At 42.1% G+C, this 72,089-nt stretch overlaps 1 pseudogene across 1 annotated transcript; it reads right to left on the bottom strand.

Annotated features, from left to right (window-relative positions):
- Positions 1 to 16,700: 16,700 nt before the first annotated feature.
- LOC309602590 (potassium channel subfamily U member 1-like) lies at positions 16,701 to 64,809 on the bottom strand (annotated as a pseudogene). The gene is made up of 23 exons: positions 64,760 to 64,809; positions 63,927 to 64,017; positions 63,051 to 63,162; positions 62,347 to 62,422; positions 61,877 to 61,943; positions 61,364 to 61,534; positions 60,826 to 60,917; positions 60,031 to 60,144; positions 58,423 to 58,528; positions 57,287 to 57,369; positions 56,353 to 56,422; positions 55,782 to 55,937; positions 53,713 to 53,826; positions 53,540 to 53,608; positions 51,498 to 51,587; positions 34,414 to 34,513; positions 31,809 to 32,023; positions 31,164 to 31,341; positions 25,545 to 25,622; positions 21,552 to 21,691; positions 17,933 to 18,130; positions 17,481 to 17,590; positions 16,701 to 16,800 (listed from the first exon to the last, which is right to left on the bottom strand). The product of its transcript is annotated as a potassium channel subfamily U member 1-like (transcript).
- Positions 64,810 to 72,089: the final 7,280 nt, after the last annotated feature.

The raw sequence follows: 72,089 nt of genomic DNA, 5'->3' as shown, positions 1-72,089 counted from the left end.
CAGATCCTTAGCTGGCAAGTGAAGTAGAAAAGCACTTAAATAAGACCTTAAATTTAAGCTCATGCTTAAATTCTATTTACCACAAAGTTCATTTCAAGACAAATTCATGCTAAAACAATATTTCTAAGCAAAAAAACCCCTCGCTTGAGCCAGAGCCTTTGCAATATAAACAGAGCAAATCTGTAGTAGATGAGGCTTTTCTGCTTCAGGACTTTTTCCCCACTCTTCTGAGCCTCTTTCATCTAGCAAAGGGAACAGAAATTATGGCTTTGGTGACTAGTCTTAGCAAAGCAATTCTAGTTGGATTTTGAATATTCAACTAACTGCTGGAAAAATCACAGTTAACCAGTCTGTCACCAAGCTGTAATGCAAACAAAAAAAATATATTGCTATAAAAATTAATCAAAATCTGGCGCACTCACTTCCAGCCCAAAAAGTCAGACCCATTTTCTTGATCCTTTTTTTTTTCCACCTGCGGTTACTCAGGAATTGCAAGTACTGCGCTGGTTTAGGGTGTTTTGAGGATTAATACATTCAGGTTTGCTTACATCTCTGAAAATCCCGCAGCGTAAAGCTGTATGATGTTATCGCCTACAGACATCCTAATTATATTTTTACTGTTATCTAAGTTATTATCACAGGCTCCTAAGTCTGATAGCCAGTATTTAAATATTTACCATAATGAGAAGACACCTGCCTGCCAGCTGTCATTCTCCAACGGAATGGGCAGGCCTCCACATACCTTGATTCTTTTTCCCAGCTCCACTGCTAATGATTGTTTCTGCAGTCTGGGGGAAGCCAATAACCTCTGTATATGAACCAGGTCACTAATTAGATACTAATTCTGTGGAAGCTGGACAATCTTTTATTGTGCACTCGGCCACTCCTAACTTAGTCACAGCACGATCCTACGTAATGTCCCTAAGCCTCATTCATGTGAAGAAACCAGTACAAATGTTTGTAAGGGTAAGTAACACTCAGCCACAGTTGTAACCGGGGGTACTATGTGCGTGCCAAACATTGCATTATTATTATTATTGCTATTGACAGTATAAATGGCAGCACCATAATGGGACAACAGCATCAGGTCTCAGGGAGGCAGAGGGTAAGGAGACATTAATATGTGCAGTCAACTTACATCTTGCACTACGAAAGTGTGCTGGTATGAGTGGTTCTGACACCTAGAACATAAACCAGATGGCCCCTTTCTTACGCCATATCATGCAAAAAGAGATTTGAATTAATTCATGTAGAAATCATGACAATTCTGTTACTGTTGGAACTCAGTACAGCGGACAGGGTGGCAGTAGATTATGCTGAATTTTTAACTTATAAAATACTAGCGACAGATGTCACCGCCTGTACTCCTTTGTTGCTTCCCATCCTTTCTCCATCCCCTAGTGCCCTTGTGTCCCTTCTCCAGAGCAGGAACTCTGGACTACGTTGCTTAAAAACTTATTTAAATAAAATTTTGTGCAGAACTTTCTCAAAGTCTGTGTGTAAAGAGAAATCCATCAAACCCAAAAGTGTGTGCCTGAAACACAAAGGTGCCGGGGTAAAGGAGATTTCATTTTTCAGTGAACTCCATCTACAGCCCTTTTTGAAATTCCATCCAAAATTAATAACATTTTACTGGCCGTGGGGATCAATGAACTATGCAAGCAACAGTGCCTTCCACAAAGAGTTTGCATGCTGAGTAGTTGAGGCTGAGTGGGAGACAGGAATATTATCACCTGCGCTACCTGGAGGCTGAGGCACAGAAGTAAAGGCGCTTGGCCCAGGGCTGCTCTGCCCAGATCCCCCGCGTCCCGCTGTCGTGCCTCTGCTCGGGAGACATTCCTTGCTCCTGCTCCAGGGATGCGGTCGCACGTGCGCCCATCCAGCAAGGTGCCGGGGTCTCCCTGAGGGCAGGAACAGCTTTCTGCCAGGGCATCGCTGCCGCAGCCACCCAGGCTCTGAGAGCACCATCCCCAGGGCCGCCTCGGTTGTACGCTGCCGTAATGAGATCCCGGGCTGCTCCCTGATCTCTGCACTTCACACATGCCTCCTCACTTCCATTTTTCAGCGCCTTCTCCACACAGCATGTCTCCTGCCGACACACCCCTGTCAGCTCCTCCATTGTGTGGCCAGCAGCGTCTTTCAGCACATGAGCCGCAGCCAATATGGCTTAAACACATCGATTCGGGGCGGGGGGGAGCAGGAGGGAAGCCTCCACCACCAGTGCGTGTGTGCGCGTTGGCGGGGGGGGTCCTCCCTGCCATACAAAAGCACAAGTGGTTTTGTTCAAGCTGGCAGAGGCCGGCTGTGTTGAAGCTCCCTTTCATCAGTGGGTATTAGGCCCAAATCGCTGCCTCTTTGAATATGTACACAGCGCTTTCCATCTCCTGTCACCGGGATGACAGATCTGCCAGGCTCCTCCAGGGCCTGGCACCTGGGGCGCGCAGCAAAGCCGGCTTTTCAGCTAAGAGCACACACAGCTTTTTTCCTTTTTTTTTTTCTCCTGTTTTTTTTTTTTTTTTTTTTTTTCCATTGGGGAACTTTCTCCTCCGCCTTCCCCTCCATTTCCCCCCCCCCGAACCTGAATGAACACTTCTTTCAGTAATGGGTTTTTTCCACCTGGTTGACTTGATGAAAGGTTTATGAGTTGACATTATGTGTGAGAAGAACAAAGCAAGCGCGGGGATGTGTGCGTGCGCGGGGGCGGGGAGCGGGCTCGACAGAGCTGCTGAAAACTTTATTACAAACTAAGAGACGTTGGGAGCAATAAATCAGTTGGATGCTCTCTACAAACCAGCAGAAAACTGCCACTGCAGAACAGAATGAGAGAGTACACAAGGCCGTGCTGGGCACCAGCAGGCTCCAGTGAGTTGCACTGGGCTGCTGGAAGAAGGGAGAGGGAGAGGGGAAGGAGGAAGGGCGGAGGAAGAAGCCCGCTGTGCACCATCTCCCACAGGTCCCGCTTCCCTGTGCCAGACAGAGACCTCCAGAGTCCCTACCTCGAAATCACAGTTATAGAAGGAGCGGCTCCGAAGGAGGTTTCCAGAGGCACGAACTGATGCTTACGCACCCAGCGCAGGGTGAAAATCAGTGGCTTTAGGAAGCAAGCTGCCTTTTGGACAGATGCCCTGTATCCACTCTCCCGCGCTCTGGAGTTCTGTGCCTGCTCTACCCAGGCAGTTTGCTGTTTGCTCAAATTCTGCCTCTCCCAAGGTGAAAGGCGGCAGCTACTATTTACCAACATACAGATGAACAACAACAGCTTGCTGTGAGTGTTTAAAAAATACCATACCTAAAACAAACAAACAAAAGAATTTCAGCTGTTGTTTGTTAGGAAACCAGAGTTAACAGGCTTACAGTTATGAAAAGCACCTTTAGAAACACAAGTTAAATGATTTTTACTTTGCATTACAGAGAAGGGTAGCAAGGACCTGAGCAGCTACCAGCTGAGCCTGCAAAACAGCCAGGAGGTGTATTGTCACATCAGCTTAAAGGCAAGGCTCGGTAGCCGAGACACGGCACGGCGGGACGCTAGCACAGCACGCCGCTTCCAAAACAGACCCGCTTCCCTCCGTTGCCCCCCACTGCTCGGTGCAGACGTGTTGGGCAGGTTGGAGGCTGCAGCAAGGGAAATGACAGCACGTTTCCTACGACGTCACAGGCTGCCCGGTGAGAACCACGCAGCGTTCTCCTGATTTTACGTTCTATTGGAAGCACCTTCGTTCATCCAGTTTTTTTAAAGCATTGGCCTTAGTTCTGCTCTAATTTAGACCTGTTTTAATTAGCACTGTCTCTACTGAGGTGAATAGTTTCTTAGGAGGAGCAGGTAACAGCTTTCCCTGACTAAGCTGAATAAATTGCTGAGAGTATCACTGTAACGTGAAAAGCAGACCAGGTCCCACGGCATGAAAGCCTCTGAACCACACAACTACTGTAGGTCACGCAATCCAACTGCATGCTCCCATCGCTATTTCTCCTTAGCAATCCCATGCTGTACACAAAGGCAAACATGTTTCTATTTTAAACTCTAATCCAAGGCTACTGCATGCCTTTTGGAGTGCGGATGTCCTGGAAATGTCACTGCAGAGCAGTGTGCTCAAGAGATTAGAGCCGTTCCATTTTGCAAATGACAGAGTACAGTCACAGATGTTACTCTAGCCATGGGGTCAGACACAGTTGCTCAGGCTTAACTTGTTGAATTGCATTAATAAAAAGGAGAAGGGACAGATGCTGAAAGATCCCGAGCAGCCCTAACTCTGCTCAGGTTAGTATTCCTAAGGCTTTTATCCCAGATAAATAAATTTTCTTTTCCCCATAACAACCAGTACAAGCCTTAGAAAGATGACTTTAATGAGTGAATTCTCAGGCAAAAAGCATCCGTAATATTTCCAGTTTTGTCATATATGGACCAGCTGACGAGTCTACATGGTTAAGAGCCTTTCTGCAAAGAACTCTGCAATGAAAGTGACGGTCGGGAGGCTCAGAGAAGAATCAAGCAACTAAGGCAGCTCGAGTATCTCGTAGCACTGACATTTGCTGAGCCATGTAAAAGCTTCAGAGCAGAGCTGGGTTACGGGAACTGGTCAAGACCAGAGACATGGCAGTGCAGAATCGGTCAGGGATATGTGAGAACTTAAACAGGACTGCCCAGGGGCAGAGATACATGGAGAACGGTCGGGAACGCAGTCACTCACAGAGAGTGGAACTGAGTTCGGATTAACGTGCAGTAGCAGCCCTGGGTCTTCAGACCAAGAACTGCAAGAGATGAGCAGTTCTAGTCAAGGCTACGGTGCTTGGCGGAGCGGGGCTGCGGAACGCACCACCTCCCAACGGTGACATGGTGCAGGTTGTGACTGAAGTTCACAGGCAAAGAGTAATGTGAACACAACCTGCTCGAGTCCTAGGGGCCTGGTTCTCCCATCAGGAGTCATTTACACTTGGGCACTTCACACAGTGAGCAGCGAGCACGAATTGCAGACTAGAAGGAACGCAGGCTGGGTTAACAATATTTCCAGAAGAGATGAATACTATGGGATGCTTCTATTTTTACGTACCTAATTTGAGAGCTTCTGATTTGCAGATAGTGAGAACTGAGTAGCTTTTACATTTTTAGAAAACCAGGTGCTTTTAAGATGTACCTTTAAAATCAAAATCCATTTTAACTCACCACTGAGAATCTTGGCTGGTGTATAATAATGCTTCTAGGCACTTGCTCTGAAAAGCAGCCTGAGCCCTGTCCTAGATCAGCATGCAGTGACACGCATCATTCACACTAATGGACTACTTCTAGCTGTGTTGGGGGAGAGAGAAAGGGAAGGGCTGGGGAAAAAGTGCCGAGATGTACTGAAAAAAAAAAAAAACGAAAATAAAAATCAGGTGCAATTGCAGCTCCAGCCTGCATGCTTGGTGTTAATCATTTGCTCCATTTCTGTGGCTCATATCTGCTCTACACTTCTGCACTGTGAGCAATTCTGGTGCTCTGTAAAAAGCAAAGTATAGACGAGCTTGAATCTATAGCTAGCGCCGTATTAGTGGGGTTTCTGCCGACTTGCTGCCCAGGACAGGGAGAACCTATCATTTCTTTAGCTGGGGAGAAGAGGAGTCATAAAGTTATTTACCTAGTTATTTAGAATTTTCCAAGCAAAAGTTCGAATCAAGCACATGAGCCAAACATTACTGTATCAAACTGACCTCAGTCAGATGTACTGAAGTTGGCAGGATAACTTGGGTGGAAAATGATAGGCATTTGTTCCCTACTGCCCACTGCTGTTTAAGAAGCAGTAGGCAGGCTCTCCATTTTCTTGTTCCAGCTACAGTTGAAGAGACAGCACAATAATCAAAGCTACTCTATGGTACGTCTAATGGAGCAGGGAAAGAGTTTCATGGGAGTGACCAGAAATGTATGCAGTATTTGAGACACAGATACGCTATGGATATAAAGAGCAATATGCTCTCTATTTCTTCTCTAGAAGTTTCTCACAGAGCTGATGCTGTCACAGAACTATCCACGTAGCACTGACATCTCTCTCCTTCAGCGTATTAATGAATTAAGAGACATTTTTGAGCAAATATTTTGGGGATTTTTTTTTAAACCATGTGCCTTTACTAGCATTGAATTTTCACTGGCGCTTTGTTGTTTGGCCATTCAGTACTGTGAAATCCTTCTGAAACAGGAACATCATCATTGTGACATCTGCTTTTCTGTCTCCTTTCTAAATGACGAATATTCTGGTCTAGAGCCTCTCCCTCCTCATCCATCGCCCTATTCTGATCAGTAGTCCTACTCTGGCTCAAGGGTCAATTTTTTGCAGTAATTCATTCCCTCTCCACATCAGAGTTTTGCTAGAGTCACCAAGTCTTGCCACAGCAATGAAGTCTGCAGGCTGTCTGGGTGACGATCCTGAAGAGGGATCAGTTTATCCAGAGCACTCTGACAGAAAAAAGAGTCCTGTTCTAAAGTGTGAAGGAGTTGAAGTCAAGACTAGCAACGTGTCCCTCACATCCCAAAGAGCAAGACTTACACCCTGACAAGCTCTTCATTATGAGTACTGATTTTTCAGTCTCAGACCTGCTTTTCCTTTTCCTTGGTAGCAAATCTGATCCGTGCACTCGCTGACTAATGCTAACAAATCAGGCCAATTGCTGCTTACCAGAATCACCTTTCAATGGGGAGCTGACAGCAAGAACAATGCATCTGTTTGCAGCCTGTGGAGGCTGCGGGGAGCATCTGTCATCAGAGGAGCTACTCGTCAAAAGAGGTTTCAGGCTCTGGCTGTTTCTCAGAACAGGGAAAAGACATGTACAGACCTATAGCTGGACTGTTGTTTTGTACTGGTGGCGCTTTCATCTTCCCCTTTCTTTGCTTTCACAGATGACTTTGTTCCATCAGATGCGGCTTTTAATTATGAGAGTTCTATGTGCCATTAGTGGTTTAACTGAAGGGAAATTGAACCATATAAATAGCACCATTTTGCTATTCTCTGTTTATATTAAGTTGGATTTCCCTTTTGATATTTATTGAGGGAGACGTGGACCTGTTTGAAGATTTAGTTCAACTAGTTAAGATTTTACTGGAGGAAGGAATTTAGCCACTGAAATTGCCATAGGCAGCATCGCAACTAGTTGGGTAGGAAAGAAGCAAGCAGCAACCACTACTTAGGCAAGACAGATGACATCAAAGAGGCATTCCACCAGGGGTTTTTTAGCAGTCAGTAAATTATGCGTGCACAAAGTAATAAAGGAAGTGTAATAATGCCTTATTGTTATATGGGCACCTTTCATCCGGAAGGATAGTCGTTTACAAGCTAGAGATCTCAACACTGGAGTTGGCATTGTGTTTTGTCTTGCAGGGCTGAAATATCATTTACCTTCTCAGTCTTAAGCTGATTAAGAAATTACAGTTTGGAGAATACTGTCAATGGAAAACATTACTGAAAAATTGCATAAAAAATTAAAATTTGAAAAAGTCACTTTTTATAATTTTTAAAAGGAAAGGATTCTTTTTCACAGAGGGAAAATTGTATTTTTATTTGAAAATAGAAACAACTAGTTGTAGTAAAAGGTGAAGGATGTCTTTTAATTAAATCATGAGAAACTCAAATTCTTTATGTTGTAGGTAGCAGCTTATGGTCAGCAGTACGAGCTGGTCAGATGCAGCAATGCTGGGTGTCCTGTGACAACTCAGACAAGTTGAATTTATAAGCAGCAGCATCGAGGACAAGAAAGGGGAGGCCAATGGCATAAGACACCATACAAAATGCAAAGATAAGGAGAATATTGGTTAAGCCCCTAACAGAAAACTCCTCAGACTGATTCAATGTGGCGTCAGTTCTCTGCAGAGACAAAATCCCAGGTCTTAAAAGCTTATTCAAATGGAAACCTACAGAGCAAAGTGCTTGATCCCTAACTCACCTCACTGGAAAACGTAAAGTGCTGAGTTAGCGCTACTGGAAACTGAAAGTGCGGTTGTAGGGAATCTGAATTACTTCACACCAGTATTTGGATCGAGAAGGTAAGATGCTGTAGAACCTGTTGGCTCCCAAAGCAACTCGCAGCGTACGCGTCAAGTCCAAGAAGTCAAGAAGTACTGAACAAGGAATTACAAACGCTTCTCAACGCTTCCGACAAGTTATACGGCACTTGTAAGGGTGTGAAAGCAAGACCTGGTGGGAGACTGTTGTCCTCAGCCTTGCCTCTTTCTCAGGGCATTGCTTTCTTCCACAATGATATATAATTTGGAAATACTTGTGCATCCACAAGGTTTACCAAATTAAGCAGGAATCGCACATGCTCAATTGCATCTTAGGTGACGTGGATCCACTGAGAGGTAATTGACCCTAATGCAGAAGGGGATTTTCAGGCTGTCTCATCTGTCTCCTGGAAAAGACCTCCTGGCAGGGATATCGCTTCATTAGAAAGCAACCGAGTGTTTTAAGTTCATTTCTGTCTTCTGCTAGGCAGAGGCACCCAGAATCGACTAAGACTGCCAGCATGCAAACTACAATTACAGTTAAATTATAAATTGTGAGACCATGAAAATAAGGGAAGGGGCTGGCTCCTTTTGTTTTGGGTAAGGCTATGCAACCACCACTAGGAAATTCTTTATCTGTAGGGAGTGTTGCTTGTTTGCATGGTAGCACATCCTCCCAGACAATGCTGCATGCTAGAGGCTGTTCAGAAAGGAGCAGAAAAAAAATGGGTAAAATTAGTGTCTGTTGTCCAGTTTAACTGGTAATTAGCTTGGCTACCTCTACAATGTGTTCTACAATATAGATCAAGACTTGATTACTTCTGCCCAGTAATACTCACAAGCAGAGTTAGGTTGCAACATGAGATGAGGAAGTAAAAACTAAAGTTTAATAGAAAGCAACAGACGCAGACAAGCAGACATCACCATCTAATGATGTTTGAAGAGCTGCTCTCTTTCGGCTGAATGTCTGTTTGGCCTGTAGGCATTATGAACTGCATCAGTCAAATTTTCTGTGCCACCCCTTGTTTATGAAGAAAGCTACAATTACTCATATTTGACAACTCAGTCCCACAAAGCCTTGTGAAGTTCAAAGCACTACCCACCTGGTATTTCTTTTTTACAAGCATGCAACTACAAAGTATAACTTTGGGAATTTTTTAACCTTTCTTTCCCACACACCCAACTATTCTTGTTCTTCCCTTCCTCTCTTTCTAGCTTTCATTTCACTGGGTATCACACTGAGAAGATCAAGATAATTCAGATAAGTGGGGGATGAGACAGGAAAGATCTGCCTAGGATTGGTGCTTGACCGAGTTTTAAAAGAAGTCTGCCACATTGACTAAATTAGATTCCTGGGAGATTTTAAGTGTCAAAAATGTCCCACAGGACCCAGGTTCAGAGATGCTAACCAAGGACTGAAATGACTTTGAGCAATGCGCTCCACACCAAAGCAAGCTATGGCTTCAGCAGAGCCACTCTGAACACAGCCCAGACTGTGGAGACAGCAAAGGCTGGTTGCAGAGGTGTATGAGAGCTCCTTTCATACCACTGCATTATTATAGAGATGTGTGTCTGAAGATGCCACGATTATAATGGAGAATGTTTATTTTGTCTGTAACCCAGCTGGCTGGTTTGCTGTATTTCAAATCTCTTCAAGTAAATAAATGAGAGGACTCTACTTTCCCTTCTACACTGCAGTATGTATACATGAGTGTTATTTCCCGTATCAGATTCCTGTACAAAAACTGCTGTCAGGCTATTAATAATCTGGAAAAACACCTTGAAACTTGACTCAATGAGGGCACATTGCAAATGGGCTCTAATGGCTTTTATTTCTCATCTCTGTCACCTCAGATCTAATCTGCCATTTTCTCATTTTTTATCCTCTCCGGTCCCCTCAAAAATCATTCAGCAACTCTTCCCTCAGTGCCAGGCAGAGCAGAAGGGGGCCATGTGATGGGGTCAGCAAGCATTTATTAACAGAGAAAGGTCAGGTGTATCATGTAGTGTGAAGCAGAGTCTTGGGCACACTCCCAGAACAGAGCAAAGGTGAGCGCATGGCAGCTTGCTGCCACTTCAAGGCCTGGGATCAAAATGTAGAAAGCAAAGTGAGATGTAGTCCTGGAGGGAAAATATTCCCACCACCACAAACGAACCTTACAACCTCCCCCCATAACTTCTCATTTTATGGGCCAGTAAGGAAGTTTCCTGGATTCCAAGACTCACTTTTAGCCACAAGAAAAGAATTAGCCAAGACTGCGCCAAAAAGACGGTAGCAAATCCCTGGAAAGTGACGTGCTTGTGGATTGTTTCTTTTTTTTTTTTAATAAAAAAAAGCATCCTGGAACTGAAACTAGATCCTAATTTTTTTCTCTATTTTGGGGCTACATCTGCATTTTCTGTGGAAACAATCTAGGCACCATCAAAATTTTGCAGCACGTGTTCCTACATTTAAACTCACGCTCCTTACACCGAGTTTGGTGTGGTACATGTGCCTGAAGAAAAAACGCAAATCAAAGGCTACTTAGTTCCATCTCCTCTGAAAAAAAGGAGAGAAAGAATGTGAGAGGACACTGAAAAGTACTATGCAAGACTTGTGACCTATTAAGAACTTATGGTCAGACTTTTAAAAGTTGTTCAGATGCTCCGAAGTTCTTAATTAGATATCACTACATTTTTTAATTAGATGGCATTCCTAGGTATCTAATTACCTTTTAAAAAAACGGACCTTGGGTACCTAGGGGGAAAAGGCATGAGGCAGTTTCTGACAAAAGTTGCACAGTACGTGATTCGCAGAGAGAAGCCACAAGTCCTTTTTTCCCCCCCTCAACCACCTTGACATTACAATCTGTTTCGGAGTTCCCTCTTTTCTCTTTTATTTGGTTATGCAAACATTAATTTAAGGAATATTTCTCAAGTCTCCTGTGGGAATCCAACCCAATTTTCAGAGACAATGCATGTGCAAAAATGACTAACATTTCTCTTTGAGGAAGGGAGGAGATTTAAGGCTTTTGACTCAAGGTTGATTTTTTCCCCCCTTTTTCTTCTCCCTCCTTCTTCTAAGTATCTCTTTATTCATCACTTTAATTACCTAATCGTAAATTTCTTTAGGGGGTTACTTAGAAGGAAAATTAGCATCAAAGCTTGGCAGTAAATTCAGGGGCTTTTGGAGCAGGTCCAAGCTGTTTCACCTGTGATTAATTAGATGATTTTTTTCTTTAAGTGCCAGAGGGCTGTTGAGGTCTTTAAGCAGTTACATGACTGCTGGCAGCTCAGGAATTATGATTGATGCATTAGTCTGGCATTTAGGACTTCTGCTTCTTTTTGGTAGTTGCCTGGATAAGCAAGTACATAAGGCCAGTCACACTGGTGGAAACAAAAGGCTCATTGCTGGCAAGCACCAGTCCTTGCTCTCATAGAAAAGTGAAGGAACTGGGTACATTTGCTTCTCCATTGCTGGCAGAGTATTTAACAGGACTAAGATGAGAGAAAGGGAGAAAGAAATGCCTGTTACTCAGATTATATTTTACAGTCACGATAGCAAGTCATAGCAGTACTTCTTTTCTTTAAAGCTTTCTTTAAGGTATGGGCTTATTCAAGAATGAAAATGAGAGGAAAACAGAACTAAACCTTTAACCTCAACCCTGGAAACCTTCTGTAAAAAAAAAGACAGACTTAAAAAAATGCATTTCTCTTTCACAAAAAACTAATATTCCTTTCCCCTTGCCCCAAAGGAGAAAGAACGAATCTCAGTGGGGTTGCTTTTTTTTTTTTTAGCAGAAAACCTTACAAGACAACCACATTCCAAGTCACAGTGACTGATCTGGCTCCTCCTTCTGGCTGGAAACAAAAATCCCGTCGTGTCACAAAAAGAAAAAAGCCAACCCCCAAAACCCCAAGTTCTCCATTAAAGCTTTAGCCGAAGTTAGAAACATCAGCCAACTCTAATCGTTACCCCCATGCAACTCCCACCCATATGGGGGATAGAGGAGTTTGGAAAAGCATCTCAGCTTGTGGAGAGAGAGCGCCCAGCGGGCTGCGTCTATACCTTCACTGCTCTAGCTACATCTGTTTTCTGAGCAATAGAGAAACTTCAGTCACTAACGCTTATTAGTTGGCACATGTGTACTACAGAAAAAGTGTCAGAAGCATTAATGATGCACTTCCAGATTGCTTAATACAGTTAGCTCACCTAATTCACTCTGCATGGCCTCCTGCTGCAAACAGCGAAGCAATCAGCAGTTAAACAGCTCTAGTCCCTTTATAACTGGCCACTAGAGAGACAGCGGGGAATAAGACTAAGGCTTTATGGTACATTGGTGGCAGGTCAAGAGAGTAAGCTGAAGTAGATGGATGGGAAAGCAGCAAAGAGCTCTTCCTTCAGCAGGAAGAGGCTAGAGAACCCACTGCCAATTAATGACTAAGAGAGACCTCCTTCTGTTCTGGCATTAATTTAAACCATTAGGTGTTCGGAGTTTATCTCAGCAGAGTAAAATCATCTTTCAGACAAGATACGTGCTTCACCGGAAACTGTGTGTACGCTCTCAAAAGCCAAGTGTTCTCAGGACAAGAGGATGTCCCTTCGCATCAGGAGACAGCTCCTCATCCTGCTGTGAAGTAGTTAATCTCCATGGGAAGTTCCTAGGCCTCTCACCATCCCTGCTCAGAGAATAATGCCACTTGGTGTTTGCAGCCACCTCTTGTTTTTGTCAATGCCCAGCCTGCCTCATCTAACATTTATAGAGTCTGGATTCTCCTCAGATCTCATTGACTATGTGTCAGTCGCCACCTGCAGCATGCTGTACTGCAAAACCCAGCCCAGCTCGCAGCGGTGACATCCTTCACTACTCATTCTGCTGGATTGTATCTGACTACAGGAAGGAGGAGGAGGGAGAAAACAGCCCTGGCCTGGATGTATATATTCATCTCCTTATGGGCAAGCGCTCTTTGTAGAGGCCTGTGTTTGTCTCGGTGTGTATGTCCTTATCCGTGTTCAGATCCAGGTGGATGCACGTGTTAGGATAAATGCTTTAGCATGTTTCAGTCTCTGCAGAATCTACATATCCCCGCTTCCATCTTTGGAGAGGTTTCTGGCTCCATTCGTCACGTACCAGCCTGAAACAACGGTGTGGCCCAGCTGACGAGACAGACAAGACACACAACTGCAAGACAGCTGACCTACTGGGTAATCTCAAGTAACTTTCCTGTTTGACAGCATGATACTTGTCTGCTTCTGTAAAAACGCTGACCGTCTTATAACAAATGGAAAAATAATTCATCAGGTAGCGCTCCATGAAGACTATTTGAGACACCTTTGGAAGAGACTGTTAAATCCTTAGGCAGCCTGGCAAGGGAATGATCATGTCAGCAGGACCTGAGATCTGAGAGCAGAAATGCAAAATGGCCTAGTGGGAAAGCTGCTAGCCTAGAAATCAGGAGGTCTGGGTTCTGTTTTTATCTTTTCCACCAATCTGATGTAAGCTTTTGAGCAAGCTACAACTCCTCTGCTTCCCTTATAACTCTTTTTTATATATACACCACCTAAGCTCACTAGGGTCAGGGACTACTTCTGATTGTATCTGACACAAAAAGTTTCAGAACTCAATCAGAGACTCCAGTAACACTGCTAAAAAGTAAAACCTACTAATATTAATTGCCACCCACACACTAAGGTGACCTTTACAGCTTAGAATGGGTGCAGATTAGCAAACTACAGCGCAGAGATGCTGTAACAGCTTGTGGCTTTCATTGCAGGAGCTGAATTGCAATAGGTGTATGAACATATAACCCAAGCAATACACAAGAAGATACTGTTGCTGAAGATTCAAAGGTGGTAGCTTCAAGAAAGCATGTTTGCATGCACCCCCACACAGATTCTCTCCTACACCTTTGCTTTTCACAGTTTGTGACAACAGAGATTATTCCTTGCTGGAAGAATGTGGCATTGTTGACATTAAAAAAAAGCAAAACAGGCCTCTGCTTTGCTTGAACAGCACAGGCTTTCTTGATCAGCTGTCTGAGGTGCCTCATCTGTACAAAGCATTTAAACCTGTCTAACATCAAAAAGTAAGGTAAGACAAGTCACTTTGATGCTCCAGAGCACATGCCTAACATGATTATTGCAGAATCTTCCTGGTGATAATAGAATTATGCAAAGGAGGCCTTGACCTATTAATGCTTTTACCTTTCTTAGGATTTCTCTCCCTCTTCCTTCTTTCATGAGAAGCAGAACTGCTTGCTCAGATATGGCAGCTGAACAAAAAGGTGGAATAAGCAAAGTGAAAGAAGCCCCTTCTCCATCTTGTCATCTCTCCCCACTCTACCTTACCCCAGTAAATTACATGCTCTAGCAGTTGCAGGTTAAGCAACTGGAAATATGCTGTACTGGAAAGGCTGTACGACTGGAGAGGGGCATATTCCCCCATCACAGAGATACTGTGAATGCAGGATGGGGGAGCATGGCATGTGCCATCGCTGGCAGTCCTGCACCTAAGACACCTTGGAGAGAAGGAATGTTTTAAAAAAATGCACTTGCTGCAAACCTCTCTTTCTAATGGAAAAAGGACACATACTCACACCAGGGGTTGCAACAGTTTTACACCAAGTAGCATAGCTCCGGAGTAACACAGTAGTATATCCAATGTTTGGTGCCTTAAAACTGGAACTAATACGTCCTGGATCTCAATCATGAAGGAGCGCTTTCAACATTTGCCTCCATTTTCTAGGAAAAGGAGATGATTTCAGATAGAAGAGTGTGCTGGCAAGATAGTCCGAGTTTCTCACCCACTCAGGGAAGCTATGAGTAAACAGGTTTTGGTGTTTCTTGCAGTTTTCTTAAGAAAAATGCCTTAACATTGCACAAGGCCTGCTTAACATCAGAGCACAGAGGTCCAGGCAGATGTAGTTATTTAAAAGCAACAGAACAATAAGGAAGAAAAAGGATGTTACCTCCTCTGTGCCCTGCTTAGCCTGAACTACAGCTGAAAATAAAGAAAGGTTCAGATGACGACAATATAGAAAGCTTGCAGAATCTTAGTATGAGGCATCCTTTGTAGTCTGCAAAAGACTGCAAAGCCTGCCCCGGCTCTTCCTTCCACCTCTTAACTGTCTCGTGTGTTTAAAATAATGCATGCTAGGGAATGGACTGAGACACTATTATCGAAGCCTTGTTCTGCCAAAGGGTAAACAGAATCCAGTGCACAAATTCTTATCTAAGTTTGTATATACAGTGGGTGATTTTAGGCCAAAAAACTCCTACCAAGAGATCAGCTGACTGCCTTGGCCCAAGTTCAGGTCTGCAAAGGGCTGGCAAAGGGAAAGCATGCTTCCTATGTATTTTGTTTGCTCTAAGCACGGTTCACTGATTCCTACTTGCAATCTGTCCTGAATTGAAAATGTATGATTAGTTTGTTCCAGGAGAGATCAGTCCAACACATTAAGGCTCAGACCTGAATCCAAACTCCAAATTTCCCCAAGCGCAGATATGTATCCATCTGGAGTTTTGGTCCAAGCTTTTCTCTTGCTTCTTACTCATGTTGTTTGAGTGGAGTTCCTAAATGTCCCATCCTAAATCAGTACCTATTTATGTTAGGGTAAACAAACCACAAGAGACAGTCCTTTCTCCAAACCTCTCATTATCTAAATTAACAAGTATGTTATTATATTTCCTGTGTGCAGCAAGCAGCGCTAGGATACAGTTAAATAACTCACCCAAGCTTACACAGCCAGCTAGTTGCAGAGCTGGGTACGAAAGCCAGTTGCTTGACTCTTATGCTCAGTGCTTTATCTTATTCCTCAAGAGGAAAAGTGCAAGCCCAGATCTGACCACTCCTCTGGGTAGAAAAGCTTTGGAGCCTCTATTTGAAACAAAGACTTACTTTCCTCCTTTTCCTGTCTAAAATAGAAAAAGGACCAAGACCTCATTCTTGAGCTTCAGGGATCTGTTAATTGGCTCCCTAGTAAAATTACAGAGAGTCAGCTGCCTGATAATGATTGTAAATGACAGAGACTATCAGGTTTACCTTGTGATGTCCCTGGGGAGCTTGCAGTTAGTTTAGTCTGAACTCTGCGTCAGCTGTTTGGGTTCCTTTCTTCTCGGCATGTGGTATCTGGACTCAAGCTGCAGTCTTTCAAACCTAATTAGTGTTAGGGGAAAGAAAGAGAGAGAGAGGAAAAAAAAAACAAACAACAACACTCTCCTCCTTCCCTCAACTGACTTTATAACATACAGGCAGGACCTGATTTACAGTGCAAGTTCATGGGGATTTTTTGCTTGCTTTTTTTGTTTCTTTTCATGTGTATCAATCCAGCATCTTCAGTTCTGGCTGCAAGAAAAACGAATTTTAGTGTGCTGGAGTCTTTGAACTTTGAGAAGTTCAGCAGAGAATCTCTAAACTCAATGGAGTCATCGTGTTTGCATATAGTTGGGTCTGTTCTGTGCAGTGCTCTGCAGAAACTCAAGTTTTTGCCCTTGTCCTTGCAGAGAGATCATTTCACTCTCTGATATGTTTGTTGTTAAAGCTTAACAATACTGTTTTCAGTAACCTCATGTTAATGTTTAGCCAAATTCAAACTACCACTTCTAAGAAATAAGAACACAGACAATTTATCATGGGGGTCTTAATAACTTGTACAATTTTTTATTTGCAGGGCATTTCACAATCTCTCATAACTCTGGCATGAGGGTGTCTGTAGTACCTGTTTTCTTGCTTGGTAAGAAAATTTCCATCCCACATCACAGGTCATCAATTGTTGTACTGTTGAATGGAACAACACAGAACAGCAGATCTGTAGACAGCATCTTCAGATCTCGGGCAGGCCGAGCAATCACAAACCTAAAAATAGCAGTAGCACATGAGATTCAGGCTGCTTTGTGAGGCCTTTGAACTGAGTGCCTGGGACAGTAAGAAAGCTGTAGGGTTTTTTTGTAATGACTGATTACATGTGCAGAATTCTTTGGAATGATGAGACAATATACAGAGGGTTTAATTTTACCTAGGAATGGGATACATATATTTTAAATGAAGCTAATTAGTCTCTGGAACAGCTGCTGAAAGATGTGATAAATTTTTTGATTGCTCAAAATCTTTAAATCAAGACTAAATGTTTCTCTAGGAGATCTGAAACTCAAGCAATCACTGAAATCTTGAAATTGAAAGAATCAGCAAGCAGAACAGGTTAGATGAGAAGGTTCTCCCTGCCTGCAAACTCTCTGAAATCCCTGCCCTCAGCAGCATTACTAACTTCATGCTCCAGCAGCTCTCTAATGCAGAAGGCTCACTCGTAAAGATAAATCACATCTTAAGTGAACATAAGGGAATCTCATACAAGCGCCAGTAAGCACCATGTTCAGACCACACACCAGTTTGCCTCAAATGGCCTTAGCTACCTACAAGAATGTTTAAATCCAAGATAAGAAAAAAAAAAAAAAGGAGTTCAGGTTGCCTATAAGATACCTAACTTCAAAGTCATGACTACTATCTTTTGGCTTATGGTACAATTTGCGATGAAGTACACTTGCCTGTTCTTGTATGGATTGGGCTCTTCCATCAGGTGGTAGAGCCCAAAGCAGAGTATCCCCAACAAGTCTAAAGCTCTGCAGTAAATGTCTCCAAAGGAGTCCTCCTGCTATAAAAGAAGCAAAACCACTCTTATCCCAAAGGAACCAAAGTGGACAATTCAGCCCAATACTAAACCACTTATTTAGCCAACTATCATCACTATTCACTACTTTTAGTACCATAATATTTAACAAGAAAGAAAGGAAAGAAAATGACTGGTCCCCCATAAGCTTAGAATCTAGGATAAAATAAGGCTATCTGATGTCTTTGCCTCTTCAAAATATGGCTCAAGCTACATGGCGAGATTCAACTGAATGAAACTAAACTTCAGGTAATGACAATCCAAAAGCACTAGCAGCACGGATGAAAGCCTAGCCCACGAAGCACCACTCAGTATGTAACTCGCCGTGACACCTGTTAGCAACCTCTTGGACAGTGGCAGGAGTGCTAGCGTGCATCTGACTTGGGAGGCATCGTGGATCGTGCTGTCAGGACTTCTGTGCGGTCTGCCGCCCTCTTCCAACAGCTGTTCCCCCAATGCTGGGCTTGTCCCACTTGTCACCAAAGTCTGCAGCAGAGCCAAGAGGTGCTGGTTGTAGTACGTCTGGAAAGAAAGAGACAATGAAAAGCCAAAGACAAAAGAGTATGCCTCGGAAAGGAAAACCAAGTTTTCCAGTGAAAACCTAGAGAAAGCGATCAGACAGACACTTTGGAGTTTTCTGTATACTTAAAGTAGTCCTTAATTATGTTTAAAGTTTTCTGACAATATTTACGGATCACCACCTGCTTAGCCCATTCCAGCTTCAAAGAGCAGTCAGAAGATCCCACCTCTGCTCTTATAAAAGAATGCACTAAGCTGTGTCTGAATGGGAGATTTCCAAAGGCACAAATGGAGTAGCGTGGGGACGTGTGTGTGTGCGCGCGCACATGTGTGCGTGTAAGAACACTGGGCAGCAGCTCTGATGTCACCTGAGCAGGAGCACACTGTGCAAGGTGAGGCTGAGTGCAACTGCCCTGCCCGGCCCTACAGGGTCCAGGTGCAGCAGGAAACTCTCTGTCCTTGTAGTTGCCACAGTTTTGAAAACCTCACTCTGTATCCTTACCCGTCAGTGTTTCTTGGGGAAAAAAGTTACCATGGTTCAAATTCAGATCTAAGGCAAAAAAAGGTCTAGAGTCTCGCTTTTTCTTTTTTTTCTTTTTAAAAAAAAAAATCTAAAAGTGTTTCCTCTGCCTGCAGTGCATCAAGTAACTTATTCTCCACCCTTTCTCCAAAAGCTCATTTCCTACATAGAGCCACTTTGTGGAATCTGTCACCTGCATTTGCCTGAGTAAAGAAACTAAACAAGCTGCAGAGAAGGAATGGTGTTACTAAATCCACGCTGAACTCAAATCCGCTTAAGAACATCTGACCATATTGTCGGGCAAATGGGTATAATGCTGTTAGAATAATTCTCAGTCTTTTAAAGTAAGGAGCTATAGTCCAGGGTTATCCAGGAGTGATACAGCTTCGGGGGAATCTGCACTTTACATATTTAACAGAAGCGTGCTGAGCTCTTTAACATATCATTGCTGTACTTTTTGACATCAAAAGGATTGCATTTCCATACTTGGATGAATTAATAGGATTTGCATGTCACCCTCATTCTGTACTTTCTTTGCTGAGTTACACTGCAGGAACTTGAAAGGCGGGGAAACTATAGAGGTGTGCATGTGTGTGTGCGTACTCAGGAAATACCACACTGCATTTAGAATAGGTCTTAAAGCTGACTTGAAAGGAGCAACATTTCTGTAATGTGCCCATGAGATGTTACCTTCTTCACCAGTTGTTGTTCGGTTACAGCTTCAGACAACCAGATTTCCTAGGAACACCTCTGTACACAAAGGCAAGGCTAGAAACCTTCTCCCATCCCCAAGCAGTTGCCTAGTCCCACCGACTCCGTGTTGCTACTAAGCTTTTAAAACTGGTCCTGTATAGCTTAGGAACCCAGAGCTGGATCAGGAAGGGAATTCTGGGCTCATTAGAGTACCTGAGCCATAATGATCGTGCTCATTGAATTGTTTTCTGCCTATTGAGACCCCAAGAATCATGTTGAAGCAAATGCCAGTTCTGCTTCAGGCTTCCAAGGGGTAACATTTCACTTTACAGACCACATTCTGCCATTCCGATTCTTCTGCCAGTCTTCTTTCAAGCTAAAAGAAAACAGCACTCCTGCCTTGTCTTGAGAAATTTCAACAGATATTCACAGTGATAGCAAAAGGAGGTGATATCGGACTGCTGTAGGCTCCCTTCCTTCTCTTTCTTCTCCAGTTCACACATCTTTTCTCTCATACTGCAATTGCTAGGCAATATCGTACTTCTCTCCGTCTTCACTGTATTTACAGAACGACTGAATCCAACCTAAGGTGCCCCTCTACTTTAAAGCAGAGTTGAGTGCTGATCATTCCTGGACAGAATCTTACGCTTGAGTGAAATTTTATCCTTTAAGACAGGTCATGCTATGTCTTGAGTTACTTTTACACTTGACACTAGCAGTCATTAATTACCATCTGGCTGATTGACATATCAGTGAGTAGCAGCAATATAATACTTTCCCTAGCACTGAAGCCGTCTCAGAAAAGCATAACTGGACTTGACACACTTATTTTGGACTGCTTATCCCTTGGAGAGATTTGTTTTGTATTTATTCAGTTTCTGTAAAACTGCCACCCAAGCACTATCCCCCTGGACATGAGCTGAGAGCAAGGCATGTGGAACTTGACTGCAGCATGGGGAAACAGGGTGAAGAGGAAGAAAGAGGCTTCCAGGAAAAAAAAAAAAAAAAAAAAAAAAAAAAAAAAAAAAAAAAAAAAAAGAGAGAAGGCAGTTTTGGAAATGCCAGCTTATGAGATGAACTGCTGTTTTGCTCCCAAAAGCCTGGCGTAACTCCACCGAGGTGTGACCCACACGTGTGTCACCACTGACAGTATCACTCAGTTTTGACAGCAACTTAAAATGATTATGTCACCAGGGTGGGATCACCACGTTCCCTCCATTCTTGCAGTTTTGGTGCAATGTATTCAATCCTTGTGATGCAAATGTTTTTAGAAGAACACACTGCCAGGAATTTACAGAGAATCAAAATATGCACTTCTTTTACAATCTGGTGTGGTCTTGTGGCACATCAGCAGTGGCCATGTGTGTGAAATCTGTTTTATACCTTTTCAGAAAACAGCCCTTGAGAGATTCCCATTGAGCTCAATAGATTTTCCATCCAAACTTCCACTGAATTTCTGCCTAGGTGCTAGATGGACAGATGAGAAGAGTTAAATGTTCCATTTATCCCAACGCCTGCTATGGTAAAGTGGTGGTAGTGCAAGCTCCCTGTTCCACAGCTCACCAACGCACCTCCAGCCAGCCTTGCAAAACTCCTTTCTACATGAACAGGTGAAAATTCAGAGTGCCCATAATCTTCTCAGCCTTTAGCACCAATGCTGGAGCTTCCACCAAGGAGCCAGCTGGCGTCAAATGCTATTTTGGCTTCAGTGACTGCAGTTCCCTTAGAGGGACTGATTGTAACATCACATTTTCAAAAAGTAAATAAATCAGGCTGCCTTTAAATACTTTTTGCAGCCTGTCAATATTTTGCAGCTGGGAACAGGAGGAACTTAACGAAAACACTGTAAAAGTTTCTCCAAATAATTCTATGTGTATATCAACAACAGGGGCAGTTGCTGCTAATAGCACATATTAAAAGATGTGCCTTTTGGAGCTGATAGCTGCCTTTTAGTGTATGGAACCCACTACCCCAAGGAATCACGGAGGCCCACTGATTAGCAAGTTGCTTAAATAGGAATAGATACATATAATTCTCAGGGCATCGCGTAACTAATCACATCACCAATCTCTGCAATGTTTCTTGTGCCCTTCTCTGACACACATGGTCTTGACCATTGCTAAGGCTAGATTAAGTGGGTTTATCCTGGCTGGTAATCACTGTTACACACCGATGCCACTAAATATGACAGGACACGATACATCTACTTACCACAGACAAAAGAGAACTCAAGAAGCCATCTGAGAAGATAGCTCCTGCGGGGGCACCAGTGGTGAAAAGCTGATCTTGCTCTGGAATCTCAGAATTGCTGCTGGGAGCCTGATTAATGAACTGGGCATTTGGTGAAGACTCTATTAGAAAAGCAAGGAAGAAAGAGGAAACATCTGAGCAACAGAGAGAAGCCATCTAGAATCAGAAATGAAAGTTAACAAATCCAATTTACCATTCTGTGTCCAGCAACAGCACGCAGCATTAGTAAAGAAAAGAGGAACGAAATATTCAGTGTTGGTAACTGATTGTGCAATGGCAGACAAAAGACACAGAATCCTAAAAGTAAGTTTTAAGATATCAGATCATAATTAATTTACCCGCTTTGGAAAAGAATAATCTAATTTCTTCCCCTCATTTTCCTGACTTAACAGAAATATGATTACTATTTCTATTGGCTTTAATTGGGGTTAGAGTCCCTTTCACAGCTGTCCTACTGGTACAGGGATCCTCACCAGTTTCTCAACCTTATTCTCGCTGGCTGAGATAGTCTTGCAGAATTCCCCCTGCTCTGAAAGTGATTCCTCCTTAACTTTTTCTATTTTCAGGGAACTGTCTAAGTACACCCAGGCAGAAGGCCCCTGCTGTGCTACTGAACATGCTAGGTATGTCCTGGCACTCCAGCACTACCAGTAAGAATGCTGATGAATGACAGCAGCACAGCGGGAGACTGAGAGGAATTGAGATCAAGAACTCATATCTTCCCATTAAAAAATAGAGCGCGAGCACAACTAACTCCTTGTGAGTAATGACTGATTTCTATTATGTCCCCTTGGGTCAGGAAGCATTTGAGTGCATCATTTTTAAAGATGACTAAAACTAGCCAGAATCACAATACTATTAATGTCTCCTGTTGTCTTGCAGTGTTGGTGTCATCCTTCAGCCATGTATTCTCAATACAGATATTTCACCCACCCTGGATTTTAGAGTTGGCCCTGCATCTGGCATTAATCAGTACGACTCCACTGACTAGCTTATACAGTCTGGGTATGAAAAGCACGGTCTCACAGCCACAATAAGGGATCCACTTTATTTCTCCGCACCATTCTCTTTCTCCTTTACATATTTGCAGGATTCTTATTTCTTTACAGATCACTTCGCTATTTCTCTCCCAGATCCGTCTCCTTATGGCAAGGGTTTCTAGAATCCATTGTTTCCAGGAATAACCATTTATAACACGCCTTTGAGCCCACCGACCAACTCACAAATTCGGAAGAGGTTCGACACATCGAACCGTGATCAGCTTGGTTGATCTGGGCCTGCAGAAACCCCGTGCAAAGTTTGCCATTTAGCGGGCCTTGCATCAGCCTGATGCGAAGCGGCCAGTTTAGCATTTCTTATTTTTCTGTGTTTCTCACCATTGGGCAAGGAGAAGCAGCAGCATGTCAGAGCACGACGACAGCACACAACTCTCCTGTTCCTCAAGGCAAAATTCATACCCAGCCCCCTTTAGGGGATTGCAGGCCCTCAGCGAATTCCATCAACTCTGTCCCTGACTCCATGCCCTTAGCTCAGTAGGCGCTAGAGGACAGCACACCTTTTGGGACCACGGCACACCTCTGCACTCGGGGGGCTCTGGCATGCCATCCTGGTCACAAAGAAACTGTGGCAGAGGCAAGTCAAGCTTGGCAGTTCTGGCTCTGTTGAGATAGCACATTGCTTCCTGCGCCTGTCAAGATTAATTGCAAAACTCCTGCTGACTTCAGTGGTGACAGGATTTCAGCAGAAGGTACGAAGGGTCTTAGCTTCTCTTATGGCAGGTTTTGAGCAGCAACAGTGCTAGCAATATGTATCGTATTGCTGGCTTTGGTTTGTCAGACACACCAAATGATACAGATAACCCCTGGTCAACACTCAGTGTGCTGTGAAATAAGAAATTGCCTGGAATGAGCAAAGCCCTTACAACTTAAGGCACATGAGTATTATCCCTCTCAGCTTGTTTCTAGAGATAGGCACAAAAGTGAGCATTTGTCTAGATCAAGGTCTACCAGAGGGACTTACAGGAAGCTTATTCAATCACAAGAAAGCTCCAGCTGTTTTTGTTTAGCTGTTTTCTGCTTCCAGGTTTTAAATTCTTGGGATTATTTTGCTTCCTAGCCCATCCCTGTAACTCCGAACATATTTCTGTGCTGTTCAAGACTACAGCAGGGGGAGGCATCCATGTGCTAAGGGACTGGGCTCGATTCATTATTTTGTCAAAGATCTGACATGACTAAAATCCAAGTCATGTCAACAGATCGCAGATGTTTTTCCCTCCACTGACACACCACATCCTGGAGGGAAATCACAGGGGTGCAATGCCTGTCTGAAGATGTTAGCTTGACTGCACAATATCTTCTCAGAGGAGCTGGGCCTCAGTAGCCAGCTCAAAACATTTCTGAGACTTTTGGACACAGCAGAAATAAAAGCCTAAACCACAGCACAAGACATCCAAATATCACTCTGGGAAATTCAAGAGTTCTGAAATTACTCAGAAGGAGGCATCGTTATCTTATCATTATTTTGCGCTTCTTTATTTTGCAGTAGCTCCTCAGTGTTTCAGTCTAAGGAGCACACAGGACTGAATAGCCCATTGAGGTGCTTAACTGCTTCTGGGACACAGCTCATCAGGTGCAAGTTTTGACTAAGCAGTATATCGGAGCTTCATATAAATAAAATATTGCTAGTGCCTGCTACAGGCCAAGGCTGCTCACTAGCCCTGTTCCAGCTGCAAACCTGGTGAGGACTGGAAAGCAAGGACCCCACATGTGCTGGATCCACACAGCATTTACAAGCATCGCACCAAAAAGAAAGAAAGAAAAAAAAAAAAAGCCAGAGTGAGTCAGGGGCCAGTCATGATGCCTAGCAACATGCTGCGCTAATTTGATGGGTACATTCTTGTGTCAGCACTTTAAATGGAGCTAAACATCCATGTCCCTTGGGACTGGCAGCCCAGCCATACCACTCTGGTGTGACGCTGACTGCTATGTTACTAGTAATCAGTTCATCGGTGCACATGTTCCTAATTAACAGATCCAGTTTGTAACCAACAGGAGATGAAGACAAAGATAGCCAAGAGTGGCATGAAAGAACTCCATGGGTTACTTCAGTTATGAATGCAGACTAGAGAGGCTGAGCCTTGTGGAATAAGGACAAAGGTGTCTGGGCTCTGGAGTAAAATGCCTGCACTCTCTGTCCACCTTGGCACGTGCACGGACCCATCCAAGTGCTGCACCCCAAGCAATCGCTGCACAATGCAGGCTGTTTGGAACAGGCTCTGCTCTTTCACAGCCACTTGGACAAATGAGGAAGCCTGCAGCTACCCCCATAATCCAGAAGAGGAGGAGGGAACCATGACCACTGTTTCACAAAGGGGAGGGGTGCAACAGAGAGAATTAGGCCTTGATTCACCCCATTTTTTTGTGGGGTGAAAACTGGGTATACAGTTTCTCTCAGTGCTTTCTCAAATCATCAGAGAGGAAAGTATGGCTAAAAGGGCAAGTTCAGATTTCATCTGGGCAGTATTGCCTTTGGTGATGCCTCTTTCTCCACTGAAAATAAAGGTAAATGAGGCAAATATGCTTCTGCTTTATCTACCTTAGTGAAGTATGTTAGGATAGGCGGGATGAATGCAGGCCATGTGTCTAGAACTCAGATCTCCTGAGATCCAGTCCAGCAGAAAAAAACCCAAGGACATTATCTTTCTCCTAAATGGATGCTTCAGAGTTCTGCTACACACTGAGACCTTTGTAACACTTTGTTATATTTATTCTCCTGATAAACCATCCTGACTCCTTCAAAGCCAGTGAATTAACATCTAAGTCAAACCTTTTAATGTTCCTTGGACATGTAGTGCTTGTCGCTTTCTGCCCGTGAATTCTAAAAAGGGCCTGGGGTAAATAAATAATGCAGCATGCATATTGCTTCTGTGAAATTTGTTCCTAAAGAACAACTTACTCAGCTCTGTAGCGATGGGGATCCTTTTATAACATGGCTGTGATTGATTCCCCAATGCTCTCGCTCTGAAAACAGCATCTGTAGAAACAGTCAATAACAACATGAGGAGAGAGGGAAGTTAGCAGAAGCAGAAAGGAGAAAAAAAAGAAAAAAAAAAAAGGAAAAAAAAAAGAAACCAAGGCACAATGGTTCAGACTGACAAACACAGGAAATTTCTTACCTATGCCTAAAAATGTCATTGTCATGCAAAAATCCCAAAGCATTTCCTATATTTAGAAAGTTTCTTGCCTTGGTTTGCTTTTCCAAGGCTCACTTTATTCACTCAGAACTTCAAAGGATTAAAAAAGAAAAGCTCCCCTGGGAGCTGCTTATTGACATCATAACTAAAATATAATTACCCTCGGTGGAGCAGCAGTGCTGGTTACGGTGTTGTTTGGCACAAAGCCCCCACTAAGCCAATTTGCACTCAGAGGGCTTTTGAGGGAGGGGGTTGTGTTTTTTGCTTCCCCTTCAAGAAGCCTGTACATAAATAGATGGGACACGTGCTGCAGGAATGAAGGCAAAAGCATACACCATCACTTATTTTTTAAAACCTGGCAACCAAAAAGACTTAAAAGAGAAATCCAGAAGTTCCTAGAAGCACGTGTCCTTATTTCCTCCCAGTTCTCCCCAGCTAGCTGATTTAGTAGAATCAGTCCCAATTTGGAGTCTGCTTTCTGTGTTTTGATCACATCCAATCTTGTCTCCCTTACCATTATGTCTAAATTTTTCCTTTGCTACCTAGCACAGCATCTGGGTAACTAAGTATTAATAATACTCCTTATTGCACAAGACAGTATCAAAGTCAAAATGATGGCATCTAAACTCCACTAAAGATTATGCTAGAAATGGAACTTCTTCCAGTTCAGATACTGTATAATGGATCCTTTCTGCTCAGAGGAGCATGTGAACATTGGAGATCAAAGACCCTAACAGGGTCCTAGATGGACCATTGCTCTAATCGACCATCTCGGAGGTTAGGCAATGGACTGCCAAAAACCTCATTAAAGATGGCAGGCATCACAATCCCTCAAAACAGCAGAAAAGTCCTTCCCAAGTATAGCAAGGCATCTCTGAATGCATGCTAGTGGCAGCAACTGAAGGCCTGAAATGAATCATTGCCTTTATTGCGCCCTTCCATGTACTGTAGCGGTTGATTTGAATGCACGTCTGATCATTGCCTGGATACCTTTTCCCTATGTCAATATTTTTGCTATGAAACAGTACATAGCGCTCTACCTGAAATTTTACAAACTGGCAGGGTGCTATTACAAAAGATTACTTAATTGTAGATTACTACTGTACATTTGAATTTCAGTATCTTATTAAGTTGTCAGATTTAATTACCATTATATGTTTAGATTATGCCACAGATTATTTAGTTTGGTACCTAGGTTTGCCAACCTGTTTGCTTTGTGACATGACAGGGTGATAATTACAGCATTACTGGAAAACCTAAATTTTTCCATGGGAAAGACTAGAAGTCCTTGGCATCAGCACTGACCCTAGTAAATGCTCATTCTTGCAAGTGTAAGTAATGTTTACCTCTGCGTGGGTCTGGTTCTCTAAGACCTGTCTAATTCCCTACCCCATGAGACAGGTAACGTGCAGAACACGCCTGGGTTTGTCGGGTGTGAAATGCTCACAGCGAAATCTAAAACCACAGGAAATGCAATTGATTTGGGCTTTGTTACAATCTCCAAACTGAGACTATGCCTGCCGCAATGCTTACCAAAGCACCTGAGCTGTTAAAGGAACTCAGGGCCTTCCATCCCAATAACTGTTTTCCACTATGGTTAGGATGCAAAATGCTATAGCTTTGTCTACAGCATCAAAGCTGGGGCTGAGAAAGGATTTGGATGGGTAGGGTAGCTGGATACCCAGCCAAGTCATCTGCTGTCCCATCATCAACGGCAACTACTAAGTGAGAAACATCAGCCTCTGTCTTTTCTTTTTAAATCAGGTAATAGTTGCATAATCATCTTGCTTTAGAAAGCTCTTCCAACTATTCTTCTGTCTTTTCCTACCTGCTTCCCCTCCTGGCTACTAGCATTAGTCGAGGCTAAGTTTCCTGGATCCAAGTTTTCAATGTAACTTTACCCTTCTCCTTCACAAAATTAGGTTGTGACGTAGAGGACTGTGGTACTCTTTGGGTCTCCCCTATATGCATTAGTTTCTGCTGTCCGTTTCCTTTTCTGCACAACTTCTAGATATTTCTCCTACAAATGGAAAAGACTTACTAAACCTGCTGGTTTTCCAACTCTGCAGCTGCAAGCACCCACTGGTCCATGTACGTCACTGGTGGAAAATGCAGATTTCACCCGTACACTGTAATTAACTACTGCAGAGGTGAACCAACACCGAGTTCCGATCAGCACGGGCACGGCCTGGCTACATTACCAGTATTTGCTGTTCTTATTGCTTCCTAGCTAACTTGACAGCCACTGACTCTGGAAAATTTCTTGATACTCTCTGTACTGTTGGTTCTTTTCTAGCTGGACTTGTCTTCAGTGCTCTTATGTAACTTAAATAAGGCCAGCGGCCCTACTCTCACTCCTCCCCACAAAGAAAGAAATAAATTCTGGTAAAAGCCATCCTTTCCCAGCTTGTATCTCTCTTTTCCCTGAAACTTTCCTCATTTTCTGACCCTCATGAACTATTTCACCTGGAGGCCATCCAGTCCATTGGGACCAACTAAGATGAGCTGCTTTTATCAGTGAAAATTTTGTCTTCTCAGAGATGAATTCCCATAAAATAACAATGGTGGGAGGGAAAGCAGAGATTGAAACAGTGGGAGTGGGGACATGCACATTCTGTTTCTGCTCCGGGCACCTTGATCCAAAACTTGGTGGCAACAACCTGTGAGTAATTTACTATCTTATAGGAGCACATATTTGTAATGCATCTGGAGACCTTCAGAGGTAAAGACCTTAAAAGAGCGTAAGAAACAGCCTTAATCTTGCAGCTGAATCTGAAGGAGCTTCTGGTATGGGAATCCTAACCTAAGATTTTGGTCCTATAGTTATAAAAGACTATGGCAGCAAAGAAGAAAATAGGCTGGCTTTTTTAGCAACTCATCTAATGAAGCTATAAGGAGAGAGAGCTTATTTTTACACTAGCAGATTTAATGGCTGACTTGAGGAAGAAGTGAAACTTGTGTCTTAGCCTTATTTTGCAAATACATCTTTATTCATTGATGATGATATCCTGTAACTGAGCACTGCTTTTCTGACTGCAGAAAACACTGTAAATCTGAAGAATAGCCTTAACTGAGTAGCCAAAGATTTATTAGACTGGAATTGTAGTCAGCTTATGGAGCGACAATTCACTAACATCTGAGCTAGGCAGTAGGGGCCTTATAAATATGCAAAGTGAAACACCTAAAATGGATAAACCAGTGTGGGTTTAGAAACACAGTATTTTGTCAACTAGAGTAAGACAATGCTGTTATAGTAAATGGTGATAGAATCTATCCTCTCTAGTTTGAATCAATCTTTCAGAAATAACTGATCACAGTAATGGGTAATAACAAGAATAATTTGCATTTGTGTATTGCTACATTGTGAGCTTGAATTTATCTGGCTTTAAACAAGCCTGGGAAATAAATATTGTTATGGGGCTCTATGCTGAGGTGCAGCATGCCTCTAGCAGCTGCCAGGGATGCGCAGCAAAGGAGTAAGAGAAATAGAAGAAACTTTGACACCATGACCCTTACTTGATCCTGCCCCTTCTCAAAGCCAGAAAAGAAACCCAGAAGCACTGATTTCCATTCCCCTGTTCTAATGTCTAGACCATACTTTGCCTGCGTTCCTGACAGAGGACCAAGCAATCCCAATTTCTGCTCATACCCGAAAGGTGGTGGTGTGTATTTGGCTTGGTTCTGATGTGCTGAAACAGCGTTAGCTGTAATACACAAATAGCCTTGTGCCTGCATGTCTCTGCTCTAACTGTTCTGACTACTAGCCTCTTTCTGCACAAGCAGAAATCCTTTTGATGCTGTTCTCAGTGACCTTGTAACTACAGAACTTGATTATGGTTTTTGCCAGTATGACTGAATAAACTTTTTTCCCATCTCTCATGATAGCAAGGATGCTGAACAGATTTAAATCTGCAAGATCCATTTTTCTGATGCAATTCATCACGTGCCCATTTTCCCAAGGGAAGTGAGGGGAAAAATATATGCTTGTGGATTAAAAAAAAAGACTTTGAGTATGCAGGTGGTGATGGTTCTGACAATGATACGCCCGGTAAACTGCCTAACCAGCCATGCCTCAGCTTACCCAACTGATCACACCTATGTCAGCATTAGGTCCCTGAGGTCTTCTGCTGGAAGGAGACAAAGCAAGCCAAAAGCTATCACCTCGAAGAGAAATGAGTAAGTATGAACCCCGCAAGGCAGCTGGGTAAGGTTTGATGAACAGATGCTCACATCTCTATTTTCCATACGCACATTGTAGTTCAGAGTTCTGCACTCCATGTGCTACCATTTTGAGTGATAAAACAAAAAACACTGGAGGGGAGTAGGACGGTGATTGATAGGATGAAATATCCTTTTTGCTCCGAGTCTCTGTTTTCCAGGTATAGGTATAAAGATGCAGTAGGTACAGTATCTATATCTGTCACTATAGATGGAGATACATAAATTATATATATAAAAGTACATACTATTTACTTCCTCTCTAGATACAATCAATAAACAGTTCCATACATCTTTATATTTATGTAGCAATAAATACATTAGATAAAAGTAATCTATTCAAGTCACGATTACCTCTTACTCAAATATGCCTTATAAATAATTTGTCTTCTGTTCTGATTGTATACTCTGTATATTGATATTATTTTGTCTAGTTGTTATGAAAAAAAACCCTGTCTCTGCCTCAACTCTAATCTTTTCTTTGGCACAGCCATTGTTTTAAAAGCCTAGAATGATAATAAAGTATGGGGAAAACGCTTAGGAGAGCCATCCATTTCTCAGCCCGTCTTCAGTTAATTAATACTCCACATTCTCAAGAGGAGGACAAATCTTAGCTCCTTCGCCAAATTAAGGGAGGAAGAGACGCAATAAATATTCTACTGGGCTGAAGTCGTTTTTGCTTCCACTGCAGTTCTGAGCTACAAGCTCTGTTTGTCTGGGAACAGAGCACCCACCCTATCAAGCCTCAAGGGAAAGGCATTGCTCTTCTCTTTTTGAAGGATGGAAGGGGCCTCCACTCACACATGCTTTTGCAAATAATACAGCAGTTACCAACACTGGTTACCATTTACCTTCCAGCCACAGTCTCTTTACTGGAAACCTTGAAGCTTCACTCAGAATTTGCAGGAGGAACTGGCATATTTCCAGGAGCAATGCTGCCTTATCACTCCTTCCTTCGCATACCTGTAGCTACAGGAACTGGACTAGGCTGTAACAGCCAGCTATGCTAAAATGGACTCCTGGCTCTTTTCAATTACATACTTATATTCAGGAGAGACAGGCTGTGGCTCAGACTAGTGACAAGTGATCCTTTCATTCTTCCCTCCTTTAGCTTCCATTTTGGTCACATCAGCATGCTCAGAGGCAAACGGAAGCATGCTTACCTAGGGGGCTGAGCTGGATTTACCCTGCATGGATCAGATGTTCAGAGTGGCCAGGATGCTTTCCGCGTCCACCAGGGAAGGACTGCTTGAAGCAGTGGTGTTGGAAAGACAGAATGGCGCATGCAGCACAATCTTGGCCATTAACTGCCCTCAGATCTGCACAGGAAAGAGCACTACCCTGATAAAACCAAAGAAATAGTGATAAGGAGAAATCTGAGAAAGCTGAACATTAAGGATCTTTAAGGGTGAAAGGTGAACATTAAATTTGTTTCAAACTCAGCTGGCACAAAGGTGTTTTGCAAACATCTCCAAGGTTTGAGCAATTTTGGAAATGGGGAAGTGTCCAATAAACTGGAAGTCTAGACCTGTGAATTTTCTTCTCTGACCAATCAGGATTAGCTTCTCAGTGCTTCTGCAGGAAACCAGAGAGTACCAAGACTTCCCCAGAAGAAAAGGAATATTTAAGAAGAGAAAGCTTTTCAACATCATCTTGGATTCAAGCTCACGTCTAGAGCCTGAGATAATGTTGGTCCTTTTTGAATCTGAATTGCGCTATCATCAAGAAGTTTTAAAATGTATTTAGAAATGTGCATGAGAGCTAGAGAAAGGAAGGAAGAAGGAAAGAGAATATAAAAAAATTCTTACTGAGAATAACCACAGCTTTGGGAAGTTCTGAATAAATTTCCATTCTCTTTGCAGATATTCCAAAGACCCAAGTCTTTCAACTCATGGGAAATTAAGTTACCAGCTCTTAAAGGCATCATGAAGTCTTGCAGCCCAATCAGTGGTGAGTTTCCATCGCCAAAGACGCAGACCAAAACGTGATCCTGCAGGTTCAGTGCTGCTTGGTCCTTGCAACTCTAAATTTAAAACAGAGTTCTTCTAAACCAGCTACTAGGTTTATTTTAGATTTTTCTCTTCAGTCAGAAAGACTTAAACTTAGCTGCGTAACATCTATGGGTAGAATGAGACTATATATAAAAAGAAGTATCTGCCATTAAGTATTTGGATCCCAAGTGTATCCTACAGCAGTGAAAAATTCATATATGTTGGCATAAAACATAAAAAATGTAGAGCAAGGCAACAATACTAGTTTAATGCCAGGAGCTTAATAATTACTTTGGTCTGGTGTTTTTTTTCCTGGCTAATTGATCATGCTTCTCAAATGAGCTAATTAGTCTGGGAAAATGTACTGGGGAGCGGGTATTGCTTAGTGTGGTGCCTCACAGTTGGTAGGTAGTATGGCCAAGTCAGCCAACCAGGCTTGTCAGAGCCATTGCATTAATGGCCACACTAACCAACCAGGAACTGTGGGATCAGTATATCCCTGCAATGTTCAGTCCTTGGCAGTTTTTTTTCCACAGAGAAACAAGGGCCTTTGTCAGGGAGAAGTTTCCTGATGAGAGATTAGAATCATAACCAAATTAAATGGTTGTCTCTAACTAATTAGATTAGTTTAAATTGAATAATGAAACCTTTAGCTGTATTTAATGTAACATGCCTGAAGTCCAACGATTAGTCTGCTGAATGAAGCTAAACAATTAAAAACACAATCTATTTTATAGCTTATTTTATAGGAACAATTGGAAAAACTATTACTGCTGAAATCTGCAGAGGAAATGCACAATTACAAGACCAACAGGAGCAGTCAGTACAGTGAATGAGCAGCAGGGACAGGTGAGCCACTCTGAAGACACTACGGGAGGACTTAGGCCTTCCTTCCAACCTGGGGCCAAGAAGCTGGCTATATCTGGCATTTATCACTTTATTACTGAGGTCAAGGAAAAAAATATATTAATTTTCAAACATCTATGCTGTATTAGAATGACGGTTGTGTAATCTTACGTAAAAGCCAGAGGACCGTATTTTGCTATGTGTTGAGACGCCCTGTGTTTTGCATGGACATCAAGGAGGAACTTGTGTAAAGTATATCCATCTAGCTGCCCGTGGTTTCCAAACAGAACAAAATGCTGAAGTGTTATGACAAATGCCATAGGAATATACTTGCACCTTTAAGCACCTAAACAACTTCAAAAATGTAGCTTTTAAAAACCCAAAGCACAGTCTGGGACTTTGTCAAGCACCCAACTCACTCCCCAGAATGCGTCTTAGACTCCCAGGCTTGCCTGTCCCAGAAACGTGATTGCAAAGGAAGGGACTGCATGAACATGAAGTGCAATAGCTATTATGCACTAATTTCCTTTGTGGACATTCTTAATCCTCATAAAAAGCCCCTTGCACAGTCTAGCTTAGCTACGCAAAAACACTCAGTACAAAACAGAAGTGGCACATGGGGAGTTAGGACACACTAGCAGTTGTAAGCCTTTTCCTCATGTAAACCCGCCTGTAAGGTCTTTTCAAAACATTACCCCTCAATTCACAGAGCTGAGCTTCCAGTCCTATTGGGATATTTGCCCATTTGTAATGACTAATCCTATTTTGGAGGTTGCTGGGCAATAGGGTCCTTTTATTTGCTTGGAAGGAAGCTGCAGCATTTCAAGCAGCATGAATTCCAGCCTGCTACAAGTCTCCCAGCTGGCAGAACAGCTTGAACATTCTGTATTTTTGATGAAATCTTTGATCACCTCATTGCAAGATTTGGTTGCCTACTCTCAGCTCTCTGGCAGCTCTGAGTGCAACCTGCCATTTCTAGATGGGGTTTGTTCTTTTACGGATTAGACACATTAAATAAATAAACCAAACTGTCTTAAAGATATCCAGATCAATAATGTCACAGACACAGGAGTCTGGAAACACAACATACACAATTTTAGAATAAAACAGATGTCAATCAGACCTTCCTTTGTCCATCTGCTGAGATCCTCTCCTGAGATACAGTGCCTGCCCTGCTTTAGATGAACACAGAAGGCATTACTGATCCCCTGGAGATCTTTCTCTGTTCCCAGGTTACCACCTAGATTACACGGGAATATGGCTGTGGAATGAGCCTTCAGCTTCCACCACTGCAACAGAGTCTCTACACGATCAAGATACTTTATCTGCAGCTCCCTCCTGAAAAAGGGTAATGGTAAACCCTCAGTCTCTCCCCTCCAGGGCAGGGTCTGTCTCCTACCTTTGCATATGAAATCAAAGTTAGAAATTAGCTAAGATAACACTGCTAAATAAACAGCAGTAAACTGGAGAGTGCTGTGCCCTCCATCTAGATCAATGCATTGAAGCTCCATCTTATTCCTAGGAGAACAAGGAGGAAGAGACGTGAGGATCCCAAGAGCAAATCCCCCACACCTACCAGAATAGCCTCCTGCAGTGCAACAGCGTCACACCAGTGGAACATTCCTCTTGAATCTAGGATGACACTGCTCTTCTCCTCTCCTTGGCCATCAAACCCCCTAAAACAGAGAGAAACTTCTTAGCTACAGAACAACCTCGCAGCAGCAGCAGTTACAGTTTACCCAAGTTGAGATCACATCTCCAGCTGCTGCCGAGGTGCCCTCTTTATCTACATCGTAACTTTCATGTCCCATAGTAGCAAGGAAAAATTAGGATGTATGAGTCACACATGAACCATGACAGTATGGGGGAAAAGGGTTGTGTGGTAGAGGAATTCCTTTGTCAATGTCAGCTGAGACAAACATACTGCATATAAAAATATACGGCAAAGTGTTTCCTTGAATTATTGTATCAGTTGTAATGTTTATATCTGTTTGGACTTGGTCCCTAGGATTATTCTAAATAATGAGTTCTTCAGTGGGGACATTCATTGAAGCAATATTTATATAAACATGGTCTTGATTAACAGCAAAAAGAAGTCAGCAGGAATTTTCCCCTTGTCTTCAAGGACTTTAAATTATGCCCATATTGCAGGATATTCTTAGAGGCAAATTGCAGATCCATAGCTGTGTTTGCATTGTGTTAGTTCAGAAGCAGCAACAAGACCACATGAAACAAAAGCCGTTCAGTCAAATGCTGCTCTGAACATCAAACTGTTTCAAAGGACTGCTACAGAACAGAATTGTTGGGGAAGTCATGTCGAACAACAAAGGGTTGTTCACATGTCTCCTCAAGGCCCAGGCATGGACAGAAAAAGACCTTGAATCCGTTGGATAAACCATTTGCTCAGCACCATCTCTCTAGCTTTACTGTAGGTAGAGTCAGCCTTGAACAGTTGACCCAAGAGCAAAGTTTATTTAATCACTCTGTAAGTGAAATCACAACGATAACTGAAACTTGCCAACTAGGATTACAACACATACTGGACACAATAGCTTTAGTAGAGCTATACGACCAGACAAGTGTTTGGTCCTGACATTCCTTTTCACGTCCAATTTGTCCTTATCTTGCCTATGCAGTGTTGGGTGAGGCGAGATTAACGGAAGGGAGACGGGGGATTTTGCAAGGGGAAGGTGCCATTCATTATGAGGCCTGCAAAGCAGATCTAGTTGTGCCCTGTACAGACCAGCTTACGCTGGTACTGGCTTTAGCACTTCTTAGCACAGCATTAGGGAACCTGAGAATTTGCCCCATTTTTGCAAATGGGGCTGGGGGTTTTGCAGCTTGTGCCAAACTCCATGGTGCCATAGATATACAATTAACCCCTACCCAAGAGAACTAGTTAAATGTCACAGTCATTTCAATAACGGCAGCATAGCTACAGAGTCTTTCCCATTCCATATGAGAATTCAAAGACCAGGCTGGAACTTCTTTACAGTTTCTGCTAGCTCCCCAGGTCTTAAACTAAGGAACTAATAACAAATCCCAGGACTGATCATCTTAGAACAGGTTACCTTGTTCTTCTAAATTAATATATTTGTAAGTTTTATAAATGTTCACCTATCCTAAAACCAGCACAAGATACAAAAGCCACAAAGGGTCGACTAATGGCGTGGACATAAACTGTAACGACAGACTTTTGCCTAATTGCTCTCCAGTCTCCTCTGCAGGAAAGGCACCAAAGAGGCAGAACAGATCTGTGTGCCCTGGCTGCTGCACTACTGCTGCTTCAGAGGAGGCAAGAGCAGCAGACACCGGCAGCTGGAAGCAGCCTAGGGGAAAAGAAAGGAAGGGCAAACACAAAGTGGAGTGCTGCCGATGCCAAATGGCTCGTGACAGCTCTGCTTCTCTTACAGACCGGCGGTACCAAGCCATGAGGCTTCCAATCTTTTTCCAGGCCCTTCAGCTGAAGTCCATCGATCTCCAGAAGTTCACAAAACATAGCCAAAGCCACCACACTACCTATCCCTGTTGCTCTCTTCTGCCACTTGCACAGTTCTTGCTCTCAGCAGCGCTTGCAGCAAGGAGTTTCACAGGCAAACAGCATATTGCATGAAGCGTTTTTTTGATCAGCTTTGAAGTACCCACCTTCAGCAAAATGAAAGGTAATTTTGCATCTCTGACAAGGGGCAGGGAGAGGCTTCAAACTGGCTCTCCTGAGTTTAGCAAGCTGGTGCAAAACTGGAGGGAGAGGGGAGCACATACCCCTTTAAATCTCTGCAGTGTCTCTACACAGCCCTGTGCTAACTGCAAGCGATTGCATTTATTAGCCACACATCTCCTCCTCAGATAACAAATCCTTAGGCCAGTGATTAAATGGTATTTTGGCAAGTTAGAGACTATCTTCTCACAGGCTCCCTTACTTGACTCAGATTTACCAATCAATCAATGTATATATCTCTATCATAATAAAGCCATCATCTATACACACAACCTGTCAGAAATGACAACTCCTCATTCTAATATTATGGGAAATATATACGCCTTGGAGGAAACACCTGTTGGATCCCTACAGTGGGAGATAGCGGGAAAAGACAGCAGGAAACCCTCTGCATCATAACGGCATCCACCTTGCCAAAGCCAAGCACATTCTGATTTAACAAGCCATTCTTTAGTTAAGGGATCCTTCTGCCATATATTCTGCAAGTTACATGATTCTTACGGAAATCTGATTTTCCTGAGAGACTCGTAAATCATCCTGCACTGGACTCTGAGGAGCTTGAGGATGAGGGCACTGGAACTGACATGCTGTAGTACCCAGCAGAGACAGAAATAGTCTCTGATTGAGCTACAGTCACTCACTACAGCCATTAGCAGGTTATCTGGGTCACAAATTGACTGTGCTGTGGGGGCGCAGTTATCTGTGTTGGCTCTGCACGAGTCTGGAAAGAAAACAGTTGCATTCATATGATGCTGTGCATTGCCACATCTGTGTTACTTTTCTTTCTCTAGCACATTCTCGTCTGAGGTTCGTAGACTTACATTGCACTGAACAGAATAGCAGAAAAGGACAAGACCACGTTATCAAAGACCATACAAGTGGAGTGACTTACAAAAGCACTACGTACTTTGGACTGTGGACATTTCTGAAAATGCGGCCCTAGCAGCTGAACCTTTTGAAAATAGTGTTCCACAGTGTCAGGTGCATAAGCCACTGGTGTAATTGGTCTGTGCCCAACCCACAGACGAACTGAGTCTATTACAACAATAGCCCACTATTAAACTCAGAGAAAAATTTGGTTTTATACTGCAAATAACCCCAGCTCAATACCTTATATATCATCCAAAATGGCAGTTCGGTCCAGTGTACCAGAGTTGAACTGAGAGTGCTACAACATGGTAAGACATTTCTTTTTTGCCTGTTTCCACAGCCATGACCTAATATAAACTAGTCACTCATGTTTCCATGAATCAAAGTAGATAATTTAGCTCTCAGCCATGCTAAGAGATGGTTAGACACGTCCAAGATGTTTCAAACTTCATTTGAGGACTAACATAAGTGATTAACAGTTGTCTATAGCATTAGAAGGCAGGGAGTGGAAGTCCTTTTATCAAATTGTTAGCTGCCAACAACTTCCCGCTGACAAGCTATCTTTAAATTCTTCATAATGCCTTTGCGAAGCCCTAAAGCTTTGTTGAATCCCTCGCCTGCAGTCTTCCAACATCAGCTCTTCCACTCCTTGTCGTGGGAAAACGTGGCTACGATGAGTCTTAATGTCATGTGTACGCATCGAGGTCTGTGCTCATTTGGTTTGCCTTCTGTGCTCTAAGTACAGAACAGCAGCAAATCCTCAGGGATCAGAGCTTATTTCTGTGTCCTAAATTTTGCCCAGAGAGATAAAGGGGTAGAAGCCTACTCACAAAGCACCTCAGGACAAGCAAGGCCTGGAAGAGCTGTACCATTGCTCCCCAGAAACCTACTCACATGAGAAATGTGTGCACTAAAGTCTCCAGAGAGAATACACCCGTGGGTACCGGCATGACACGGGCAGGTTGCTCCAGCAGCTGGATCTGGAAAGGCCCGGCCCACCAGCACAAATGCCCTGACGTCCTTCCCCTTCCTCTGTACCACAGCCTTGGGGATGATTTAACACTTGGCATGTGGGCTGTTCGGTTCACATCCCATTTGGGAATCCTCTTATTGTTTTTTGAATCGCTCCCAGATCCGCACATATGTTAACCTTTTCCTTCAGGGAGGAGTGGAGTTTCACACACACAATGAAAACTGCCTGTGAAGGCTGCTACAAAGCCCCTTTTCTCACTCCCAGGCCCACACTGTGAGAATACGGTGCTTGTCTGGACTTGGCTTGTTCGTCATCATGGATTATATCACTCCAATCACAACGAATCAAAGTGCTTTCCCTACCCCATAAGGAACTACAAGGCTTAATTAATTGACACAGAGGTATTATGTTTCATTGCAAAATATTATAATTTAGAGTATTCCATCCAATAATTAACAAATACATCAGGCAATAAGTGAAACCAATCTTAAAAATGAGTAGTTAAATTTTTCTTAATTACACCCACTGAACGAAATCTGCCCCTAAGCAATGCACATGTAATCCCAGTGAAGTCAGTGTGGTTGCACAGAATACACTAAGATAAAAATAGTCTGTAGTTATCATCTATATTGCAGCAATACTTACAGTCCCCCACTAAGTTTAGGGACTCCTGCTTTATTTAGAGCTGTAAACACGAACAATAAAGGTAAACCAAGTTGAACTGAGAAAACAGCATGGAAGGAGACATGTGGCACTGGGACTTACACAACACACAAATAGGAAGGCTGAATCCTAGTCTGATAGGCATCGTCTGACACCACATTTTAAAAGGGAGCCAAGATTCTCTAATAACAAGACTCCGGGTGATGATGCCTTAAGAAGAAGAACTGATAGCTGTGTGGTGAAGTCTGAAGAGTTGGCAGCACTGGAGAAATTCAGAAGGCATAAGGATAACTGGACTGAACTGTCTGAACATTGATCTAGATGCATTAGGGCCTACTTCACTAAAGAAACCTGAGTGACATATAAGACAAGACTCCTCCTGCTTTTGTTATCTGCTCTCCATTTCTGCATTCAACCCTCCACCCAAATCACCTCCCTCAGCTAACACTTCACTGTATAAGGACATGTTGTTCAGCCATAGATATAAACCAGGTGTAACAACTCCAACACGCTTGCAAATTAATATAGCACAGTTATCGTGGGGAAGCTGGATACTACTTCTGCAGGCAGATCTCATGTGTCAGAGCTATGAGCCATTGTTTCTGACAGAAAACAACAGCTCATTATTTACAACATCCCTTGTGAAATCTTTGCTGAAGTCTGCCTCTCCCCTTCTGAGGTCACAGGAGGGCTAGATAAAATGCAGCTTCTTCTCCTTGACACGGACAAGCGTACGTGCATATTTTTGTTCTTCCACCGCTACTTGGGCTGGGCACAGGTTGTATTTTAAAAACTAAAGCTTGATCCTGCTACCCACACACGGAATAGAGGCTTGCTTTGATTCCAGAAAGGCTGTTCAGAGAGTAGGACAGCAGACAGCTTGAGTAAGGGTGGCAAAATTCAGCTCCTAATTATTAGATTAAAACCTTGAAACAGTTGTCATGTATGAAGGGACAAAGTAGAATCTGGCAAACAGGAAGGGAAAAAACAAATCTTCTCATAATGATAAATAATCTCTGAAGACAACCTTGTCATTTTTGAGAGCATCTCAACAGTTACTCATTTTTATTTTTTTAGTCACTGCTTATCAAAATTTGCATGGCTAGTTAGTGGGTTAATTTAATTATGAGCAGCACTTATGAACAGCCTGATGGGGGATCTGCAGAGGGCAATAGAATCTGTTCTTGAATTATGAAATTGCACACACTCACACATCTGGAAGCCGTCATGGGACAGATCACTGTCTTGTAAATGCGTGTTGAGTGTTACAATATTTTACTAAGCACTCCCAATCTGTCAAGGTTTACAGGAGAGTAGAGACGGGGAACATTTGGGATCATTTGTGGCTTAGAGCCATTAGCTACTTCCACCCACTTATTGTGACGTTATTAATAGCAAAATAATCTAAAGAGCAGAACTTGGCTTACTCAAGATCTTAGATAATAGAAGTGATTTTCACTAAGGGCCAAAACCAGGGAGCCAGGACCCAGCCGAATAATAGACTATGCTGGGTAGCACAGCCTTGTTTTTGGCTGAACTGGTGGTAACTGTGCAGAGTCTGTTCCTCAGAGGACTGGCCTGCAGACCTAGCCTAGTCCTGTTGTTTCAGGTGTGCGTAAGAGGTGGCACATGGTGACACCACCCAAGAGATAACCAGAGGAGAAAATGCTATGTAACCAATGTGATGTCGCCCATCCCTTACTAATTGCTCTTCTCAACAATGGTCAATGGTAAGAAGGCCATTAAGCACCACGCAAAAGAGAGATAAATTTACACTTCATTAAACCATGGACAGTGTAACAAAAGCTATCTGCCAGAACAGAAAAATGTGAGCTGTACCTCTACGCTATCCCTACTAAAACTCGAGTTAACTGGCTAAAAACCAATGCCATTATGCTTGCATGACACCCAGGGATACTTGTGACCACCGTATTGGCATTGCCAAGAGTAAGTGACATCCTAAATTCTCCTGGACTCAAAGACAGAGACCAGAACAGCCAATTAGCTACCAAGACTCAAATCATATAGAAGTCTGATTCTAGCCTGGCACACAGGAATGGATTTCATCCCATGAAAAGCAAACCCCTGTTGAGGAAATCAGGACTTTGCCTGTGAAAGAAACTTTGCATGAAGGTTTCTTCACTTTCTGGAGCCATAGCTCAATGAAAAGATTTGGAAGACTTGGAAACTCCACGGAGCTTTGGGCTTCTTGTTAAGCCATTGCATATCTGTTTAATTTAAATCCCCATCCAATCATTAAATATGGGTGGTTTTTTTTTAATGGGTCATTATGATGTGATTTATGACATTGGTGTAATTGTCAGAATTACTGTGGGTAATTAAAATATGAAATGCATGCTGCCAGAGGCTTCAGTCACTCTCAGCACCCTCATTAAAAATCAGGAGCTGACCAAATTATAAATAGACTGGTTTGCACAAGTTCACAGGGAAAGCTAATTATGAAACTTATCCTTATGCACTCAGAACTCACACCATCAGTCATGCAAATTCTTTAAGTGATTATACTATTGTATAACATGGAATCAGATTAGTATGTACAGGTGGGTGCAACTCCAGTTACAATGTGCAGTACAACTGTACTTTGCATGGTGAATGTGAATCCCTAAAACTCTTATGCAAGCTTGATGATAGATGTGGGACAAGGGCCTGGGGAAGAGAGAGGTGGTGTATTTTCGCATGAATTATAGAAAAAAAGACTGAGGAATACAGGGAAAGGCTGCAAGGGATAAGGCGCTCTGATCTATAATGGTAAGTCACAGAGAAACAAGAGAGGCATGTGAACACAAGGGATGAGAGCTTCAGAAAGAAGCTGGAATAAACTTCGGATTAGCTAGCTAAATTCGTAAGGAACAGCGGCTGGCTAAAATCACAGGGAGTTTAGGTGCCAAATATAGTGAGCGTCAATACAAACTGAAGTTAAGAAAAAATTCTATATATAAGGGCAGGCAAGGGCTGAAACTTTTTCTTTCTAGTATTCCAAATTTTTTACTCTCCAGAGAGGAAGGAAAAAAATAACTGGAGGATTATATACAAAATTCAACCAAAAGCGAATCAAGAAGTAAATTACTGATGGAAGAAGAGTCCTGTTAGAGTTACCAGTAACACCTCCGGTGACTTAAAGCCCAAATGCAGTATGCTTTTGCTTAGTATGGGGTTTCCAAAAAAAAAAAAAAAAAAAAAAAAAAAAAAGAAAAAAGAAAAAAGAAAAAAGTGAAACCCCTCTTGCAATGCCAGTAAACAGACTTGGTTTTCATGCAAAGAGAGACAATGCAGTCTGTACAAAACAAGTTTAGGCAGATTTTGCACACCATGGAAGCTAGGTCTTTTGTGTCAGAAATCCTCTAAAATATCTGCTCCGTCATAATGATTCGTCAGCCTCATTGGTTGTGCAAGTTTCAGTGAAGATAAGACCTCAGTGTTCCATAAGCAAGATTCAGCCCGCCTGCATTGACAGAACAATTTATTGGGGCGCTTAAAGATCCATTTATACCAAGAAGAGTCATGTTCCAAAAGTAATGATTTATATTCTGTGTACCTGTACAAGATGCTGGGGGCTGGAGATTTGAAGTGAGAAAGACTAGGGGAAAGTATGCATGGACAATGTCTCCCACCCAAATTTCTTTAACCTAATAAACCTAATTAACTGCATGTGTATTTATCAGCTTAACTATCACTCCATCCAAACCTGTCACCCTGACTCTAACAAGTAGTCCTCAAAAGTACACAGCAAGAAAAATGGGACTTCCCAACACAACACAAATTGGAATGCAAAATATCATCACCTCTTCCTAGAGGAGCTCCCTGCGTAACAGCAGTCCATCAACTTCCAGTGTCCAAAATATCTGTTCATCTTCTTCCTTATGTGTCCCAAGCTCCAGAAAAGCTGTTTGTGTAGTTCAGGAGGGACTCTTTGTAGAATTCCACCCCTGAAGTGTTTGAGACGTACCTCTAAGCATCCATACTTTTCCATGTTTCTACAACCCTCTGAGGTTTGGCTTTCACTGAAACACCCCCTTCCACATCTCTCCCATTCTAGCAATAAAAGTAAAGCTGAAGGAACCCGAAACTTGTCTAACTTGTGAGGTTTTTTTTGCTATGCCAACAGTCTGCTAAATTTTCCACAGAGCTTCCACCCTGTAGCGTAAATACCAGGTAGTGATCAAAAGCACAATGTGCCTGCTGACAAAAGGGATCTTGCTCACTGTAACAACACTTTCTCCACCTCTATCTATCTCCTTTTTCTTGAGAACACAGTTTTACACTTGTCCTTCATACAAATAACCCGAGGGTGGGAATTATTCAGAAGGCTCGTGTTTGACACCCCATCTGTTCATTTCTGACAGCGATATATAATGTAAGGCTATAAAAACTTGAAAAATAATGCAACATAAAAAGGGATTGACTCGGCTCCAAGAGGCCATAAACGGTAACAAATACCATTGTATGATTTATTTCATGCTGTAATCTTTACAGTAAGTCATCTTTCAGACATTTCCTTGTGACAGGTTTTAATAATATTAATGCCCAGAGCAATCCAAATCATCGCCAATAGACATATTTATCAAGCTGCCAATCCAAGTAAATGAAATTCTATAAGCAATAATGTAACATGTTTAAAGGAAGCTAATAAAACAAGTCAGGAGAGAAATATTACTGCAAAGTATGCTCTCTCTAATCCAGCCCTGGATTTTATACAGCCAAAATGCAAATCTTTCCCTCCATGATTTATTGCTCCAAAAATACCAATGACCTTTTCAGGAGCTCTTGTACAGCCCTTCTCACACATTTATAAAGCTTGTGATGCATTCTGCCAGATTAGCTGAGCTGGAGTGCTCAGCATTACTGCCTTGTTTTGCCCTACCTTTGGATTGGGAAGTGATGGGTAGCATCAAAGAGTAGGATCTTAAGTCTTTAAGATTTATTAAAGACTGACAAGCCTTAACACAGGCTTGGCAACTCAGCAGGTATTTACAAGCAATTATCCAGGCACTAGGTAAGTTACAATTAACAGGGAGCTAAAACTTGGTTCTTTAACCTGGTTTCCCTTTTAATCTAATTCAGTTTCTACTAACCCATTGCTTGCCTGAAGTGAGCCTACAGCAGGGCAAAAGGGAAAGAGACATTGCAGAGTTGTGTACACATGGAGCCTTGCTCACAAACATTCTTTTATGCCTCACTAGAAACTTAGCAGGAATGAAAAACAAGAGTCAACAATTCAGCAAAACACACACCATTAAATTCGTCATGCCTTAGGCAAGAATGTGTGGAAAAACCATGACTAGTAAAGCAAGTGTATCGATGCAGAGGCTCAGAAGTGCTTGAGGAATCCTAACAGGTCTTTATGTATTCACTTCTGGATGAGCTTTATAGGTCTTAGGGTTTTTTTTTGTATTGGGTTGTGACGACTTTTTTTTTTTTTTTTTTTAATGATGCTAATTAAGTTCTTCCCCTGGATATAAAGATCTGCTTATTTTCAGTGGGGGAAACAAAAAGAGAACGGGATAAATGTCCAAGATTTAATACATGCAATACAACGGAAGATATTTTTCATTAAAATAGTCTAGGACACCAGCAATATTGGCAAGACCTGAATTAAGTATGTGTTTTGAGTCTTATAATAGGCCATGCCTAATTCTTTCCCACCAGACTTTATTGAATTTCCCTGAATTATGGTTTGATTACATTTTTCATTGATTAGCCCCCATGCAAATCTTGTCTCAATCTCAGATGCAAATTTCTGCCTAAAAAATAATTGGAATTTAAGTATTTAGCTGGCTAAATGTCCCCGTAAACACAGATATTTTCAAAGGACCTCGTAAATGGGCAAGAGTCTAAGTATCCAAGTAATTTTAAGAGCACTGCCCACTGAACACAGTGGAAGTAGTCTCTGCCGTATATCCAGAGAACCCTGGAAATGAGACGTGTGTTAAAACGTCTGCCTTCCCTGGATCAGACTGCAGTTTACCATCCTAACCCAAATGGAGCAGAGATTTGAACCTGGAGCTCCCCTTGGCCACTGTCCTAACTATCCTAATTTGGCAGCAAAAGGTCAGTGTTAGCTTTTCTATTAGCAGAACATCCCAGGTGGAAAACCTCACCTGAGTGAAGATGGGCAATTGGATCCAGTTCTATTATTGGTTTAAATAATAATAAAAAGTGATTTGGGATTAATTTGAGAACTCTAATGTTATGAAGAGTCAGCCCCAAAGAGCTGTATTTTGCATTGTGAGGTTTCCTCTGTGACTTCCAATATCTCATTTCACCCTTTCCTACTTCCCTTTGCCTTCCCGCTCTTTGTCTGCTCTTTCTGTTTAGACTGACAGCTCTTTAAGGCAGAAACTGCCTTTTACCATGCACATATACAGCATCCAGCCTAACAGGATCCCAGTCCCAGTAGAAGCCTCAAGGCACTGCTATAATACAAATAATAAATACTGCAACTAATAATAACAGTACGGTAAAATGTCCTCCCCAGGGAAGTGTTGGAAGACCAGTCCCTGGTGTCATTTAAAACTAAACACCAGAAAGCATACCTGCACTGACTGGGTAGAATATAGAGCCTTTATGATATGGTGATGAGGGAGAATCTTGATGGGGATGGGAACAATTATTTATCTGCATATTTGGCTATTTCTTTAGGGGATTTCAAAATATCTCTTAGCAACATTTTTGTTCCTCACTGCTAAGCAGCAGCAGAGATCTCAGGGAAAATAAATAAATAAGAAATATATAATCCCCAAGGTGTAATCCTGGAGTATGGAAACTCACTTCACTTAAATACCTCCCTCTGGCATAATTGACTTTTCATGTGCATGTTAATAATGATATTTCAGCAGGTTGTGAGGGCTTGTTCTTCTCCCCCACCCCCCCGGTAAATTATGTTATTGGGCATGAGGAGAGGGAGGGACACATTATAAATCTAATTATGTTTTCATTTATATTTAACTAGTCAGCACAATCTGGTAGTATGCGAGTATGTATTTACCGTGCAGTCCCAATATTTACAGCTGACCTAATCAGTTGTAGGACAGCAGCACTGAGCAACATTTTATTGTCCCGATACCACGTATGTGCCGGGGACAGCTGCTATGATGCAAAGCTCTCCGGAGGACACCTTGGAGTCCTTGCCATACTGACAGTTGCCTTTACTGCTGAAGCACAAGAGGGGTTTTGGAGGGAGGGGAGACATCATTTATTAAGCCTCTTCAGTTCTACAGCAGCTGCAAATTGCTCACAAGCAGAAACAAGGCAAGGAATAGTAGTTTGTGCAGCTCTTCCCCTACTAGGTTCCTGTTTACTCCCTGCAAATTCCGGTATGACACTGTTTGCCAATATGTCCTGTCACCCTCTCTAGTGGATGCTTCGGAAGAGCGTAACAGCTTGCAATTACTGACAGCTCAGTATCAGACCATGATACCCTTCCTTATGCTGAATGTAGCAGCTCAGGTTATGAGGAGTCCCAGTGCAAGTCAACTGGACTGGCAAACTAAAGTACGCTGCAGATAAGAATATTGCAATTCACACCTTGCCTTAGACAGCAGATGACTATGCTCTGCCACCAGTTCATACACCCTGCTGGGAAATCAGATTCCTCTGGCTAGGAAGAATTTAGATGGCCTAGAAAGGACGACTCTAGCATGCATTACTGATGCTAGAGAGAAAGGCTGTAGGGCGTCACTTCTCTTGGATCTCCATTTGCCTTTAGAGCAAATTTCTTGTAGAGTATACCAGAGCTTGCTCATCTTCCAGGTTGCGGCCAGTGTCATGCTGCAATTAACTATCTGAGCAAAGAGCAAATCTTGGTGTTGGCGTTTATGTTCCTACCCCTGACTGCTCCTGCCTCCACTCTGCTCTCCCAGAAGGAGCCAAATAAAATGTGCTCATGACTCAGCTGTTCAGTGATGCTATCGTTGGGCTTCTCTCTGGAAGGCAGTGAGCACTTTCAGGAGGTGTACCAATCCCTTCCTCCTCCTTCCTCTTCCACAGTGGTATCAGGAGTTCACAGCACAGGCTTTGAGCTTGCAGGAGAGTATGAGAGGCTAAGGATTTGGATGCATAGGCATAAGTTGCATTTTCTACGCTGTTCGATTAATCAAGATAGGGAGAAGCCATAAACCATCCACTTCAACCACAACCACTAACAATAGCAGAAGAATTAGTAAAGAGGCACACCCTGCTGTTCCCACTTGCCACACAAATTCTCAGTCAGTCAGCCCAGGAAATGCCTGCTCAGCATACACACAGCTTTACATTTCTTACCCACTAACAAAACTCCGAGGTAGAACACCACCAAGGGGCCTTGACTTCGCAGGCTCTCCATCTGAAACATGCGATTCTCTACAGAATTTCAGCTTCTCTGAAACAAAGGCAATGAAACAGAATTGGGTGCCTTTTGTTGCACCCTTCAGTTGCATTTAGATTGTGTCTGCAAATGGCTACCATGGCATTTGAGAATTCTGTGGGGGCTTCAGAAATGCTAGACAAAGGAGCTCTGAGTAATTGGTTATTCATACCAACTGCTCAGAAATACAGCACAGAGTTATAAAATAGTAATTCCATCTAGATGCATAAAAGCCTTAAATATGGTGAGCACGACATAACACACCCTTTCATTCCAAAGGGAGCTCCTTCGCTTTGTGAGGTTCTTGTGTTGGAATCCAGAAGCTAAAACTCACTCAGAACTGCTGAATTTTTCACCCAAAGTGAAGGAAACCTTTGTCACTTCTGCAGGTGGAGGCACGGATGAAGGAAGCATGCCCTCAACACACAGCCAACACACACTTGCGTGACCTGTAAGACCTTTGTTCTCTCATTTTGCATGGCAGAGAGTAAGACGTGTTCTCAACTAGAGAGAATCACAGCTTATGTTTGAAAAGGAGGGGGTCCCAAGGTTGGTCCTGAAGGGGGTGAGTGGGTTTCTGGGCTGGTCCTGTAGGCAAGAGGAGGTCCAAGGTGCATGGGGGTACTGGGGATGTCCTTAAAGTATGGAGGAGGAAGATCCTGGTCCTGCAGGGAAGAAGGAGTGTTACACGTGCTCTATGAAAACATGGTCCTCCATACAAGAAGAAAAAACAAAAGCCAGAGGGTAGGAAGAGTTCATACTCTGTACCTGTACCATCCTCATACTTGTCACAAGTGACTCGCAATCATTTACAACACCATTCTCTGCAAGTCAAGCCATTTTTAACTTCCTCAATTTCCCATCAGGAAATCAAAATTCAGAAAGGCTAAGTGGCCTAAATTCCCAGATTGAATCTAAGGAAACAGATCAAGAAAATGAGCTCAAAGTTTCCAAAATCCTAAAGCAGCTATTCAACAGCTGGAACATCTTTTCTCTGACATTTGATCTAGTCCTTTCTGGGCCATAATCTGAGGTCATGGGCCATTAAGCGCAGCATTATAACACCAGGCAATGATTTGAGGATGTACAGCAGCACCCTTTGAGATTTTTTTAAGAGCACCAGAGCCTACCTACATCTCCTGCTTTTCACGGTGATGTAGCTGGTTCAGGATGCATGATGTTACTCCTCACACTCCCTTGGTCTGTATCTTTGCTCCTAATCTGCATTCCTCCCCTTGTCAGCATTTGACAGGAGGCACAGCAAAGCTCTCCACGTCACATGTGTCTAAACATGTCCAACGCATACAGATGGGAAAGGAAAGGTTGGACTGGGGGAACATTCAGACACACATATCTTTATCTCAAGCTGACAGATGAACCCTCCAAGCATACCCCGGCGAAAAAAGGGACATCTGTCTGAAGAGGTGATTTGTCACCCTTAAGCTGTAATTGTGCTACACAGGTGTGCTAAAAGCAGGTGCATTTAGCCTTGGTAACAGGATGCCTCTTTCTACAGCCCTGTGTTCAATGAGGTGGGAGTTGGATAGGTAGAGAGAGCTCTCTGAGGATGCTACACGCCACTTGATTCCTCTAGGTCAAGCTTAATGGAAGTTACCATAAGTCAAGTCAGAGAATGAAAATCCAGAACAGCCTGTCTTACACAGGCATTAGTTAAGTATCTGAGAGAACTCTCTCACGGCCTTCTGAACCAAGATACTTGGCCAACTCCACAGAGCTGGGCTCAGTCCAGCCTTTATCACAGATTTCCTGGGTTACTGTGAACAACCTGTGGAGCGCCTGACTGCCCAGGGCAGCCCTGAGGTGCTGCAGAGATGCAGAACAGGAGGAAAAGCTCTCATTTACTTCCATTGCCTGAACAGGTCCCAAAGCAGGGCAGGGTGTCATTGTCTCAAGAAGCCCTACTGCCTGTTAATACATATCTGATGATTACAAAAAATAATAATCTCGTATAGTAACAGGTTTTGATTAAGTCTGGATGATAAAGGAAAAAGAGCCTTTGTTTTCTGTTCTGACTGACTGCACTCTGGTAGGCCATTTACACTCCTGTTAAAATGACAACAGTAGCTCCTTTGACTAAAGCTCGCAATCTGTGAGGCTCCTGTATTAGTTTTTAGATTCATGACAATGAACTTGCTTTTCGCCAGCTAAATCTCCCTATTTCCATTGCAGGTACTGGAGGCATACTCATCTACACTAGTTGGGGTGTTTTCCATCTAATCTTCCCCTTACCTCCCTCACAATGAGTTTGTAGGAATGCAGACCACCACGTACCACTTAAACTACATTATATGGAGAGTGGAGGAATGAACTGAAGTGCTTATAATTAAGCTCTGTTTTGCTCTGATACATCTAGAATCCTAGGGGAAACCAATGGCAAGGTCTGATGCCTGGCAAGGCTCCTGATCCACCTCAGGCAACCATGCTCTCTATAGTAAAAGTGGTGCAGAATTGCAGGTTTGCAAACAACTTCTTTTTATTAATACACATTTGTACTGAAATGTCATCTTGTTCTTTTAAAATCGAATATTGCCTAGGAAACAAGAAGAAAACCAACCAGGTGGAGAGCTCCTACAGTGTCAATGTCTTTCTATTCATTTGCCATTGACTTTTATTAAGATGCCTCTGCAGTTTACAGAAGTCTCTTTTCTGGGAGGTAGCTGGCTTTCAGGAACCTTAGTTACATCCACACTGGTAAGTGCGCTGGACTGAAAATGGGCTCCAGCTTCTCTTTCTACATGACATTACTATACGGAGTCCTCCAGGTGTCAGCATGTTTGTGCTTGTTCACTCAGTCTGGCTGAGCACAGTGTGAATGAGTTTTGCCTTTATCTCAACCATCTGCAGTTCAGAGGCATGTTTTGTAATGGGGCTTGGCTGCCATCTGCTGCTTAAAGGATTTGCAAGTGTTTGAAATACGAGTAGACATGCATGTGTACATTCACATTTAATGGAAAGCTCCTTGTCTACTCTTTAAAGCAAAGCACAATGTCCATGGAGGGGAGACACTAGCAGAGAAGTTTACGGGAGCCTAGAAGAGGTGTGCATTTTGGCCTTAAACACTTAATGAAAATGCAGCAAGCTTCAACTTGGTGTAGTTATACATAGATCTGAGAGACTATTCTCTATTTCAACAGAAAACTCACACCTAACAAAACCCCACAACTTCAAAATGGAGTCCGAGGTGAAGAAGGAATAAGTGGCTCTGCTTAGGGTTAGATGTTACCATGATTAATCTGTTTCTCTCCATCCAGCTAAGATTTGCAGTCCTTAGAGCAAACACCATTAAGTGTTGCTATACAACTCGTACAACCTCAAAAACATGTATCTGACGTCATGTTTAAAGTTTTATATTCTCATGATGACAAAGATCTAGACACACTTCCTCAGGGCATCCTGACCAAGAATCTAGTACGAACTGGACAAAATTCTGTTTTTATCCAGCTGTAGCTTTTGCTTCAATTATACACATGCTACAGTAATAAGACACATTTGCTTCAGTCTCTGCAGTTCAAGAACAGTATTCTGTGACAAACCTGTTAACGAGTAGAGTAAAAATCTTGAACAAGGTATAGTCTGTCCTACTCTTTTTTAGCCAAGAAGTTTTGACTCCTAAAGAAAAGCATAAATTCAAAGCATTTAAAGTATAATCATAATCTTATATAAGACTTACTAGTATCATTAGAAAACTCCCTACTTTATCAGGTAAGTAAAGGGCTGTGTATTCCAACTTATCCTTCTAGAGAAATAGTTAATAAAGATACAATTAATAGATATTCATTCAGCTATCTTTTTTTTTTTTTAAATGAGAAACATTTAAAAAAATTACCTGAGAAAGGTTTTGAGTAGAGTCTGCTTTTACATGGACATTTTTTAATCTGCTCTGGATCCTGTATATCACTGTGACAGGCTTTACAATAGAACTGTCCTAGAAAACAGAAGTGAATTAGGCAGAATTGAATTGTGTTTAACTGATGAGAATAAATGCACTCATCTGCTCTTGCAAGTTTTCTGTTCTAGACCTTTTTTCAACAAAACAGTAATAGGGAATCTTACCTTTTGACTTCTGCCAGGGAATGAGCAATAAAAAAGCCCATTGTATTCCAGTGAAGCTTTATCTGTGCAGATGGATTGATCAAGATAGTGCTGTATTGAGAAACAAGCAAAAGAGTACTCACAGTTTGTCTATCATCTGGTGACATTTTCGCTTCTGTTGTGAAAATTCAGACTATATGATCATAACAGTTTCCTCTCACCTCAGAATCCTAGATTAATCCTCTTTGTTATAGTTTTTGACTTATGAGAGACACATGAGACGTGAAAAAGTTAACATGCATTTTCAATGGCACAAAGGGAATTTACTGTCCACAGAAACCTGGGGGAGCTGTGGAAGAACAGGGACTCAAAGCATGCAAATCAGCTTTTGTTAGGATTTCTGCAGTTTATTCAACTCTGAGGCTCCTGAGGATTTGGTGGCGCTTTTTTTTTTTTGTAACTAAATTGCTAAATTGTAAACATCACAGGAAACAGGTGCTTTCATTTCCACCACATCATTTTTGAACATGTTTAATGTAATAAAATCATTCATAGTTTACTGCAGCCTGGATGGGCCATTTCTCCATGGGGTCACTGAAAATCCTGAATACTCACACTTAAAATACAAGTTCTGTGCAACTGAAGATACTAAGGATGTTCAGGGTTTGAGGTATCTGCTCTAATGCTGAACATGCCAGGTAAAACAAGGGGAGGAAACCTTATTTTCTAATGGTTCCCCTGCTTCTACATCCAGAGTGAGTATTCCTGCCAGGCTGCTTTAAGCACATCTATGTTGAATCCCCTGCAACATCATTAAATTTACCAGTTTCCCCTACAAAGACCAGTCAAGGTACCAGCCTAGTCCAAATTCCTATTGCTTTCAACCCAGTTTTAACGAATATTGGTAGTGTGAATGGCATAGGGAAAGATGACAAGGTTGTTAACATTTTCCTTCCACGCAAGAGAAGGCCTGTACTCAGCCCCTCCAGATTCATGGCTCAGAGGACAAGCAAAATATGCATGACTATAATTATTACTACAGATATTATAGCAACATCTAGACATCCTGTTTTTAGAAGAGGTCTCTCTTCTGTGCCAACTGTTGTGTAAAGAAAGCAAAAATATAGTCTCTATCTCTCAAAGAGCACACAGCTTCCTTTTCCCTCTTGCTTTCTCTTTTCATCATTCTATTTTCAGCCAGACAACATATGAACTCAAGGAAGAATAGATTGAGTTGTGGCCTGTTTTCCATTAGCGCTAAGCAACTACATCTACTGACTTCTTTCAGCGGAGAGTTCATTCAACACTTCTGGAAGAGAGCCCCAACGTATTTCTCACAGCAGTGTTTCCCTACAACCCTTTGTTTTCAGAGTTTCTATTCTACAGTTTCATCAAAACAGCCATTTCCTTTATAAAAGTGGAAAGAAATAATTGCACTCAATAGTCCACATTTTCTGGGTGATTTCTCAAGCTTTTTAAAGATCTATGGCACTTATTTATTCGCCTTTCTGAACTAGTTCCAGCTTCCCCATTAGGATGTCTTGTATTTCATCATTAGAACAGACAGAGTGTTATCTGGCCCAGGACCAGATCAGCTTCAGAGAGCAAAAGCTCTGCTGCCAGCATTGACAAATTATCCATTTATGACAACGCTTTATAGCATTTACGAGCCTCTGTAAACTCATGTGGCTAAAAAAAATGAGGAGGCGTTTCCTTTACCAATGAAAATAAATATGCTTGAGTCACCCCAAATCAAAGTGAGACCTATGCTGTTTGCATGTGGAATAGAAGGTAAGAATCGTTTTTCATCTCCCATCTCTCGCCTGATTATCTGTGAGAAAAGAGAAGGCAGAAGAGATTGTTGCATATGGTAAAATTCACCCCAGCACTTGAGTAACGAGGAACAACATCTTGATCCTGTCTCCTAAATACTGTGCATAGGAAGATACGAGGTGTATAAAACCTGTGCAGACTCTGGGGCATGTTTCTTCTGAGTTCTTTGGAAATTGTTAGTTTGGAATTAGTTGAATTCTTACTAATAGAGAAGTCTCCCAGACAATTACCTCTCCCCTTGACTGCCAAATTTGAGTTCAGATCCCAAGAGGACAAGGTTCAGTTTTACAAAGCACAACCTGGGGAAAGAAAGCAAGTCACAGTTAGTCACAACATCTCTGTACTGTGAAAAGACACATCTGGAAGGAAATAACATAAAAACCACCACATCTGTACCACATACCGACAAACCTCTATAAAAGTCGTGTCTGCAAAATCACTGGAGAGCTGAAAAGTCATTACTTTGTAGTCTTTGTCTTCCAGAAGCATTTTGTCCTTCAATTATTTTTCTCTTTGTCTAAAAGAATCAACCATAAAGATAATGTATTTATTGAAAGGCAAAGCAAGTAGGATATGTAATCTAACACTGGGCCGATACTCTAACACCACATGGTATTAGATCAAAGGCCCTTAGTTACTGGAAGCAGAATGACATCAGCTATATGTTGTCAGAGACAATATTGGAGTTAATAAACAACAGACCAGGGAAAGTCTCAACCCTTCTAGACACTTCCAATTCATATTACCATCAAAGAACAGGTGTTATTACTGCATACAAATAAAGTTACAGGGAAATTTCATGACTGCAAAGTATTGGGAGCTCATTATTTGGAGAAAGTTACACCTTACTTTGCAGTAAGATTAACCTGCCTCCTTAGTTATTCAAATGAGGACTGGTCTTGTGTTAAGTTTTACCAATCATGAATACAGCTAGGAGAGGGGTGACTTATTGCTGAAGTATGATCGTCCACTCCAGTATAAGCACTTTTTTCCCTTGGTAGTTGTGTGACTGGGGAAAGGTTGTTTATACCTAGGTAGTTAAAGCAGCAAAACATTCTACTGCTTACAGCTCCTTCAGGTTTTAGACTGCCACTCGCTGTGCCACAGTATATGCTATTCTCTTGGCATATGAATGCCTTTCACATAAAACTCAATAGGCTACTAAAAATGTGTAAAAAAGTGCTGCTTTCCAAACAAAAATTATTTAAGGGATTGTGACATAAGAGGCTTTTTTCATTTTAAAAAGTTTGCTGAAGTTTCATACTATGCTTAAAAAAAACCTTAAAATATCAGTTTTGCTAGCTTTGCCATGTCTGTGAAATACTTGGACTTGAATGAAACAGCACAGGTCAACGAAAGAACAGTCTAACAAGCAGCCTAATTCTACATACAACTTCTGCACTGATAAACTCTGTACTTATTTCATCTGATATCTATTTAGTTTGTCTAAATTAATTTTGGGAAAAGTCCCCGAAGAGAGAAATAGCAGTCAAATTCTTTTGTGCAGGAGATTAATGTGAAGTATCACATGTAGCCACTAGGTGATAGCAAAAGCATGTCCACTGCAGGACTAGCAAACCTGAGACTTGTTCAGGCAACTTCATGCCTAATAGTTCTGTCTTCTTATGTTTTTATTAGAGTCTTCTGGTATTGATTTGGAAATACCTGAGCAACTTGTGCCCTGTCAAGTTAGTATGTAATTTATCAGTTTTGCATTGTAGCAGGTACTGATGAGGAAAGACAGATAAAAGGGGGATAAATTTGGATCACCCTCCTTGCAGAGAGGTAACAGGATTTCTAATTGTCACTGTTCTTGTGTAAATTACCCCGTAAGGCCCAACCAAAGAAATAAATAAGCCTAAAAGGATACTGAAGAAAAGCATGCTGTTAACTGGAAACGGTACATTGGACTGATTTTCAGCCCATTTTTGGGGGTGTCAAGCAGGAGTGGTTCCGTTTAAGTGCTTTAAGCACAGATTCAAATAATTAATGCCAGGGAGAATGGCATCAAGCACAGACTCAGAGAAGCCAACAGGGTCCATACTGCGCAGTAACCAAAATTGATTTACTGCATTCTCTCAGAGGCAGTGGAGCACTAGCATCACATTATTGCTTTTGAACCTATAGCAATAGGCAAGGTGTTTCCATGTATCAGCTAAATGCAGCAGCATGGCTTGCTATGGGCCATCCTTTGCTTTGGCACCTCCTTGCACACTATTGTAAAACGCATCCTTAGATTCTTTTGCTTCAGTATGCTCTAGAGCACTCTTTTCACCTCTTGCACTGAATTCAAATATTAAATTAGAAACAGTCTGTTAGGTTTTCTTGCCTTCTGTGCCAAGCTTAATCCCAGCATGATCAAGATAAGCTTCAAAAGACCTGGTTGCAGTTTCTACTCAGAAGTCAGGCAGATATTTCAGAGAAGATCCCACTGGGCTGTATTCACATTATTTAGACGAGTGAAGGACGTACCTCAGCATCCTCTTTCACGCTGAATAAATTGGTTAGGAGAGTAGACAAACCAGGAACAAGGCAGCTTTGTGCTACAAAGCGCAGCTTTAGTTCAGCGAAACAGATGATGCTGTCTCCTGTCCTCCAGTCCCAGCTGGGGATGTTCAGCAGGTATACCTATTTCAGAGTAGGAAAGTGATTACAGCTCAGAGATAAGCAAGGCCACAATGTTCCTATAAAATGATGATTCTTGTCTTTCTTGCCTTCATGTTTTTTTCTTTTTTAAATCTCTGCTGGAATATGCTAACAGATAGCTAAGTGGACTTCTGAGGTTCTTTGGGTGTTTGTTTTTTTTTTTTTAGGAGGTTTCTTAAACGTTAAATGTGCATTTGCTGACAATTTTGACAAAACCAACAAAAGTTATTCTTTATTTTTAGCAATGTTAAAAGATATTCTAGATAGGTTAGTAATTGGATGAGTAAGAGACACTGGATAAAGATCCTGTTTTCATAAAAGGCAAGAGATTTTTGCTTCCATAAAGGACAGAATTTCAACCGTGACAACCCACATGACGCACACACAATTGTGATACCTTGTTACGAGACTGAATTATCTGTAAAATTACTCTCATGTTCGGGTAGTGATTCTTGATAGACAGCACTCTCTACAAAAGATATAATTTCTGATTATAATTCTCCGTTCTGGCTAGGGTCTCATTTTTCAAGTCAGACTAGTTTACTCCAGCAAATAGCAATTGGAGAGTAGTGACAAAGAACAGCATATGACCCAATGCCCATATCCGGGACCTCTACACTTCAAGCATATCCAAGTCCACTATCTGGAGAGGAAGGTAGTCACCATCAAAAGATTTTAAGATAATGACAATGGCTTGGACACAGGGTGAAGAATCCTACCTGTGTCCCACTATAAAGTCTAGAGCTAAGAGAAGCAACAATAATGAGTGTTATTTCCTTCACCAATACCACCTGTAAATTTCATTCATAAAATAATATCTCCACTTCAGTAGATGCCCTACAAATAGAACATAAAGATAATCCACTTTGGAACTCAGACTTCTGGATTGTTTTGGGGGTACATTAATTATGCCATCAGATCGACACAATCCAGCAGTACAAAGGGAGTTCCCAATTCAAGTCCAGTATGAAGATGTGTAGAATTATCAAACCTGACAGCAGAGCTGCACCAGAGTAGTGTGCAACTCTCTTCAGTCTAAAGGAGCCAGACTCCTTGACTGCTAATATTCAGGATATTGAAGAAGGTAATTACACCATATTTAGTAACATCATATTCTGTATGGGGCTGCAAGGCTGCACAGCTGCTACCTGTCTCAATCCTTCAACACATCTGATAAAATCATAGCAGAAAGCAGTCAGTTGGCTTTCAGAGTTCTCCAGGCAGAAAAAAAACGTGACAGGACAAATATGTTCCCCTGCCAGCAGCACTATCTGTGTCACTGTTAATATCAATCAGATAGAGAATGAAAGCACTGGAGTATCTCATCCTACCTCATGATATTGGAAGTATCTTCAGTATAAGGTTGTGGAGGGTGAACATCTGCTACAATAAGACAAGCAGTCACAGATTCCATCTGTATCCCAGGAGAGAAAAGTTAAATCAGGGTTTAACCCCATCTGAAGTACAACAATCTCCAATAGCAAGCTGATTTAGTGGTACATGTCTTCAGTTAAAAACTTGCGTAAGATCATCATGATCCTATTACGTGGAGTCGTACACATGCCTGAACGTTTCAACAGCGATGCAGCTCCAGTCAAACATACATTATGTAACGCATATTTTATTTTCAAAGTGCTGCAACATGTGACATTAAGCTTCTAGCGCTAACATCTTCCTAGAACAGGTTACAAAATAGGCGGCTTTGCTATATTCTTCCCCAGCAAAGTCCAGTCGAAGCACTTCAAGGGTCAATATTTGGGCAGGTCAGAGACCTGTCTCAGTCATCTAACCAATACTAGGGCTGTGTAATGAAGTCGTTAACAACAACAACAAGTTTCATTTATGGTGGAGGTTTTATAGTCTGCTGGGAACTGGATGGAGATCTACCACTGTATTTCAAATAGGATAGTAACAAATAGAAACCACACTAAAGTTAAAGCCAGTGGTGGTTTTTTGTTTGTTGGTAACGTTTATTTGTTTTTTTCTTTCTTTAATCCAGGTCCATTCCTTCTGCTTCTATTGGAATATTTTACTGAGCCTTTAGTATTTCAAAACATGAGGTGTCTTCTTTTCTGGACATCCATGAATGAGACCCAAATACGCTGCATGCTCTAAAGATGAGCTAAGGGCTATTCCAACTATTTAAACACAATTTCCAGAAATGTTGCACTCCATAATATTCCTCTTTCAAAACCAGATGATCAGTTTGGCTTTCCTCTTTATTTTTCCTGTTTCAGTGCTCGAAAAATTTATAGCCTGAAAAGTCTGTTATGCCTGACTCTTGCATTCTCAGTTCCCATGAGCAATATGTCGGTATGCAAAAGGTACCACTAAAATCAGCGGAGCTGCTTGAAGTGTAAATCTCAACACGAATGGAGTAAATGCAGCTCAAGCATCCTTTCGTAAGGGACAAGATTTTTACAAGGTTGGCTTATCTACAAGAAAGGGCAAACGATGAAGTTCTTACCCCAACTCTCTTCAGATCTTCGGAGTTTAGTGCAGAGCCATAAAAGAAAGTCATGTAGGCTGCACAGCATTTGAACACAGCTTCCAGCTCCAGACTAGGAAGAGATCTATTCAATACAAACAACAGGGGGGGAGAAGAATCCATCAATCTCTCATAATTACATTCTCTGCAAGTCTCCATTTCTCAGAGAAGCTATTTGCCATAACTACTTGCTGTTTAAAAAAAGCTACAGGGATTTTGGCAGCTCAGTTAAAGTACATAGTTTAGATTTTAATGAAAACAAGCTTTTATAAAACTTAACAGTCATGGAAATGTTTCCTGGATTTTTCCTGTCTTCTGCTATTGTCATTAATTTTTCATGAGTATCATTCCACAGCCATCCATGCAACTCTAATTTTACAGCTCACTGTTACTCCACAAGAGTCAGGAAATGACACTTCCTAGGGTTTGATTCTGCATTCTCTTTTCAAATGAAACTGCTGAACTTCAACTTTCTCTCCAACTGAAGTGTTATTTTCCTATTCAATTTATGCAAACCATCTCATCCAGGAACTTCTGTAACATTCTCTTCTACAGAAGCTGTACAATACGTTATCGAGATATTCCTACGCTGATCCCAGTAATGAAGCATGCCCTGTAGGAAGGTATCCAATCTTGATTTAAAGGCAGGAGTTGGAAAATCCACCCATTCTCTGAGCAGTTTGTTTCAGTGATTATTAATCATTTCTCACTTTCAAAAATGCATGCCTTGCTTCTTACTTGAGTTTGCTCAACTTTGAACTCTAGTTATCAGCTTTTGCTATACCTATCTTTTCCAGAATAAAGAAGATTTTTATACTGGTTGTGAAGCTACTTAGGCACTTTAATTGAGCCAAACTCCCTATCCTCTTCCTGTTATGCTAAACAGACTGAACTCTACATCTCTTCCTCTAAAGCACTTTTTCCTGTCTTTGAACCATTCTTGTACCTCATTTCCCTGCATCCTCAATTCAACATCTCTCTCAAAATGTCACGATATTTCAAAAGACATGCCTGTAATATTCTGCTCACCTCTTGCCCCGCCTCTACCGCATTCCAAGGTAAAATCGTGTTTGTGCTCCCAGCAATCACCTCCCTCTGAAGCTTCTGCTTTCAGAAACATCTCTAATAGCTTCAGCTAGGCAGAAGAAGGGGATCTGACAGGACAGTTGAAATGCCTGATATTTTTTGGCACAGAAAAGTAGCTTCACTTTCCTCCGTTTGCTATACACCAGCATGACCAAATGGAAGTTACAAATTTTCTCCCCAGGATGAAAAAACGTATAAGGAATTGAGACAGCTGACAATTATTTGATTGCCAGACTTGGCAAGACTTAAAGTTGGTTATCTCTGGCAAAGCTAGCTTACTATGCAATTTACAAAGAAATTTTTTTTTTTTTTTAATTGATCACAACAGAAAACATCTTATCATGAACATTCCAGCACGAAAGCTCCGTTGCTACAATTTGGTTTGTAACTCCCACTAATTAGTTACACAGCATTGCTTTCCTTTACTTTCAGATCTCCTACGTTTCCCCTAAGTGTTCAGGGAATCAAAGTGAAATATCTCAAAGAAATAAGGATACTTACTCTCCCAGAAAAAGGATTTCTGTGCAAACATTTCCCTTGTCCCGAAGCAAAAAGTCTTGTACGAATGCAGTGACGCTCTCCAGAGTGATATTACTACCACAGACAACAATATAGCTATAGGAAGAGATCAAGCAAGATTTGTCACTTTGAAAATAGCAGAACGGTTGTTGCAAAGCTGACACTGTATGAAACTACACACCTGCTTGTAGTATATTAATCCTAGTGATGCAGAAGACAGTTTGTGTCTTTGGTTTGATGGAAATTTCATCCATCGTGACTGTACTTCAGAAGTTATTTTGGAAAGGAAGAGGAACTGTAAGTGTTAGAAGCTGTGAATGGTAGACGTTCCAAAAACAAAGAGTCACAGAAGGGACTTTGTAAGACCTGGTTAAAGCTGTATCTGCCCAGTCCTGTGAGTGGCCAAAAAAAAAAAAAAAAAACACACACCCAAACAAAACAACTCCACCACCCAAAAAACCCCAACAAAGCCAAACCACACCTACACCAAAAAAACCGCATTACCACCACCAATGAAATAGGTCTCTTCAATCTCTAAGTTAGGCTATCACGTCAGCTAGCTTCTCTTCCTTTGAAAATAAAGCCCATGCTGAATAGTGCTGTTGACGAGGTTTATTCAGACAGTCTTGAGGTAAAGATCAACCAAGAGTAACTTTCAGGGTTTCATTTAAGTTACCACAGGAAGTTTATTTAGCTTCTCATTTCTTCTGAGCTGGTTCCCAGCTTAGTCACTGATCTGATGTTTATTTTCCAAAGACAAACAGCAACCATGCTTACTTTTTCCCACTTACCATTTCATAGGAGGATTTGTAATTTTTACGGCTTTCAACAATTTCCACAACTTCAGGGATAAAGTTTGCAAATAGTACCTAAGACATCAAGAAAAAAAAAAAAACATCATCTTTCTCAGGGCCGATTTTGTCTCTCCTAACCATGATAAATTAATTTTTGAGAGTTTAAAGTATGTGGAACAACAATGACAAATATACTTCGGATTCCTAAAAATCACTGGCAGGAATGTACAACTGTATGATGTAGTGATAACGGATTTATGCCGTTGATACCTTGGATTAATTTTATCCAGTATTTTGGCTCTTGCCAGTATTTGCAGCTGCAGGAAGGAATACTAGAAGCCCTGCCAGCTCTTAGAAAATTACTCTATAGCCTTGCCAGTAAATACTTAATGTCAAAACTCTCTTTGCTCATAGATGCCTAATCCCTACTGCAACCCTGCTAAGATCGAATTTTTGATGACACTGCTGTTCACTGCCTGTCCCCAGCTGCCATTTTCAGTAAAGAAATAGAGGTTTCTTACCAAACCACCAATAATGAAGAAAATAACGAAGGTTCAACCCAATGTTGTTTGAACCACATCATCACCATAACCAACTGCAGACGTAGTCATCATTACTAGGTGCATGCATTTGGAACAGCTGAGGGACTGGGAATTTGCAGGCTGAACCCAAGGATCTCCCTTGTTTTCTACCTGCCTGCGGGCAGGAAAAGAGGAGAGAGAAGTTTAAATTGGTTTTGGTTTCAGGCCATCTCCAATTCACAATTATTTCATTAAAAAATTAGCACTATTTTAGTTATTGCTGAAGTGATTAATGACCGGGCATGGAACAGGAGGGTATTGCATCAATGGAACCACATCTGATAACAAATGCAAGTAAACTACACTGGCCTCAGTCATGCTTTGTCCTGGTACAACAAATTTGTTGTCTCCTAAGAGAATGCTGCATTTGTTCGGAAAAAACCTATACCCAAAGCTCACATGACAATACTGATTTACAGTGACAAGGAAGGATGTGTAGCTGATTATACACACCAGGTGAATAAATCCTGCAGCTGTGAGCCAGGTGCTGATAAATACAGCAAAGAGTTTGATTGAATAACTGGAGGTAGAAAGGGAAAAATCCCAGGACATTTAGAATGTAACGTAATCTCTGCCAGAGTCAAAATTTCCTACATGACCTTACTCTACTCAACAAAACTCTTCTCTAGTGAGTGTAAGATTACATCCAGCCCTTTCTATCACAGGCAACATATCAAATAATGCCATTTTTGACATTTATCAAATCTCTAAAACCTTTATGATTTCCACTCATTTCCCCACCACCAGAGTCTCACTGAGCTGATGGTTATAAAATTTTTTGTAATTTCCAGTGCAACATTATTGATATTCATTTTTTTCCATATGCAACACTAGTATTCTCCTTTATTACCTGAGTCAGCCAAAATACACACATCAGGGAGAATGTTAGGCTTCCAAGTGTACTTGGCAAGGCTTTAGCTTACTTGTTCTTCGCGATCCTGAGGAACTGTAGTATTCACGGAAGTTCTAACCACCTGAGTGCTCTCAAAAAATGCAAACCTGCAGAAAAGCAAGAAAGTCAGAGGAGAAGAAAAAAACCTGTCTAGAAGTGGAGTGTTTCCATGTATTCAGATATGTTTAAATATGCACGCTTTGTTTTCCAGATATTTACCGTGGATCCTACCTCAAACCTGGCAAGAGAGGATAACATTGCTCAGTATTCAGAGCCTTTATGTCACTGGATTTCCGCTTATGTCCTGAAAGGAGGCCGTGAATTATGAGAAAAATTAAAAATTGCAGTTCCTTTGAGTTGTAACGTGAAGGCTTAAGTGACACACTGGTCCACTAGACTATAGACCCCAGAGCATGCAAGAAAGCGATTCACAAAAATCAGGGTACCATCTTTGCTTCCCTGCTGGGTAACTCCTCATGCAGTTGGTCAGGTACAGTGACTGCTCGGATACTAAAAGCCAGGCAGACAGATAAACAGAATGGAGACAGACTTGGGTAAATTACAAGCCCCTCAAAATTAAAGGAGTTTTTGCCAACAAGGCATAATTTTGCTCCCAAAGACCAGTTTTCATACTGATGGTCAAAGCCTCCCGGAATCAAAATAAACTTGAAGGGAGTCTTGACGTAAGATGCAGAACAACATGGATGGAAAACAGGATCTCCAAGTCTTACTTACCAAGCCAATTCCTCTTTAAATAATAGGAAACAAAAACTGGAAGGACGGTGAAGAAATCCACAAGAGAATTCAGCTCAAGCCAGAACCTCAGCTTGTCATCCGCTGCCACAAACTAAAGATGGATAACATCAAAAAGCATCAGTGCTGTGTGATCGTGGTTCTCATCAGAGCAAGAAGGCAGCTCTCCGAGGAAACGCATTTTTGCGGTCTGCTTCCTTCTCTATTGTTTTGGCTTCCGTGGACCCCCTTAACATTCCTGTTTTGTTTCAGAAAGGCTTGGGCTGGAGCCCCAAGAACACAAAATGGGCTGGACCCAAAGGTATAACGATGCTCTCTTTCTCTCCCTCTTTCTCATCTGCCCCTTTCATCTTTTTTCTAGGGTGTCTTTCTCTGGTACTGCAGCATCAGGAACAATGAATTATAAAACCAAAGGGCAGGCAAGACCCCATCCACATTACATCGATCTATAACAGGAAATATCTTGTTTTCTAATGACTTAGACAAAAATTCTCATGTCAAAAGCTACAATCAAAATGTATTTCACACCAGTGCAACTAATGTAATTTTAACAACAGATGGCACACAGCTATAGAGTTTGTTCAAGAGAAGCTGAAGAGAGACCTGACTAATTCATTCAGTGGTTTAAAGGCATGGAGAAAGACAGACAAGGCTAACGTGTGAGCTGGGAAATGTTGCAGAAATGCTAGAAATAACCAGATTCCAAAGGGAGAAAATAAAGTAATTACAAGAAACCGTGAAAAACCAGAGTTTGTACTCTGTTTGTAGTTGTACTACAGAGCACCTGCTGTCCACACAGGTAAACTGCTCCAAAGTACAGCTCATTTTTAACTCAACTTTCCCATAAAGTGCTCTTACCCGTGATCCAAAACAAAGGAGGAAGGAAGCATTGAAGCCTGAATCTACATAAAGGATGCTGTCTGGAAAGGAGATCTTGAGTTCCTCTGCTCTAATTGGGAAATGGACATCACAGCCAGTGGAGGAAAGGGCAAAAAAAGAAAACAAAACCAAGCAATAGAGTGACTATAAAGTAACATCTGGTTTGGATTTTTATTATGAAATAATCACTAAAGCAAAATTTAAATGTATTCACAATTTTGTTTAATTTAAATCTCTACTTCCTCATTGAGTTAGGCAGAATAAATGGCTGTTAATAGCAGGTTTTCATTAGCATTAGTAAGCATCTTAAAGCACAACATTATTTATCTATCACGCAAATATACTGGAAAGATTGGGTTTCATATATTTATAGAGTGCTTATGCAAATCTTATGCAAATCCTTCTGTTGACTTCTTCAGGAAAATGGTTTCACCCTTCTCCTGTGGACCAGTATACTCTTCTGTATTCCGCTTAGTCAGCCAAAAAGAGAGCTCCTGTAGCTATTTCTTACTGAACCCCTTCTGAACACGGCCTTCTAGCTGCCAAGGGAGTAGTTGAAGCACCGAGTAGTTTCCATCAAAGTCTGCCAGGTTAGCTTACAACACCAATTTAAATTTTCTAGGCCAGCCTCACTGACCTTGCATGAAATAGGCTTACAGAGTGCTCAAACTAAGTGCAACAGCATAGACTGATGCAAGTGGTAAACTCTGGCAGTAGAAAGCTGTGGGAATAAGCTTTTCCCACTGGCACCACCTGGTCCAACAACGGATGTTTGACAGTGTCTGAAGAGATTACAGGCCACGTTCTCTTACTCGCTTGCTGACATATTGCCTATACCAGGCCGACAGCAAGCCAGGTACATCGCTTATGAGCCATCTGAGGCACCTCTGCCTCCACCCACGCAGGGGATATTTTGAAAGCAGAAACACAACAAAGTAAACTAGTCCCATACGTCAGCCCAGGGGAACATCTACTCTCACCTACAGGTGTAATGCTATTCATTGAAAGAACTCTGTGTAAATAGGATTAACTGCCTGTTTATTCCTTAAAAACCCAACTCTTTCCCTTCTGAAGCTACTCCTAGATGTTTGTCAGATTTATAATGTCTTGGGATTAAACACTATATTGGATTGCTCTTGATGTATAATTCTGCTTCTCAGTTTTACCCCTGCTGATTGAATTCAGTTCAGAGTGCTCCACAGCTTTTATATTTTATTTATTTCATTTTATGATTCCATTTTATTTTTCCAGTGTTGTGCACCAGTCCAAGCAAAGAACTGAGAACAATGCTCTGGCATATTAAATCAAAGGGCTTTACATATTAATATCTTTTTACCCCTGAGCACATTCTACAAAATATATGTATTGAGGTGAAGACTGGTAGAGGCTACAGTGTGCTTTCCTACTCAGTCTTGTTATTTTAGTCCCATCAAATTGTTTACCAAAGGCTGGATTTTATAGAAGAGCTCCATTCCCATTTAGGTACCAAAAATAAATGGCCAGACTTTCAAAAGAGCTTTGGGCAGTAGGTGGTGATCTTTATTAAAAGTCCAGCATTCTCTAAACATTGCGATAGCAACAGCTGGGCTTTGAATGCTTTTGAAAATGTCTGTACCAAAATGGGTGCTGCACTCTTTTCAAAAGCTGTAGGATTTGGACATCTGTTCCTCAGTTCTTCTGAAAATCCAGCCTTGAAGGTATACACACAAAAAACTACATGCAGTGAAACCTCGACAGCTGTAACAGAAGATACAAAACACAGTTTTTCCTTTCTGGCTGCATTGTGTAGTTCCATGCACTACTCAGGCTGCTGCGGTCATGCAGCTATGCCCAAGGTATGCTCTTCTGGCATCTGTAATCCCTGTAAAGTATTGGCATCTTAAAGGAAGGGGGGAATATGTACCCGACAACCCACGGAGCTCAAAGGGGTCTGTCACATATCAGTGTCCATTGGCTCCTCTGGCTCATATCTGTGGCCACAGAACAGCTCTTAGAAAACACATCAGCTTAGCAGCTTGTTTAAACAAGCTTTTTGGATAAACATTAGTAATCTACTTACTCAGCAAGATTGACAAAATAAACGATGAGAGCACCAATATTCAGAAAAAACCACCAGTATCACCTGAAAACACAGGCATCAAAGAGGATGTTATGAGGCTCACTCTGGTAGTAACACAGCTTCCATCTAAAACAGGCATGCATCTAACACACCACTTTTTCTGTTCTTCTATGACTTACAGGAGATGCAGAAGGAATAAAATTCTGTTACCTACACTCCGCAGCAATTCCAAGATAGAGATTTTAGTTAGGCATATGCACAATGAACCAAAATCTCAACCGATTAAGTCAACGCTGTCATGTTGATTTGCTGCTGTTGAGGGCTGGACGCAGCTGACCACCTAACGCCAGTTCCCTGCTTGTCATTGTGAAAGGCCAGGGAATCAAACCCATGTGACTAGTTGGTCATTCACTTGCAGCCACCAAAATCTAATACACAAAAGGATGCTCAGATTAAAAAAAGGCAGTTAAGTTCCATTGAGATGTGTCATTGGCACATCCTTTTTTGGCACATAAAACACTACTCTCAATCCTTTGGACATGCATTTTAAAAACAGTTCCCATTGAAAGAGTAAGCCACCAAGCAAGCCATCAGGGCTGAATCACTCAGAAGTGATTCAATTACCCAATAGATAGAGATCATGTAGCCAGACCCAGCAGTCTGCCTACAGTCAGATCCAGGGAGACATCAGATGGTGGGTTTCAGTCATTTTATATAACTTCTCCTGCTTAGGAACTCTCCACATCATCTTTCCAGGCCAAACACATTTGTATGAGGAAAAAGTATGACTTAGATCATATGAACTGCAAAACTTGACACATACTTGTGTTTTCACTTGATGTCCTCATAAGAGCAGATATGCCTCACCGCCTACATTAGAAGAAACCTGTGCTAACCCATCTACTTACCAGTACACACCCCCTAGGCGTTTGAGCTGACAGAATCATTTCTACCTCTGCAGAGAAGACTCTTATCTTTTAGATCAAACTTTGTTTCCTTTTGTGTGGCCACCAGACATCTTTGTCCTGACAGAGAAGCAAATAGATTGTTAACCTTGGCTTTGCCAGACACTGTTTCCCAAGCTGGCTGAAGTCAACACATCCAGTCACCACCAAATCTGAACGGGGATTGAAAGTAAGAGGGGGGTGGAATATATTTTCCTTTAGATAAGCTACTAAAAGCTTCAGAAAGCCTTACCTCCTTGGAATTTGCTGAGGGCATGCTGTGCAGACACATACTGTGATATACAGATGCAGTCTCAGTTCTTCTCTACCAGTTGCACCAATGAACGTTGATGCTCATCACCTTAAAGCGATCGCCCCATAACCCGAGTCTGAAGGGAAGAGCGTGCTCTGTTGCTAATAACACTCTCTACTAGTCTCCCCACCCTTTCCCATCTTATGCCAGGTGCGAATTAATTTTCTTAGTTTTCACCATGTAAGACATTCCCTAGCATATGCCCTGGAATATCTCAGTTCCAATGTTCTGTTTTAACGTGGCCTGCTACCTTTTTTACTGTATGCCAGTAACAGCCCCAGGTAAGACTTCAATCTACGGTATAGCTTCAGCTAATTCTGATTAGCTTTTGCTATGAGGTAGGATTCTGTCCTTCTTGCAGATACAGCTATTAATAACTGCAACAAGTAACTAACACAGATTATTCAATGACAGAAAACCTGTAAACACGTACCAGAAAAACAAAAAGACCAATGCTGCTTGTAATGTGAGATACTGTGCTGGCCTCTCTTTTTTTACAATCAGTTTCCCAGGCACCAGAATCTGTGAAGAGCTAACACTTAAGAGCTAAACCCCACCTCTGCTCAGCAGCCAAAAGAACAGCAGAGAATCAGATTAATTTAACATTTTGGCAAACAGAGATGCCTACAGTTTGCCAGCAGCACAGGTGTTCCCTTCATTTTCTGCCCACACAATCCAGGTGAGCTGATGAGAATGTCAAGCCCTCCCTTGGAAGTGATGGAGTGAAACAGCCTGCGACAGTTGTTGGAGGCAAGGTGAAGTGACACAAGCAAAGGGCTCTTCAGTCCTGCAAATTACATTGTAACCAGGTACATAAGTGACCTGGATATGTCATACGAACCATCCTGGTGATATCCTTGGGAGCTACTAATACCTTCTAAAAAATTCCACAGTGCACATGGGGAGGAGCGGGGTCAAAAGACGATAGATCTTTCGGTGGTGGATTTGTTTTTAGCATGCTTGTCCAGTCTGTTCAGACCATGTGAAAGAGGCTATTCTAAAACAGTGAAAAACAACTTGAGACATTTTTTCCAATAGTTGCAGTATACAGAGCGGGGAGTTATGGTCTTGAGAGACATCTTGAGCATGTACATGTATTCCTCATTTCTGTTATGAGCTCTGCCTTGGTGTTTAAATATCTATGTGTATGAGATACTGTGTGTGTGCACATGCTAGCCTGTGTGTTTAAGAATCAGAGGTTGTAGGCAAATGTGGATTGAAAAGGCAAGCATTATAGTGCTCCTGTGTGCATCTGTGTTTATCTACATGCATATATAGGTGCCGAGTTTCTGTACGGGTATGTTTGTGCAGCGAGTAATATCTACATTGGTGAAAACTATCTTGTCCCCTCCTCTTAACAGGGGAAAGACATTAGCATCCAAAAGCACCCCCCGTTAAAGTAATCAACTCGAAGACAAAAGTAAACCAGACTTTCCCTGAATGTGCCCTGTTTAGTGCACTATAACAGAAGATACTTTCTGAGCTAATACTCCTTCCATACCAAATGTAATTCTTGCATTCTCACATCAACACACAAAATATAAGCCATTTCAAAAAGATTTTGCCCTTACTGTTTTCATCCAGATCTTCTCTATGCTGAATCCACAAGCATACCCAGCCAACGCGAAAGCCAGTATGGTAAACAGGCCTCCCAAGCAAACAAAGAAAGATGCTATAATAAAAGCCAACTGAAAGGACTGCGCACAGGTGAGGTTACATTTCCCTGCCATACTAGGAAACACTTTGTTCTGCCTTCTTCCTCCTCAGCTTCCTTAATTGCTTGGTCCTGACCTTCTAGAATAGTCATTGCTCTTGTGACATTGCAGTGACCTCAGTACCAGTGCTGCACATCATGTCGGCACTGGTCAGACTGACAGGCTGGGATGCTGGGAGAGACTCCCTCTGCAATGGAAGGATTTGAATGGGGGTTCTAGTTTGGAACAATATCCTTTTAGTGACATTACCAAGGCACCTCCTCTCTGGAATTTCTCAGTTTATAAAGATGGCTCTCACTGTATGCAGAGTCACTGTATAAATATAAGTTGCGTAATACAGACCTGTGAAGTCTCACACACAGCACTCAAGACTCGTCCATTCAGACCCCATTTCACAATTCCTTTCAAGAGCTGCAGCACGCACATACTGCAGTACTCTCTTGGGAACCTCCACTCAACTTTTGGATCGAGTCCTTCTACTGCTCAAAACCGAACACAAGCAAGATGCCCTGGCACTGAAAGAGCAGATGTGATAAGAGCTGCAATAGCAATCTAACAGAATAAGCAAAATAAGACTGGTCAGATGAGTCAGACCAAAGATGCACTTAGCCTGGTATTTTGTCTCTGTAATTGCCCAGTTGTCAGTGGTGAAGTAGTGTGACTTTTCCGCTGCTGTCTCCATTTCACTGGATTACCCCCTTTCTTTTCCTATTTTAATAAACTTCTTAATCAGAGGAATTTTAACAAGCTGTCAGAGTTTCTAATGACATGAAAATAACCAAGCTGGGATAAATGTGCTCTCATGCCCACAGGTGGCAGCATTTCCTCGGAGTTCGGCTACCTTTGCACACCAGTATCTAAAACCAATTTGCTTCCCAGCATCATCGCTGCAGCCTTGGACAAAGAGAAAAACAAAGCAGAACAGCACAGCAAGCCATCTCCCAGAAACTGCTCAGTAAAAGCAACAGTTCATCTTGTACCATGCAGGCCTAGCTGGCCCATCCACAGCTGGTGGGGTAGCAATGCGATCAGATGCCACCAGTTCACACAGTATCTTTCCCCTTTTCTATTGAAACAGAATGTCATCAAAAGCTTTAGGTCTAGTCAAGAGTTTTCAAGTCTTTTATGAGCACTGCGGATGAATAATGCAATCAGACTCTTCTTCATGCAATCAGGACAGCTGAGTATGGAAGTAGTGATTTTGCCTGAATTGGGAAAAACATGTGCCCAGGAAAAAAAAGAAAAAAGAAAAAACAGAAAAAGAATGGTGAAATAACAGCCCAGCAAATAGTTGGCAGGGAGACAAAGAATATGTTATTGTAGCCTTTAAATACAGCAATATTTAATGTCTGCCCTCCCCTTTCATCCCTTGCTGAGCATCAGAGGGCACTATGAGTGACTGGAACCGGTAGTGTGTTTTGAATGGTGAGGGTGGTCCTGGGGACAGCCTGTCAGCTGACAAGAGTCATTACTTGTGTTTTCAGGGAGACTAATGTGACAAAATTGCAATCAGCTCATCTAAGGCTCCAGGATGCCTGAGCCAAGGACAGAAAGAATTTTAAGTAAGTTCCCAAAGGGAGAAGGGGTGGGAGGGCGAGGTGGGGAAGAGAAGGTTCACTCTCCCTGGGAACTACGGACAGCAGTAACATCTCCCTCACTCTCCAGACGCCCCCACTCAGTAATGAAGTGTTTACCTGCAGGTCTGTAGTCTGGGGACAGGAATTCACCCAGATGACAAAGGGATGTGACACCAGTCAGTGCAACTTCTGCTCCACATCTAGTGCTTCCTTAACACATTTCTTCCACCTAGTCCCTGCTCTGTCTCAAATCTTCCTGTGGTGCAAGCTCTTCTCTGAATTTCTCCCCTTCGCTGCTGTAGGGGGGTTTTGACTGAAGATGGCAGCCTTTGCCCATGCGTCGCTGCTGAGCCAGGCCTCGAAGCGAATCAGCTCACTGTAACTCCCAGTTGATTTCTCAGTCCAGCTGTCCCCAGAGCAGAAACAGGTCATTCACCAATCACAGCCACTCAGCAGGAGTAGAGAGCTGCAAAAAGAAAGTGATTTATTAGCATGCAGTAGCACACTGCCCTGTCTTTGCAGTGACAGATATATAAAGTAGGAAAGGGAGCATGCAACAGAGTGGACTTTTGTTTTATTTCCTTTAATTTGACCAAACTGTAGTTTAGTTTGCACTGATGCACACATTTGGAATTAAATACAGAGTGGAAATCCACCAAGAGGCATCTTGTATTGCTCATTTCTGGTGCAAAAATAGCGTTACTGATATTCAGAGTGCCTTATGAATGTGAGGACATCCGCACCTGTCTCCTGACGGGAAACAGCTCAGTGCTATTCAGGTAGGAAAACTGAACGTGAAAAATTAGAGGCCTTAAAGGAATTCAGCAGCATACCAGGAACCTGATTTCATAATTTTCTGTCATAGAAGTCAGTGTTTTAAACTGCTTCCCTTCTGCAGCCACACCGCCGCAACATGGCAGCATGATGCTCAGCTGCAGGCTCCAAGAGGAACATTCGGTGCCCACGGTGACACATCATTTAGCTTAGTCTCTAATCAGTAGAATAAAACAATGCTTTTCATCAGAGAGCATTACGGATCTCCTAAATTAGACTCATGTTCTGGATTTTCCTCATTTGTTGCTCTGATGGCAATTTCTTCCAATGGCTAGTACCTTACCCCGAAAACATACGTACTTTTTTCCAACTCCTGTGCCAACTCCAGCTTCCAATGAAAGCTGAATCCCGACCTTCCAGCCGAATTTCACTGTATATTTTTCTGCTGGCTAGTGGAGCCATCTGTTATAAGAAGTCATCTTCCCTGTATTTGTGCTTGCACATTGTGATGGAGTCTCCTCTTTGATAGCCTGAATAGATCAAGCTCCTTACATCTTTCTCTAGTGAAAGATGTTTCCCAGACTCTGAATCATTTATACGGCTCTTTTATGAACCTTCCAATTTTTCAGCAGCCTCTTTGATCTGCAGACACCAGACCCCAAATCACTATCCCAGTGAAGATCTGGCTAATGGGGGTGGATGGAGTGGTAAGCTTATTATATTAGACCGGTGAAAAGAAAGATCTGATTTTAAAGTGCAC

The sequence above is a fragment of the Platalea leucorodia genome, assembly GCF_965183815.1.
Source record: "Platalea leucorodia genome assembly, chromosome: Z".
Taxonomy (NCBI): Eukaryota; Metazoa; Chordata; class Aves; order Pelecaniformes; family Threskiornithidae; genus Platalea; species Platalea leucorodia.
The sequence above is the reverse complement of the archived record's forward strand: the minus strand, read 5'-3'. Positions and strand labels throughout refer to the sequence as shown.